This window comes from Populus alba, chromosome 7, assembly GCF_005239225.2.
Source record: "Populus alba chromosome 7, ASM523922v2, whole genome shotgun sequence".
NCBI lineage: Eukaryota > Viridiplantae > Streptophyta > Magnoliopsida > Malpighiales > Salicaceae > Populus > Populus alba.
In genome coordinates this window covers 4,064,928-4,125,875 of record NC_133290.1, presented here as the reverse complement: position 1 = coordinate 4,125,875, position 60,948 = coordinate 4,064,928, and the positions used below count along the sequence as shown (strand labels likewise).

Here is a 60,948-nt window from a genome sequence, read left to right as displayed (position 1 = left end):
TTTTATTTTTTTCCTCCTTTTTGTGCAAAATCAATATGAAAGCTTTCAATTCCTTCTCCTAGGGGTGCTTGGCATATTAGATGTTTTTTTTAACAGTCAGTGGGATATATGTAGGAGATTATGCACTTGAGCAAATACTCCCTAAGTGAAAACTACCAAGCTAGTACTAAATTTTGTATTATAATTATTACATGATAAGTGTGTATTTGTTATTATGATATATAATATTTTTTAAATACATATTTTTTAAAAAAACTTAAGCAGTGAAACAGGAAGAAGTGTATACAGGACAAGGCCATGTAAACTCTACTAGATAAGCTAAAAAGGGGTTTTCGAGTAGTTATTGAAGTTTAATGATGTAATTGGAGCGTGGTGAAGAGAGCAAACAGGAGGCGAGTGAATGGAAATTGAGGGACTATTCCATTTTCCTTGGGAGGCTGGCAGTCCAGTCCAGTGACAGAGGCGCAGAGAGAGAGAGAGAGAGAGAGAGAGAGAGAGGGTTTTTGAGAGTCTCTAACAGAGAGAGAGAGAGAGAGCATTACATAGCAAAACAGAGAGGGGGTCCTCGTGATCGGAGAAGGCAGATCCATGGAAGACTGTTCCCGCTAGTCACGTGGGTTCTTTTGACTACCCAATGACCAACCCATCTGCCCCCTCCCCCTCCTTCCACATTGTTAAGAGCGCCCTAATATCTCACCAAGCTCTCCATACCACACCCTCTCTTAACCCTATAAATCTCAATTCCAACATCTACACAAAGATGGTGACCTATACCACTTAAAGAAGCTGTAGCCTTACTAGTCTTGTTCTAGCCACACATGCCCTTTCTCTCGTAGCCCAACATACGTGAGTGATTTATAAAGCTGTATTTATTTATTTATGGAGATTTTTTCCTTTTAGCGTGTTTTTGTTCTTTGTTTTCTCTCATTTTTGCAAGAAGCTAGATTGGGTCCATCTCTGTCTACATGTCTTTGTAACTCTCTTTACTACATACGTATAAGTTATCTTCATTTGCATTTGACGACAACGTGGACTGCAGGTGCTGACTGGTATTTCACCATTTTATTAGCTTATAAAGCTACCAGACAATACTACTAGTACTCCACACACACTCTCTCTCCCCTCTCCCCTTCTCGTTCCATATATTGAGCTCTCCCTTCAAAGTTCTCTCTTATTCAAACACTATATTATTGCAGCATCTCTCTCACTCTGGGAGGAGGCTTACTGTTTTGGCTTGTACTCTCTCTGTCACTTGCTAGCTACCCTCTAACTATAAACCTGCCATATTCCCCCACTTCTTCATTGCCTTACTCTCCCCATTCCTCTCTCTCTCTCTCTCATTCCTGCACAAACACTAGAAAAAGCCCTTGTTCATCTTTCATTTTGGCACCAACCCAATTCATCTTCTGCTATTAACAGAAACTGGTTGAAGAGATTGAAAGAGAGGCGACCATGATGCATAGGTGCAGTAGTTCTCACTGTAATATGGTAGGTCCATGTTCATGTAGTATGTATCATACCCAGAGCAACTCATTCTCCATGCTATTTTCCATGCCAAACAATCACAAATCTTATGATGAAACAGACATGTACCCTGTCACGTCCCCTTCGTCTTCTGTTGATTGCACTCTTTCGTTAGGAACCCCATCTACTCGTTTAAGCGAAGACGATGAGAAAAGGATGCGGCATGATCAACGCCGTTCTGGTTCTTGCATGTCTAACTTTTGTTGGGATATCTTGCAAACGAAGAATAATTCTACACCTTATCCACCTCAAGCCCATAAAACTAGCCGTGGAAATAGTAATACCAGTCATAATAGCAATAACAACCTGGCCAATAACGATCCTCTCCTTGCTCGCCGATGTGCTAATTGTGACACCACCTCTACTCCTCTCTGGAGAAACGGTCCAAGAGGCCCTAAGGTACTAATTAATTCCATGCCCTATTAGATATAGTTAAATGTTTGTATTTGTAGTCCATTTTATTGTAAATTCATAGCGATGAATGCATTTGATGACTGATCGTAATGTGTATGTGAATTGCAGTCACTTTGCAATGCGTGTGGAATTCGGTTCAAAAAGGAAGAGAGAAGGGCAACAGCCGCAAGCGCAAACAATGCAAGTGCCTCAGGTGCAATGGAGCAGCACTATGGTTATCATCAAAACAATTCATGGGTTCAGACCCCAAAAATGCCTTGTTTCTCTCCGGCAAATGAATTCAGGTTCATAGAAGACAGTGATCGGGATTCTGATACTGGCAATAACATCCCGTTCCTTTCTTGGAGACTCAATGTCACAGATAGGCCTAGCCAGCTTGTTCATGACTTTACAAGATACTGAGAATTTCGATGGAGTACCAAAAGCAAAAGAAAGGAAGAACGGTCAAGATCATGAAATATTGGCAAGTGACTTCAAAACACAAAACGATGTTGTCGAAGATGGTGATGTTTATTACATTGATGATTATGTTATATGGACCATAAATATAATGGTCTTGTCAAATTCTTTTTTCTTCTTTGTTTGCTTTGATTTCTTTCCTCTTTTCTTTAGTTTCCCTTTCCCCTTTCTTACATCGATGGAGTGAAAACGGGATAATTCTATGTTGTTAGTTGCTTTTCTTTTAGGCCTCCTTAGCTATATATCTTTAACTTTTCCCATCTTTCAGTTACATAAAACCTTTCTGTTACTTCACTTTCACTTCTTTCTCAGGTTTAATACTCGAATGAGATGTAGATTGATGACCATGACAAACAAAAAAAGGCACCTTCGATGAGATGAATTTGATCAATTTTTATTTAATAAAACACTGGCTTAGCTAGCTAGGTCACACACTCACACACATATACATTATAGGACGCTAGCTTATGATTATGTAAGGTGAACTGAAGTTGTTTACCTTTAATGATAGAAGCTATGTTTTTGGTGGGTTGTTGATCATTTTCATGGATTTCACAACTGAGAGAGATATTCAACTGATTGTCCAATTACAATGTTGATCAGGGATCAATGTGTTCTTCTGAGCCAGACACTGTGCTTGTTCAGAACATGGAAATGGGTTTGTCCTCATACTATAGTCCCTGAGTTTAGTTTGACCGTCAAATTGGATTCTAATGCATAAAATTGGAAACCCAGATGGTACTGTCTGATCTTTTTTTTCTGGCTCCTTTTCTCTCTGTTTTTTTTTTTTTTTTTTACAAAAAAATTGATTGGTTAGTTGATGCTGTCACAATGCTAGTGTACCTAGCCCGGATGATGTGATTAACATAGCTTATAATTGTAATATTTATGGTAGTTAACATAGCCTATATGATGTAATGAGTCAACTCATAATTTTTGTGGTTAATTTAATGGGATTATGATTCGACACATCCATGGAGGACAGAGGCAGAAGCAACACAAAGTAGCTAGCTAGGAAGAGTCGATGCTAAGAAATATGGTGTGAGTTCTAGAGAATAGAGATTCCAAGATCTTAAAGAATGAGATCAAGTAGTAATACCTGTGCAGGGTGAGTACAGATAAATTAAATAAATGGAAATTTAAATGATCGATCTGATATACTTTTCATGTGATCTTCCGGTCAAAGTATTATAATCTTTGTGGACATTAAAAAAAAGGACAGTAAATGAGACAAGACAATGCGTTGTAGAGGCACGTAAGACTTGGATTTCAACACTTACGAGGATGGAAGTGCTGTCATGTGGTTCACAATGTCTTAAACAATGTCGACTCTTGAACATTTTTTTTTAAACCGGTCCCCCTGGATCAAAGCTGGGTCACAAGTTATAACCGGATTATCGAGTGAATTCAAATTGATTTTTTTTATATAAAACAAAATATTTATAAAAAATAAATAAATAATCAACAGGCTGTAATTGAATTTTTTATTGGACCTTACTAAGTTAATCGAGTCAACTTGTTGGCTACATCAGACTGGTTTTAAAATTATTTTCTTAAATCATAACATGCTTTAATTATAAAATTAATTGGTGGTTAAAAACCTTCCTATATCTTTTTTTTTTTTTTTATCTTGAATTAATGAGATGGCAAGGATTAAAGTAATCTCTTAAGGTTTGATTTGGTTTCTCTCTTTTTGGGTATTCGACTGATAAGCCTTAGCTAGGGATGGAACCAACAACATAAATAACATCTTTTAAAAAAGCTAGTATTATCTCGTGGATTTGGCTTGTAAATTATGCCCGGAGTTTGAATAAAAATGAAATATTCTGCTTGGGAAGAAGGTGATTATAGAAATACAATTTTTTTTTGAGATTATAGAAATAAATGTTTTTGAACAAAAAATATAAAATAATTGAAAGGTATATATGATTTTAGTTTTTGTACTTAAGATTCAATATAGGCTCCCAAAAGTCTTCTTTAAATTTATCTATTTTAAAATTTAATATTATTTAGTTTGGAGAAGTGTATGGTTTCTTGCTTTTGATACTTATTAATTCATGGAATAATTTAATATTAGTCATTTAATTAGAAATACACTCGTGAAGTTTCTAATATATTCTACCTATCTGTTGAATCTATTATTTAAATAATATTTTTTTTATTTTCCATTTAATTAACATATTAATCAAAACATTTTTAAGTAATGCAGAATTTACAGCCCTGCCCATATCCGTGAATAAAAATGAACGCAGCCCGGTCTTCTCTTTTCAGTAATGGATTATTCCTTGTGCACCCCTTAGCCCACCCGTACACATACAGACCCAAGTTAGACAGCCATTTTCTGGCCTCTAGCCCATAAAAGAATTCTGCTTAAATTTATAGTTATAAACTAGTCTATAGCGCCGCACTACGATGCTAGTAAGATAAAGAAACTATATATCATTATTATTAAACTTTCTCGTAAGATCAACCTTGAAATTTCTCAATCCAACTTCTTGTCTAATTCAAGCTTAAAACTAAACCATGTGAAAGTTGTTCAATGTGACATAATTAACTTGGTTGATTTAAAGTTAACTTAGATGACCAATAAAAAATTTTTTAATGATAAAATTGATATAAAAAAATCTCTTGATCCAACACCTTATCTTATTTAAGTTTAAAATTAAACTATATGAGACTTGTTTCGATGTAAACCAGTTGGCTTGGTTGGTCTAAAGATAGCACAATCGACCATTAATAAAATCTAAAGATGAAATTGAAAGAAAAAAATTAAACTTGAAAAAAATAACACATGCTTTACTGTTCATCCCATTTTATTTATTATAGAGTAAAACTAGTCATGGACCTGTGTTGCACTACGAACCCACCTTGTTTCCCATAAAAAAGCAATATATAAGTGCTGCAAGTGCATTTCAGAGAAATAAGAGAAATCAACGACTTAGTTTATAGCATTGATCGAATTTAATAAATTGATTTTATTTTAATTAGACGTTAAAAAAAAACAATGAAAGCATATAAATAATCGATATCTTGAAAAAAGATCTATAAAAATACAAAATTGATACAAAAAAGAGCTCGAGTCAACTCAAGGTAGTGTGATAGACATGTTATCTGGGTAATAAAAGGCAAGTTAACTTGCAAAAATCATGGCTTAGGCCATGAAATTGAGATAACCCAACATAAAAAATTAAAGAAAACCACAAAGGCATTTTAAAAAAAAGTTTAAGGTCAAATGATGAAATTAAAAAAAAAAAGAGAAAAAAAAAAGATGTCGACCTACATTAACTTTTCAAACTCATGACTCTAGTCAATAAGTTGGAAGCATCATACGTGCAAAAATAAAAAAGCATAATCCTTAGCAAATTAAACGTTGAAGAATGAAATAAAAAAAAAGTAACTACATTAGAGGATCTAAAATAAAAAATAATAATTAAAATAATAAGGATAAAAATATAAATAAAAAAATATATTAGAGAGCAACTAAAATTTTTTAAGGTTAAATTAAAAAGAAAAATAACTCTAAAAAAGAAAAAAAAAACATTAAAAGAATGAAAATCAAATTGAAAAAAATGACACACCATGAACCTAAATTGAATGATAAAATTAAAAATCAATAAATTTTTTATAAAAGAGCTAATTGAAAAAAAAAATCAGAGATCAAGAGACTAACAACCAAATTGAAAAGAAGAATACTTGATAAATTGGAATTGAAAGATTAAATTTAAAAGAAATAAAACTTTTATCAAAGAGCCAAGGACAAAAATAAAAAATTAAAAGAAAAAAAGACTGAATTAAAAATATCAAAAACAAAGAGGACAAATCTGTAATTTCATGGGGAGGAAAGAAAATAAAAAAAAATGCCAACCGGCAACAAAGAATCCAATCTACACTGACAAGCACCGTACCAAATAGAAAAGGATGTTGCGTCATCGACATTGCAAGAGGGAAGTTTTTACCATTAAAAGGTTACACATGCGACCGCCTAAATTGCATAGTTGCCTCCTATATACTATGCTAGACGCATCAACAACTTTTTAAAATTTAATATTAGTTAAAACATCGTAATGCCATAAATAAATTAAAAAATAAAATTGAAAAAAGAAACCCTGACCTATTTTTTTTAAAAATAAATAAATTTTAAGGGCATTTAAAAATCACGGTATCATTTTTATTGTAATTAAAGAGGTGTTTGAAAATGATAACAATACTTTTCAAAATGTTTTTTGCTTGGAGATGTATAAAATTCATGTTTTTTTGCTTTTTAAAAAATTATTTTTGACATTTAAAATGATGAAGCACTAAATAAATATTAATTTTTAAGCAAATAAAAAAATAAAAAATTAATTTTTTAAAAAAAACACAAAAATAAACGACCTTAAATACCACTCCACCGACTTGTCAGCTGCCCATCATTCCATTACGGGCCAATTGAAATTGCAAGAGCTTGCTTCTTCTCATGCTTCCAATGTATATCAATCAGTCTCTTTCCCAAAGAAACTTGAAGAATTGGACATAGATAGCTGGTGAGACTTCAAATCATTTACTTCTTTTGCATGTCTGACTTTTTTTCTCTGTGAATGTTTGACTGTTTGGTTAATTAAGATTTAACGTCGTTCAAATCTATTTTGAAAACTTCAAGGAAATTGCGTAGTGATTAAGGAGGTTTATTCAATCTCTTAATTTTTAGGTTCAAATCTTACTACAAGTGTTTAAAGAAATTTAATAAAATTCTTTAGACACCATTTACCCGCATTCTTCAAAAAATCAATTTTTTTATTAAAATATTAATTTTTATATGTTTTAAATTATTTTGATGAGCTAATCTTAAAATTAATTTTTTAAAAATAAAATAAAATTATTTTGATGTATTTTAGCATGAAAATTACTTTAAAAACTAACCTAATCACACTTTCAAATAGATTTTTAGAATGCAATAAACTAATGTGAGGGTAAATTCTTAAAATTATCTTGAAAAAAACTTAGTCTCATATAATCTGATTCAAAAATATCTTTATTGTTGAATAAAAGTAAATTTACTTAAAAAAAAAACAGTCAACATTGCAAATGAACTTCCATGTGGGACACCAAAAACCAAACAGGTATTTCAAATGCAATCGATCAAAATATAAAAATTACAAAACTACAGTACCAAGAGTATGGTGCAGGCTGCTGCTTCTTCTTCTTCTTCTACAGTACCAAGGAATTAATATGAAAATATATTGATTATTAAAAGAAAAAAAGAAAATCCACCAATTGTTCTTAGGAACGTGTTTGCATACGCCACCCTTGGTGAGAAGCGAAATGGATAGATCAGAGACATGAGGTGGGTAGTGTAGGCAGTGCAGGTGATCAAAATCAAACAACTTTAGGTTAAAAACACTGAACTTTAAATTATAAAACACAGATTTCGTGCAAGCAATTTGCATCAGCAAAGGTAGCTTTGTCAAACACAAGACCTCACAGCATGGGGCCTTTTCCCATCTGCCCCGCTCCCCTTGGCCTTTAAAAGTAATCCAGAATTTATATTGTTTCTAAATATGCCCTGCCTGTTGGATTCTCCGTCAAACACCACCATCAATTTAATGACAACTGAAAACAACCTAGCACCAAACCATCTTTCCTTGGCAGTTTAAAACCCTCTTCTGTTGTCATCCATTGCTCAAGCTTGAAGCAGGAAGAAAGCAAGCACGAGCACAGAAAGATGGTGAACCTGGTGGCAGCACAGAAGCCATTGTTGCATGGCCTGATGAAAATGGCAGGAGTGCAACCACACATGGTAGAGATTGAGCCAGGGACAGTCATGAACTTTTGGGTGCCAAAAGAGACCGTCAAGAAACCTCAAAAGGGTGAAAAGAAGAACGACACCCCAACCTTAACCAAACCAAACAAACCAGTAGTGGTTCTAGTCCATGGCTTTGCTGCTGAAGGAATTGTCACTTGGCAATTCCAAGTTGGTGCCTTAACCAAGAAGTATTCAGTTTATATCCCTGACCTTCTATTCTTCGGTGGCTCAATCACTGATAAAACAGACCGGTCGCCGACGTTTCAAGCAGAAACATTGATGAAGGGTCTGAGGAAGATAGGAATAGAGAGGTGTATATTAGTGGGGTTTAGCTACGGTGGCATGGTGGCGTTTAAGATGGCTGAGTTGTATCCTGACCTGGTTCAGGCCATGGTCATATCCGGCTCAATCCTGGCAATGACCGACTCAATTAGTGAAGCAACACTAAGTGAGCTTGGGTTCAAGTCTTCCTCGGAACTTTTGCTGCCTAATTCTGTTAACGGTCTTAAAGCACTACTTTCTGTGGCTACTCACAAGAAGCTTTGGTTCCCGAATCGGCTTCACAAAGACTACCTCGAGGTTTGTTGACTTGCATCATCTTGTAAACTTAATTTTGTATATCAATCCATAATATTGCTGGTTTCAATTCCCTTATTTTTAAGTAAGAATAATCACATCTGGGACACTTTTTGTCTCAGCTGAAGTGTTCCGTTCAACCACCTCTACCTAAACACTTTTTGACAGAAGGCTGATAGAATTGTCTAAAAGAATTTTTCTGTTTCAAATCCCTTTCACCTCCACACTAGAAATTCTCGGCTTGCTATGAACAAGACTTCACATCATCAGTCTCCAAGGGGCTTAGCGTTATGATAAAGGGCTTAAGATCTGCATAGCAGGTTTTAAGTCCGAGTAAGGACATGCACCTCTTGTAAAAACCTGGAACAGCCGGAATTTTACTCACTCACCTGAACTCACAAAATACACTTTCCGAAGAGTAGGGTTTCCTCCAATCTAAAAAAAAAAAAAAAAAGAGACTTCACATCAGCATTCCTTGCATTGTTTTGTCCTTACAGTTTGGTTGTTCTGATTAGATATTTAGCTAGCATGCACTAACTGAAGAGTAGCGCAGGTGATGTTCACCAATCGAAAGGAGAGAGCTGAACTTCTAGAGGGATTAGTCATCAACAATAAAGATCCAACCATCCCAAAATTTGTACAGGTAATTGCAGCGTTTAATACCTCAGGTTTATTTCTTCTAATATGTCTGTTAAACATGTTATCATCGCCATACATGTTGCAGAAAATACATCTCTTATGGGGGGAGAATGATCAAATCTTCAAGCTGGAGCTTGCACAGAACATGAAAGAGTATGTCTTTGTAAATATGAATCACAGATCAATGAATCTTATTGAAAATATATAGCGATTAGCTGACACAGACACGAACACATACGCATGCAAATTGGAAAATCCTCAAAACACCTGCGAAAGCAAGTGAGTACAGGCAACTACAAATGCATCATATACTAAAATGACTTGCTTTGTGATTACAGGAAATTAGGCGAGACGGTAACATTTCAGGGCATACAGAAGGCAGGTCACCTAGTTCAACTGGAACGACCTTGTGTCTATAATACATGTCTCAAGCAATTTCTTACTTCACTGCTTGAAAATGAAGAGCAGAAGTGATAAGACAACCAATATCTTTCATTTTGCCTGAGTGTTTACTGTAATTTGTACTGCTTGTCTCCTTGTTAGTGTGATACTTCTCTGGCATTCGATGTCTATTGTAAGGAGAAGATTGTTAAATGAATTTAATGAAATTTTTACTTCCTTCACACCTTTGTTTATTTTGTTTTTAACATTTTACAAAACAAATCAACACTCGTGGAAAGAAAAAAAAAAAAAAAATGTGTACAATCCAATCATTTTCACAAGTAAAAAATTTCTTGCGAACTGGATCACATATGCTAGAGCAAACACTTTCATCTGAACGACAATTGTATTTCTTCTAGAGTTCTTCCTTTGGTTTCAGGGACCCAAAGAGACACAAAAATCACAGTGAAAGCACTGACCACCGTGTAAATAGTAAAGGTCCCTGTTGACAGAACAGTTGTTTCATAAGTTAGATATTAGAATAATCCTTGTGTGCAGGTGCCGCACACATGCACTCATGAAATATGAAAGAGAGAGATAGAGGGAGGAAGGGAGGGAGGGAGAGGGAGACCTGCACTGCTCCAACTCATGAGCAAGTTTGCAGTCATTGTAACAAGCCAGGAAGCAAGCCAATTTGCCAATGTTGCAACGGAGCCAGCAATGCCCTTGATGTTCACAGGGAGAATCTGAAATGCACCATTCAGAAAAACTGAGAACTTTAAGAAAGTAATTCATGAATAATTTTTCACCATCATTAAACACGTTAATAAACTTCATAAGCTGGCATCTGACTGTAGTTCCATCACATTCTGCAGCCAAAATTGAATAACTATCATGGATGGAGGGGTTAAGGGCAAAATCATAGACCTCCACTAGAAGGTGATGGTGGAGAATCATATAATGCACAAGTGCACGTGCATGCTAAATAATATTCCACCATGAAGAACTGGGATCCGAGGTACTTGTACTAGGCACAAGTGATTCTTTGATTATATTTCTTGGTTTGACTGTTTTGAAATGCAGTAATAAGTGGAAACAGATAAAGCATCCAAAATAAAGACAACTAAGTGTCGACAATTGATTCAACACACTTCTATCTAACAAATCTATTTTTCTCACACAAGACACCAGACTATTTCCTAAGTCTATTATTTTCCTATCTTAAAGAAATCACTTTATTGAGTTGGTGCATGCCCAGATGAACCAGCATAAAGCATTGGAGTCTTACTGAAAATGACTTTTAGAGTTCTGAAGAATAGAAGGCCGGACTGTCCAAGTCAGACAATAACTAATAAAATCATTTGACAAATCAAAATCTCCATGTTCCAAATGATATAGTTTAGCATAACAAATCTTATGCCCCATAGAAGCCAAAATATTGTCAGAGTTAATGCTAAATATAAAGTAAAAAGATGCGGATACCTCAGACATTATGATCCAAGGAATAGCTCCTAGTCCCACTGAGAAGAAAATTACCACAGCCTGGGTAAAAAGAAAGAGAATCGCTTATAAGGCAGGCCACAGACAAGTGAGTGGATGCACACATACTCAAAGTACAATAAACATACCACAAGTCCTCCAAGTGACACAATTCCCATTATGTGATACAAATCAGAATCTTGTGGTAAAATGCCCTGGTACAAAATGAAAAACCAGAGAGAATAAGAAATCAAAATTTGGCTGCAGTAATTTAAGGCAGATACTTGATGAACAATGAACTTTAAGTACATAGAAATTAACAAATCATAGGCTTTGTAGGATTACCAACCTGCAAATAAAAAGCAATAGCAACCAGAAGCAAGCTAAGAGTAACTCCAGTTGTAGATATCTGAGCAAGCGATTCCAATTAGACATCTTTGAAACTTTATCCTTTACCCAAATAAAATAGCATATTTGCAAAGCAAAGAAGAACTCACAATAAGAAGCAATCTGCGCCCAGCTTTATCCATCAACCACGAAGAGATCCCAGTGGCTATGACCTAAGAAACAACTACTTATTATATAATCCAGATAAGAATTTCTTTCAAACTTTGAATGCCAGAAAATTAAGTCTAAAGGGCAATGGAATAATGACATAAGTGTACAGCTGTGCACTTACCTGGATAGCTCCAAGTCCACATGTAGCAAGATTGCTTGAGGAAATTCCTGTCAAGATTATGATAGTTTAGTAAATCATCAACTTAATCTATTGGATTATAGGTCACTAGAATAACAATAAACAGAAATGTTTCGAGTAGCCTTAAGAGTAATTCTGGATTGTTGATTCTTAAGAACTATATTTCGTTGAAACTGATTGGCCAGAAAAAGCAGGCTCTTACCCTATGGCAAAACTAGGTGATATGGTGAGCCTAACAAAAGTTACATGAAAGATACACAAAAAAGACCATCAAAAATCAAAATGATATGTGCAATCAGGCCTTGAAATACTCTCCTGACTTGAGAGTGTACAAGGACAAAACATGATTTTCAGAAGCCTAAACGAACAGTAAATTGGAGATCAAAGTCAGGGAAGTGTTGGTCTAACCAGCATTTGCAAAGATGTTACTGGAATAGAAAAAGATCCCATTGATACCACTGAATTGCTGGAGCACAAGCAATCCAATTCCTACCTGCAGCATAACCACCGGATCAACATTTTGGTTCTAAGGTTGCAGAGCCAAGAAAACAAAATTTCAAACAAACCATTTACCATCAAAGGAAACCAATATCTTCTTCGCTTGAGATCTGCAAACCGAATTGTTGTTCTTTTGCTTGAAGATGCAACAGCTCTCTGTAGAAAGTAGACCGATGAAATGATAATTAGTGATGATACTTTGAAAAAGGTCTAAAGATTAACATGAACCATGATTCGGTTTGCAAAGTGGAAGTCCTATGGCCAAGTTGATTCAAGTTTCAAAAAAAAATTGGCATAGTCCAGCTCAATACCTTGATTTCATTCACTTCAGCAGTAATGTCAGTGTCATATCCTCGTAAAACTTGCAAAGAGGCTTCAAAATCTTCTGTCATCCCCATTTTGGCCTGCCCCAACCCCATACATCAAGAAAAAAAAGAGAGTATAAAGAATGAAGTGAGCAAATTCAGAAGATGCCAAAAATAGAACATGAATGAGTGTATAACCATACCAGCCATCGAGGAGATTCGGGTATGAAAAATAAGCCAAGAATTAATAGGGCACAAGGAAAACATCCTGCAAATCAGAGTCTATGTTCCATTAATATAAAAAAATATTCACTTGTAAACTATTTAATTATGAGTAACATCAAATATCATAGCAAACTAGTTTAATTGTTCTTTACAAATACAGAGAATTCCCGCCTCTCAAGAAACAAAAAATTTCATGGACTTCACATATGCTAGTCATTTTTGTTCCATTATATACTCAAAAACTTGTCGATAGCATTCCATTCTTTCACCTAAGATAAATAGGCTTAAAAGAGATTTGGAAGGGACTTACCTAAAACAGCAAGCATTCTCCAATTAACAAAAAGTCCCAGTAGATAAGACAGCAATATTCCAATTGTCACTGAGAGCTATTTCATAAAAAGAGTAGTTAAATCAATCATTAAAACATGAATAACATCAAGATTAACAAAAACAGTATGAATAGAATGGTTTGAAAGCACAACCAACCTGGTTAACTGATCCAAGACTTCCTCTCATGTCCTGAGGCGCTATTTCAGCTATATATACAGGTACCTACACAAGAACAATCCCAACAAAACCAATCATTCTTTGTACATTCTTTCCAATAGATCAATTAAAACAAAACAAAACCAACAAACTTTGAAGTTACCGTGTATGAGATTATACCGACACCAAACCCTTCCAACAACCTTCCCATGAACAAAAATGATGAATCCTACAAAACCAACAAATAAATGAATCATCTACAATCACCTCAAATAATAAACAACACACATCACTTAATAAAGATCAAAGACTATCATTAATTACTCACAACAGCAAAAGATATGCTTAGCCATCCAATTATATTAGGCACCGCCGCGACCACCAAAGACTGCAACACAACACAACAATGCAGCAATTGAAAGAATCAATTCACATGTGAAAAATCGAAAAGATTTAGTTCTTTCAGATAACTGATTATAATTAGTAGAACTTCAATATATAAAATAGAGAAATTATTACCCCTTTTCGACCAATATACTCTGCAAGTTGGCCACTAACTAAGGCACCAATCATAGCACCCACATTTGATAATGAACCAAACATCGAAAACTAAACACAATAAATCAAATCAATCACAACAAAGTTAAACAAACAAAATTAAATTAAATTTAGAAGCAGAATTAAAAAAAAGAGAGTCAAACCTCTGAAATAGAAAGCTTAAGATCGCTAATGATTTCTGCTTGTGTAGGCGAAGAATAACCACACTACACAACCATGCACAAAAAAACTCAAAATTAATGAAACATAATATAAATTAAGAACTAAAAATAATCGAAAGAGATTAAATTCTATATGGGGGGGTTATTACAGTGAAACCGAATTGGATGGGGCCTAAAGCGACAATGAGGACACAAAGAACAACAGAAACAGCACCATCACGGAGCATCTGAGCGGAGGAACTCATTATACTGGATTGCCTTGAGCTCATTCTATACCAACTCCCTGTCTGGAGCAAAGGTTTCCTAAGCTGATCTCTTGCCTCTTCAGCATCTTCCCTCTGACTCATGATTGCTTGATTATCAGCAAAAGAAACAAAAAGGGATTTAGTAAAAAAAAAAAAAAAAAAAAAAAGCAAAAAGGGCTGTGAAGATTAATGTTAGCTTGTTTTAAGATTTGAAGTTTCGTTGTTTGAAAGAAGAGAAATGGGGTTGATCAATTGATGTTTTTCCTTTGTCTTGGAAGGGGAGGTGGTGGTGGTGGTGACGACTATCGAGTCCGTTGGATTTTGGCTTAAAAAAAAGAAAGAAAAACGTGCACGACAGATGACAGGCTGCTCATATTTTGCCATGCCAACTGTTTTTTTAGATATCGGAGAATATCGCTGATTGTTTTTTTTTTTTTTAAAATATTTTTTATTTAAAAATTAATTTAAAATAATAAATAAATCAATTTTAATTAAAAACAAATTGAAATTCATATTCAAATTAATTGAAATAATATATATTTATATTTTTTTTTACTTGAAAGTTTTCAACTAAGATAACGTTTATTCAAGAATATGTTTAAAATGAGTTCATATTTTAAAGTATTTTTTAATTGAAATATATTAAAATAATATTTTTTAGTTTTTAAAAAAATTTATTGTTAATATCAATATATCTAATAAATATCAAAATAATTTAAAAATATTTTTTTAAAAAAATTATTTTTTACTAAAACTCTATACAAATATAGCCCCAAAGAAGCACTGTCATGATAATAAATTGTGGACTTATCCACTATTTTTGTTAAGAGCTAGAGATGTCTAATATAAGAAAAAAAAAATAGCTAATTTGACCAAAATTCAGTTATAGAACGAGTTTTCCGAGAGAAAAAAATAGAAGAATTGTATGACCGTGGGGTCTACTCACCCAATGAGCCAAAACTTGGTTAATTTATCACTATTATTAAATACGAGAACAGTGCTAATCTTACCAAAATCTAAGAAGTTGTCAGGTATTTTTTTCGTGTTTTTTTTTTGCTTTATATATATATATATATATATATATATATATATATATTATATAATTTAAAAACTTATTTGGTTGAACAACTTTTATATGAGGTTTGTTCTTGAAAATATATTTAGTACTGATTATTTTTTAAAATATTTTTTATTTTAAAATAATATTTTTTTATAAAAAATATTTTTAACATTAATATATTAATATAATTAAAAATATAAAAAAAAAATTAATTATAAACTCCACTTGTGTTTTGAACTTTTTAAATTTGATCTCAACCTAATTATAAGATCCATCATATAAATCTTGGATTCAACTAAAACATGATTCATATATATTATTTTATTTATCAATCTATCTCCCAAATCATATTAACATGTTAATAGTGTAAAACTCAATTTTGAAAACTAATAAATTTTTACATTTAATTTTTAAAAACATGAAAATAAAAAAAGAATTCTAACAACAAAAAACACAAGAACTAATTCCAGTTTTATGTATACACTTTTATGTAAATTTATTAATAGTACATGCATGATATATTTAAGATTTGATGTAAAATCTAAAGAATATTAACTTTTTAAAATAATTTTTACTTATAAATATATTAAAATGATATTTTTTTAAAAAAATAAATTATATTTAACATCAATATATTTAAATAAAAAAATTAAAAATTTAATAAATGCATAATCAACTACATTGCCAAACAAATCCTTAGAAGAACTTATTGGATATTTGGATATGTGTGTGTATATATATATATATTAAGCATTATTCAATTTACGTTTTAATTTCTTTGAACGATTCAACTAAATATCTTGTTTACTTCAGATATAATTATTAATTTTAAAATAAAAAAATTCAACTAATATCAATATCAATTGATAAACAACAATTTTCTTAATCCAATTCCAATGGCAAAGCAGACTAAGCCATCGATTGCGATAGATCAAAATTTAATTTATTTTTTATTTAAAATTTATTTTTTTTAATTTAAAATTTATTTTTTTTAATTTTTTTAAAGTTATTTTAATATATTAATATTAAAAATAATTAATTTTTTTTTTAATATATTTATAAAAAAATATTATAAAAAATAATTATTAGTGCAATCCCAAACTCCTTTTGACTTGCCTCCGAGAATCAATAAGCGAGCAGTGGTCAACGTTCCCACCTCCAAAAACCTTTGGACACGAACATCTCCCTCTCCGCTTTAACACACACACACGCCACCGCCACCGCCACCACCTCCCCAAAACAACCCCATCAACTCTCAAATGGGCAAACCCGTTACCCGATCCCACTCTCTACTTCTCCACGAACCCTCTTCGCCTCCACTATCCACCACCACCTCCTCCTCCAAAATCTTATTTCAATCTAGAAAAATCAGAAAACTTTCAACCACCAAAACAACCACCACTACCACCGCTATAACCTCCACTTCCACCCCCCCTCTCAGACCCTTATCTCACAGAGGCGAAATAGAGCTGGCACTTGATCATTTAAGCAAATCAGATTCTCTTCTTGCACCTCTATTAAACAGCCATGAACCACCAGCACTGAATCCTTGTACCTCACCGTTTCTTTCTTTAACAAAATCCATCCTTTTTCAACAACTAGCTACAAACGCAGCCAAATCAATCTACACACGTTTTCTCACTCTCTGTGACGGAGAATCTCAAGTAAACCCAGATACTGTACTCTCATTATCTGCCCCCAAACTCAGAGAAATCGGGGTTTCTGGTCGAAAAGCGAGTTATTTACATGACTTAGCAGAGAAATATCGAAATGGGTCTTTATCTGACACCTCAATTCTTGAAATGAATGATGATATGTTATTGAATAGGTTGACTGAAGTTAAGGGAATTGGGGTTTGGTCTGTGCATATGTTTATGCTATTTTCGTTGCACAGACCGGATGTTTTGCCTGTTGGTGATCTTGGTGTGAGAAAAGGGGTGCAAAGTTTGTATGGGTTGAAGGATTTGCCACAGGCATTGGAGATGGAGCAGATTTGTGAGAAATGGAAGCCTTACAGGTCAGTTGGGTCGTGGTATATGTGGAGGTTAATGGAAGCTAAGGCTTTGGCGAATAAAGCAGCTAAAAAAGCTTAAGATGAGTTGGTATTTCGGGGTCTTAGTATGGGGGTTTCGACGAGGAGGTATTGATGTTGTATGCTTTAATTAAATTAGGCCTTGTTTTTCAGTTTGTGTTGGATGCTCTAAAGTTTGATGTATCAAAGCTTCAATTTGGACAATGTAAATGTGTATGCGACCAGTGGGTTATCTCTGCTTAATAAATGAAAAATTGTGAATTTCTGTTCTGACATTGGTGGCTCTCATCTACCTAAATTATGTTTAGCATTTTCATTATAGGTTAATTTACACCTCGTATGATGAATATTGATGCAGAATGGATAAAATTCTGTTTGTGCATTACATTCTGGAGACTGCATTTTCTTGCCAGGGATTGTTGAACCAGATGAAGCAAGACCTGAATCTTGAAACTGTGCATTTAAATGTATACAGAAGCATTGTTGAGCTTGTATACATGCAGGTTATTAGTATATGGTGGCGTTTGTCCTGTGGCCATGTAAAATCATACTTTAGCATGCTTGAAGTCACACGATTGGTTTTGGACCAGAGGGTTGGCTTGCTTATTTACCCCCCATTGTGATCTCCTCTTTTCTTCAGACTTCATATTTGAGTTTTTCTTCGAAGTCTGTGTAAATTGGACGAGGAAAAGTACAATTTCAGAAATATCACATCAATTTATGAGTCGTTAATTGAATAAAATTGGCTGCATGTCCTTTAGGACAATAGCTGGTACTGCTATAGCTCATAGGTGGGTTGAAGTTAAACGCAATTCTGTGTGGGTATGTTGTTGGAATCCTGTGAGTTTGTGCTGGGCATAAAGATGTTCTTGGGTTGAGATTTTTGTTCATTGCTTAAGATTTTTGTTTTTGTTAGGATCAAGTGTAACTGGCGGCCACTCCTGAAGTGAAAACCCTTGAACAGTCTCTGTTTATAAGACCAGATCAGTCTGTTTGAGAGTTGAAACCACCTTAAACTATGCTAAGATCAACATACGTTTTTGTTTAAAAACTTGGGTGGAGGTCCTCTCTAAGCTGACTTGAAGCCCATGTTGTTTCGTAGACATCAAAACTTTTTTTTGGCCCAAATAAAAGGCCCATGTTAAACGTTTGGAAATATGGTTAACTGTGCTTTTAAAAAAAATTAATTTAGTTTTTGCTTCAAAATAAAGAAATCCTTTTTTAGAACTATGAAGTATGTATTTAATAATTTTTTGTATGATATTCTTTTTAAAAGTGCATCGTAATTAAAAATATATAAAAATAATTTTTTTTAATAATTAGATTCATGTGGGATTGGGCTTCCATAAGAATTTTTATTTTATTTTCTCATTCCTTTACGTCTAAGTTTAAATTTAAAACCCGAAATTTCTTTGACCTTATGTTTTTTTTTTTTCTAAGATCTTAATTTTTCAAAACTCATACCCTGCTTTCTGTTTCTTTGCTTGCGAGCTTCGCAAACAATTTTATTTTTTTAATTAAAATTAAAAGCATCGTGATATCCTATTTTTATATAATTATATATCTTTTACATAAAAATTTATTAAAGAATTATATAAATTATATATTGAAATCTTATATAAAAACTTAAGTTTTTGGATTGAGATGATTTTTTAACATAGTATCAAATTCTTTTTAACTAAATAGTCACGAGTTTGAATCTCACAATTCTTATTTTTTTTAATAAAAATTAAACATAAATTATTATAAATTCGTGCAAGTTTTAAATCTAAAAGGTTTTTACTCGAAAAAGTATGTTAAAAAATTATATAAATTATATTATGAGATCTCATCTAAAAATTTAAATTTTTAGATAAAATAATTTTTTAACAAAATATCTTATTCAATTTCATGCAATTAATTTTGCTTCCTCTTCTTTTGCTTTTAAGACTCGTAAACATGATTTTTACAGCAATAATAGCTGCACAATATCTCATATTTGTATAATTAATTTTCACGACTACTTAGTTTAATAATAAAGGAAAAATCGATTTCATAGAAATCACTTCAGCAATCCACATGTTAAATCCCGTCTTATAGCTTCACAATATTGCACCAGCATGACATATCAGCTATCCATTTGTCAAAAATATTAGAGAATTTTCAGCATCTTACTATAATTATTGATAGCAAACTAAAGTATAAATCGACATACAATAGAGAAATTTGCGTCTTGCTAAAGGGTTAGAATAAACTTGTCTATTTTTCAAAATAAATATTAACCCAAATTAATTCAAGTCAATATAAAAATAAAAACAACTATTATTATAGTTTTATAATCTGATTAGAAAGTTAATTTAGAATAAAACTCGAGTCATGAATCAGTTGACCATTTAATATTGCCTAGCATGCCCAACATAAAATGGTCCTGAGAAGATATTGATGTGGAGAATGTAAGAACAAATAGAAGATGAGGTGCTGGAGATATCAGCTACCATAAAATGCGTCATTCAGCATTTAGAATACACACATCAAACTGGAAGCCTGCATTCTTCTGTGATTGAAAAACTGCATGCATGCTGTTACATCCATCAAGCAAAATATATATATATATATATATAGGGGCGGAGCAAGGAAAAATATTTAGAGGGGCCATATCATAATTTAAGGGGGCCAAGAAAAAAATTCAGTTATATTTATTAAATTTATAAAGGGAGGGGCATTTTCTTGCAGGGACCGGGACCCCTGCCAGCCCCCCTCCCTCCGCCACTGTCATCGGCGCCATGGGAGAACAATATGTTCACGCTCATTAGTTTCATTTTCTTCCTTCATTAACTCATAGGAGCACATATTGAGAAAAAGAAAAGAATCCAGGCTTAATTTGGCTCGTATAAAAAGAGGTTCTTGTGTTTAAATTCACCCAATCAAAGGAAAAGTTTAATCTTCATGTTGGCCAAAACAACGTATACAGAATCCTTGAGCTATTGATATTTATATTAATAGAATGATAGATATTTGAAAACTCAATTATTTTACAAAGATAAAATTAATTCGGAGGAAAGAGGATATTTAATAGAATGATAGATATTTGAAAACTCAATTATTTTACAAAGATAAAATTAACTCAATTAAAAGTATAAGGATAAATCGAAAATTTATCTTATTGTATAAGGACATATATACCACGCCATTTATCCTTAGTTTTAAAATTAATTTTTTTAAGTTGCAAAACACCAAAATCTAGTAAGAGTTGGATCGCACGAATAGAGGAGGTTTCAATCCGAGAACTTTATGATTGAGATATTAATATCAGGAGAAAAGAAATAAAAAAAATAAAATAAAATAGATAATAAATAGTTCAAGGTATATTTAGAGCATGTTTGATATTATGATCAAAATATTATTTGTTCAAAATTTAAAATTTTATTTTTTGCTTGAAATTAAATTTTTTTTAAAATGTTTTTAGATTGGTAATATTTTTTTTTTAAAAAAAGTATTTTAAAAAAAAACACTTACTAATATATGATCAAAAAACGCAATCACTATTATATTAATAAACAAACACTTAAAGGTTTTTTTTTGTGTTTTTAGATTATTAATATTAAAAATAAATTTTAAAAAATAAAAAAATTACTTTAATAAATTTTTGACCTAAAAATATTTTAAAACGCGTATTATACTCTCAAATATTCACTTTTATATATATATATATATATAATCAAAAAGTCACCATGCAGTTGATGATATACATGACGTAATCATATTCAAACAGCAGACTATTTATTCATATGAATTTGTTTTCGATCGTGGACATCATATGGCTCTTGACATTTGGACGGAAAGATGATAAACTTCAAGTCGGCATTCAGAATTTGTAATGTGATAAGAACACAGAAGAGACGTCATTTGTAATGTGTTTTAATTAATTCGCGTCTTGATTTGATTGTTTAGCTACCCGAATTGACACGTCCTTCCGCCATGCTCCGTCCGAAGATGGTCAAAATGGATGAGGAACTCGGGGCCTACTCTTCTCAGCATCTTCGCTTGAGGAGGGACGCTCATCGGACACTACTGGGCTCGTACAATCAAAACAGTTATTGAGAGAAAAAAAAAAAAAAAAACTAAAAGAGCTCATCCTTTCCTGATTTTAATTGATGCTGCTTCTCATTCAGTAATTGTCTTGTGGATTCAAACAATGTAATAATTATTTGAGATTTAATTTGATAATTTATGCTTGATAGACTTGATGTGCGGGTTCTTATTGATTCTAAAAAGTTGTGTTATTAAGTTGTTGCCTGATTTTATGAAAAATTATTCAAATTTTGTTTTTAAAAGATTTAAAATAAAGGGATAACAATTAAAACTTGAGAAAAAATGCAACCGAGAACGTTTTCAAAAAAATTAATTTTTTTATATGTTTTAAATTGTTTTGATGCGTAAATCTCAAAAACTAATTTTTAAAAAATAAATAAATATTATTTTAATATATTTCAATATAAAAAATACTTTGCAAAGTCAATCCATAAACACACTTCCAAATAGATTAGAACCATCTTCACCATGCACAATCTTATAAGGAAGGAAGCCTTCACTAAGATGATTTTAATGATACTAAAAAAAACCATCATCGAAACTTGGAAGAAACCACACATGCTTCGTTAATATGATGACCTTTCTCACATATTGATGTATGTTACAAGTATCATACCTTTTTTTTTTTCTTTCACTTGTGTTCTTAATTTTCTTATAACTCTTTATTTTTTTTCTTAAATTTCATCCCACTTAAAGCTAAGCCTTCTTCTTTTAATTTATCTCCAATTGCATCCCACCTTAGCCTAATAAAGAACTAATAGGGAGTGAAGAAGGGTAAGGAAAATAAAGAGACAAATGACCCAACTAAGTTAGTTTATTGTGGTTCTATCTATTTTTTAGGTAATATATTTAATATGTTAATCTTAATTGACCAAGACAATCTAATATATTGTTATCTTAATATTAAAAAAGTATCCATCTTTATAATTTTTTAAAAAAGTTAAAATATATTTTTATCAATTATCTAAGTTAATTTGAATTTTTTAAATTAACCAGATTTTATATCAAAACATTCTTATATGATTTAATTTGAAACTTGTTATAATTAAGAAGTCGGGTCAATATATTTCAAGATTAATTTATTGTGTTGAGTTTAATGAAATTATTAAAATGTTTTCATGACCTGATCATTTTTTTTTTATATTCAAACATAAATTTTTTTAAAAAAAATATTTCGACAACATCATGTTAAAGTTATCTTAGTCCGATATAGGGTAAAACTGATATTTTATGAGTTTACACCTACTAGTTTTGAAAAATATTATATGCTCACAAGAACATTGATGACGCTTTGAATTCGTACACTTCAAATTCGTACCCGCAGAATATTAATTGGCTCGGCCAACTGCCAACAAGTTACATTACTATAATGATTATTATTTTTTTTAGTTAGATTGGGTCATTTATTAGTTCCAAATAATTCTCTAATCCGTTTATTATATTAAAATTTTTATTTAATGATAAATGATATTATTGAATTAGTTTATGCATCAACAGAAACTAGTTTTTTTTTTTTATTATTATTATTTTAAGGACATAATTTACATGTTGACGTGATATATTAAAATAACTTCATTAATTTTTTTAATATTAATTCTTAAAATTCAAAGTGAGAAAATTGGAATAAAGCATATCTTGAAAAAAATCTGGAGGTCGTCTATTACATGTTATTCTTTGAAATGTCACTCATTTTATAATTTGGACATAATATTTTATTTTATTATAAAAAAAAATACAACTCAAATTTATAGACATGTTTAAAAAATGTGGCTGTGGTTGCTTTTCAAAGTGTTTTTTTATTTGAAAATATATCAAAATAATATTTTTTTACTTTTTAAAAAAATATTTTTTAAAATAGTGTATTAAAATGATCTAAAAATACAAAAAAATATTAATTTGAAGTAAAGAAAAAAATAAAAAAAAATTTAATTTCTTTTTAAAATACAAAAAATAAACAAAGCTTAAATCTATATTTTATAAGAACGTTTCTCAGTTAACAAAACCTTAATTAGAGAATTTATTCCATTCTGAAATTCTTGACCAATATCCTTGATTGACACCAACTTTCTTTAAAGCTAATTTAAGCATCATGCATCGTCGGCAAAAGGATCTCACCTTTAAATATTTGCAATGCTTTCTTATTATACAAGTCATGTCAAACTATTGAAAAAAGAAGGTAATTTCTGATGTACTTTTTTTTTTTCTAAAATAAAAATTTTATTGTCGACATAAATGCGCTATCATGTACGAGCCTATTTTTTTTTTTTTTGCATCCCCTTGCTGTATATTAGGCTAGAGCTACTAAGCCCAAGCCTAGAGAGTGTGTTTCGAGCCAATTTTGAAGGAATTTTTAGGTTTATTTAAGTTTTTTTTTTTATTTTATTTAGATGCATCAATAGCCCCAAGTCTCTATAATATTAATTTATAAGGACTTGTTAAAATACATGGTTATTATGACAAGTTCATCAAATTTTATTCATATAAAAAGAAGGATAAAAACCCCAAGTAATAAATTGAAGAGCTCGTGTGTAGAGGTGTGCACTATATTTGAAAAAAAAAAATTTAAGTATGTTGGAGGGAAATTATAGAGAAACCCATACTTAGAAAAATTCTTAGAAGGAGGAGGTAAGATATAAAAAACTTCATACTTACAATATTTTTTGAAGTAATCATAGGAAATTTATGGAGAAAAACCCAATTGTTTGAAATAATTCTAAATGGCTGGTGGAAACTAATGAAGTATAAACCTATACTTTGAAAATATTTTAAAGACCTAAGGGGAATCCAAGTAGGATGACCCCTAGAGTTACCCATACTTAGATAAGTTTCTAAAGGGCTTAACGGAACTCAAGAAGGGTGACCTTGATGATACTCATACTTGAAAAGATTTATAAAGAGTAGAGGGGACAAATCCATAGAGGGTGGTTTTATTATATTAGAAAAATCAAGTTCACCCCTTGAAGAGTGGTCACACTAAATGTGAGAGGTATATGACCTTCCTAGAATAGAATGAGGCATGAAAGCCCTCAATTGAAGAAAGATTTCATTGAAAAATAGGTGGTATGTAGCCTTTGAAGATCTATAACGTTCTTTATAATGGCGTAAAGGCCTTAGATCCCCTCACTGAAAAATGGTCAATGGTGTATGATAGATATGTGACTTCCTTATGATGTAACGAGACATGAGACATATTTTGTAAAATAAAAATATTTATTTTATTAAAAACAAATTATTCATAATTCAATATAAACACAAATTGCTATTACGTAGACCATAATAATAGCAATAAAACAGTAATTAATATTAAAAGTTCAATTACAATAATTTTCACACCTAATCAATTGAACAATTTTTACAATTAAAAAAATATATTATGAAAATTGAATATTAAATAAAAAGAAAATGATCTCTACTGAACAAAATCTACAATTAAGATAATTTTTTTAAAAAATTCAACGCAAACTCTTGTCTAATTGCATCAATTAAAATTAAATTTATATCAATACAAACAATATAATTAAACAAGACAACTAACTCAATAATCAATTTAAACACCAATTTCTCTAATTCAAGCATAATTGATTCCATAAATCCCGTCAATCATATTAAAAACACATAATTGTAACATTCAAAAACTAAAATTATCTAATTATCAAACACAACACAAATACTTAATTAAATGAAAACACAAAGTTTATCATTTTAATAATTAAACACATCAAACTAATAGACGATGCTAATGTTTTACCTTGATTTTGTGATATATAGGTGGTAGTTCCACCAATTGTGGTGGTGGAGAGGTTGGACACAAAAGTTTGGGTCGAGAGTTTGCAAGAAAACAACGGTATAAATATAAGAAGATAATTTTGGTGTTTTGGTGGAGTATTTGACTGTGTTTTAAGAGATTAAAGGTTGTTTTTTCTTGGGTTTTCTTGGTTTCTAAGGTTTTTGTTCTTTAGGTCATAAAAAAAAAAAAGTGTTTATAAATGTCTCATAAACACAATTTAGAATCGCAGTTTTGTTATGAAATTATTATTCTGAATTGCAGTTGTTAAAAAACTAAAATAACAGTTGCATTAAAACTATGATTTTAAATCATGATTTTTATTTAAACTGTTATTCTTCTGAATACCAATTTTTCATAAACAGCAATTCCTAATAGCTGTTTAATTGACAAATTATGTCATTTTCTCAAGACTTATAAAAAACTGTGTCAATTCCTGTAAACTTTCCTGATACAGTGTTAGTTTTGAAAAATAATTCCCTCCCTGATAGTGCTCCTAATAATATTTTCCACTTGAGTGGTTAGCTGACCGGCTACTAGCCATTGATTCTCTGTCGTTGAGTCACTCATTGGAGCTCGTTCATGAAACTTCCCTTCAAGAAAACGTGAAAAAAGACGAGCACTTCCATTACAAAAACAGTTGCAAATATATATATATATATATATATATATATATATATATATATATATATATATAGACACACACACCCTTCCAGGCTTTGACTTGTGACTCTCCTATAAGGTTCGACAGGTAAACAGGCTTGTCAAAATTAAAAGGAAGGGGGGAGCCTAGTCATTTGCCATGCACATTATTAACCATGAGCATATTATATCTCCGCAAAATCAAGGCCTTGATTAGACTGCCGATTCTATTGTTTCATCTCATCTAGTTTTTTTTTTTTTTAATCTTATTAAGATACTTTTTTAAAATATTTTTTAATATTCATATACATCTCAATCCTATATACTAGGCAAAACTTCAAAAGCTATGTTAAAAGCCAAGAGCTGGAGGTTGTTTTCTTATAACTTTTTCATAGTATGATTTAATTAGGGTATATTTGTTTTCTAGAAAATAACTTAAAAAAAAAGTTATATTTATTTATCATTAAAAAAGTCGATTAGCATATAAAAAACAAGAAGTATAAATAATTAGAATGATCAATTCTATAATCAACATGAAAATCCTCTTAATTTCTTGATTATGCAAATAATTAGAATGTGTGTATATATATATATATATATATTTGGGTTTTTTTCCTCTCTAGGGAGGGTGGTTATTAGTTATTACTATATATTAGCAAGGAAATATTTGTTTTTTGAAGAAAGACAATTACCCCCTGCAGCTCCCTTTGGCTACGTCACATGCCGTAAGGGATCCATATATAAATAGTTTTCCGGTAAAAATCATTGTTATTCTCCTTATGGAATTGATTAAAAAAAAGTGAGACTCCATAAATGATTTTAACATGTTAGTAATTTGAAACATTCACGAGAACTTCTCAAGAAATTTAAAATTTATTTATGAAAATGTTAAAATATTTTTTTGAAAGTATATTATAAATACACACACTAAGAGATCAATATTTTACTATTTGCTCTTTTATTAACCAAGACTCAAGTTTATATTGATTGAATCAGTATAATAATATGGTTGTCTTTGTCAAAAACACTTGTTAGGCATGTAATTGGAGTGATATTATCTTTTCTATAAATATATTTGATATTGAAAAAATAGTTGGGGGACATAATGATTTATTTAGAATTTTTGAGATCTTACACTGAAAATCACATTGTTGCCAGACACTTGACACTTGGATCAATCATATTTGTCAAACTCTAAGTGTTAGGGCCAGACCCGCACACCTAAATTCAAATCATAACTTTTTATTGAAATAATTCATATTTTATGTTTATAAATTTGTTATTCCTTTTAAAAATTCAATTTCTATTATTATTAGTATTTATTGTATTATTGTTATTCAAGTAAACTTAGGTTAGATATACTTACTAAACTCAAATAACATGTATTAAAAGATTATTTATAAATAAAATACAAATAATTATAGATAACAAACCATCACAAAATTTTTATTATTGATCCCGAGCAGACAATCCACTATTACATGTATAATCCAAAACGGACATGGAATTCCACGAAATTTTGGAGGGGCATTCCATTTCCACTGGCATTGCATAAGCTTTTTGTTGGATTCCAGCAGTGCTGCAAAGGACATATGCATTCCACAAGCGTGCAGTTTGTGATGTGACTTGAAGGAGCCCATAAATCCCCAGTTAGATTTGCCTGTCTTGACTCTTGTGAGGAAAAGTCCATCCCCTCTCTCTCTCCTCTGTCCTGCAATTTCCAGGATAGCCATAGCCGGGGGCGCGTGTGTCTCCCCCTCCCCCCCCCCTCTCTCTCTGTATATATATATATATATATATATAGTAGGACGTCTTCAGTGTTAAGTTGGAGGGATTCAAGTTTAATGGAATTCGTTATATGTTTGGTTCTTTTCAAATCTCTAATTATGGCTGGCGTATAAAATGTGCATGAATTTTGATTTGCCAACCTCTCATATCTCTTTATGTGTCGATAATCACTAGTTATTCTTTCAAAATCAAATACATCGAGATAGTTTTTATAAAAACTAATTGATTACTAAGAAAGAACAGAGTCTTGTAATCATTCAACATGGAGAGAGTACAGTGTACAGATTCCAGATGGTTAGAGAAATAAAATCCTTTGAAAATTGAAATGGAATTTCTTCTGGTACTAGTTGTCAAACCAATTGATAGATTTATTCACTTTTAAACTATAGTAGATAGTGTAGCTGGCAAAGTAGACGAAGACTAAGAAATGTGTTTTTTATATGGTTTTAAATTTGACTTTTTTTATTCACTAATATTGATGGCCAGACTGTAGAATATAAGTACTGTTTCGCAAATTTAAAGTGTAGGACCTGGTTTGATACCTACAAGGAGCCCAAGATAATCTTCATGGGAAAAGATAATTTATTCACTTTAGAATATAATTTTTTTTTTGGTAATACATTGTTATTCTTTTATATTGGTTATAATAATTAAGATTTATATTTTATAAAATAATATAAATTATATCTAGCTTTAAGCTTTTTGGGTTGAAATCAGTTTATTGATATGATATTAGAGTCTTTGATGACAAAATAGTAACGAGTTTAAATTTCATTATTCATGTTTTTTAGATAAGAATTAAACACAAGGTAATGTGAGCATGTACAAGTTTTAAATCTCAAAGAGCTTTTACTTGAGAAAATGTGTTGAAAAAATAATATAAATCATATTTTGAAATTTTTACTTAACTGTACCTAACTGTTTAAGCTTTTTAAATTGAATTGATTTGTTGATATTATGATCTTTTCTTTGTAAATAAATTTTTTTTCCTGTTGCCAGCTAAAAAAATAGTGACCTTTTGTTTTTGATAAAATTTATATTTTTTTTATCATAAATTTAATTCAAAAATATGGTTTTTTACCTTCTTTATATTTTCGTAGAATTGTATTTACTTTAGTAACTGTTCTCTTAATAGTTTCTTCAAAGACTTTAAAATAAGTATTTGTTAAAAGAATGCTTAACTTAATTTTAATAATTCGAATAAATGCGAGTATATATGTGCTAGAAACCACTAAGGTTGTGTTTTCTTCAAAGAAGTTAGTTTTCTGGTTTCTATCTTTGAATTTTTTATTTATTTTATATAAAGTTTATATGGAAAATTAAGAAAATGGGTTTAGTAGTTTATTATATATATATATATATATATATATATATATAATAGAAAACAAGAACCTTCTTGGTTTACCTTAAAAATATTATAAGAAATGAACATAAAAGTCCAAGTGAACCAAGTAAATAATTTTTTAAAAATAAAATTTAAATATGATTTTATTATCAAATCTATTATTTTTGTAGTTTTCAATTAAACATAAAATATATACATATATAGCGTAGTTCCACAAAAGAGTAAAATCTAATAATATCTTGGAAATAGACTTTATGGTGACAGAACATCTTTCATATGCAATAGGTCCACTGAACTTTTCAATAATATAATAACAAGAAAACTTTTGTGACGCTTTTGCACTTTCAGGAATGTATTGGTCCCAAATATATATATATATATATACTATATATTTCTAACACATTGGCCTAGTTAGGTGGCCTATTAGGTGGCCTATTAAATTGCAAAGGATGTGATGCAAAAATCGAAAAATTTGCGTATCTCATGCATTGTCAAATCATACGCTATAATAGCTTCTTGCAGAATTCTGTGTTTTTTTCTCCCTTATTTTCCATCAAATTATGTAACAAAAGCTTACTGAATTCTGCTGTATATCCACTGATATGGTTACCGATTCCACTCATAAAATCATTTACATTTGGCGACTATATTATATAATTCGATGACCATATTCCCTGAATGCATATCATAGTGAGTTTTTGTTTTGGTAAAAAATAATAATATTAATAATAATAGTAATAATTAATAATGAAGTTTAGAGGTTATTATAAAAAAATATCTTAAATTAACATCCACATCAACTAATATTAAATGTCATTCTCAACCATATAGGTTATTCAAAGCACAGGAGATTAGTTGAAGTGTGCACAAGCTGACTCGAAATTCACGTTAATAAATAAAAAAGTCATTAATGAATTTCTTGAATTATAAATTTAAAATTAAAACTCATAAAATTAAAGAAAAAAAGAGAGAAGCAAACCTTTCGACCCTGTAAAATAAAATGATCTTACAAGTGTAATTCCTTGTAATTGTAAGGCAGTATTGTAGAATTTACCCATTACAAAAGAGAAGTCCATGAAGTGCACATGACAGCTTAATTAGCACAATTTTCCTGGCTTGTCAGCTTATTATTTGGAATGAAAAAATATTCAATTAATATTGTTTTGATAATTTTAATATATTAATATAAAAAATATAAAAAAAATTAAAACACTTGGCTGGGATTTTGCCAACTTCGAAACACGGCCAAGTATATGTGAGTGCATAAATAATAAATTGAAGAGAAGACAAGTTCTTCAATTAGCTTGATTAATCACTGATCTTTTAACTCCTATAATTTAATAATTAATTACTCAGGAATTGTCCCTCCAAACACTCACAAGATAAGCTGTCCAACCATTAATTAAATTGCTGGCCAGATAATATAAACAAAGCACTAATTTATAAAGATTAAGAAGCTCACGCTGTCTTCTATCCAACCATTGGTCATTGATTATAGCTTAAACGTAAACAGATTATATTCTGTGGGCGTTTAGAAATTTTCTGGTAGTTTTCACATTAAAGTATGCTTAAAGAATAATATAATGCTGAATGATTAATATTGCAAGTGTTTTTTTCTTTAAAAAAATTTGGAATCAGTTCTCTACAATTAAATTTAATTACAGCATTTAATTTGAATTCAATTAAGAAAATAAATTGAATTCACATATTTTTTTTAAAAGAGATAATTTTTTTATTCCTATAATATCACCTTTATGATCTTCATCTTATCTTTTCAAAAGTCTTTTATAGCTAAATAGATATTTTAAAAATATTAGTTTTAATATTAAATCTCTCATTTTTAGAGTTGTAAATAAAAATAATTAATCTCTGATTTATTTTTTATATTATTTTTAAACATTAAATTTTATTTAAAATTCAATTTTTAACTTTTAATAAAGTTCTAAGCATAAATTAATTTCTCGTTTGCTTACAACTCTAACAATCTTTCTTTCCTTGTAATATTAAATTTTATTTAAAATTCAATTTTTAACTATTATCAAGTATTTTTTTTCATTAATATGGAATATCTGGATAAATTTGATTGTAATGTAATTATTTTATTAAAATAAATTAAGAATTTATTTAAGGTCTGACAAAACTTTGGCTCCTTCCTACTTTTAGACTTGAATATTTTAGACATTCTAGTAAAAAAATAAATAAAATTTAAATGCTATACGTACTTTTGATCTAAAAAATATATGCCTGGTTTTCATTAAATTAGTTTGTGAACCTAAATCTTAATGCATTACGAAAGGTTTTAAAGCACAAAACAAATAATATAGTTTTGATACATACTAATTTAGAGTATGTAATAATGTTTGAACCAGGTTTTAAATAGTATTTAGCTTTGATACATACTAATTTAGAGTATGTAATATAGTTTTGAATATTTTAATGTTTTTAAAAATAAAAAATATTTTTTAATAAAAAAAATAAAAAAATAATTACTACTAAAATTTCAAACACCTCCGTAATTCTCCAATCCTCTGGGGTGATTTTACAATACTAGGGTGCTTTTCTTTTGTTGGCTTGTCTTTATTTTGATTTCCCTCCTCCCTCTGTCGGTGCATAAATATTTCAAAATTCATGATTAAAACCTGCAACACTATCAAGAATGTCTGAGTGCAATAATTCAATTTGGGTGGTTTTAAATGTTTCAGCTACTGCCTGACATTTGGTACGTCCTTGACTTCCAGGACAGTTAAATCTGTGACCTAAAATCTTAATGGTAACATTTCGAGGCTGTGGAAATCATTGCTCCAAGGCTCCAGTCAACTTCCATCTCCAGTTGCAGAGGAACTGAACTTAGCTGTGGATAGCAAGCAAATCACAAGGTTAGCGGCCATGGGAGAACAGAATAATACCTCAAGAAGAAAAGAGGAAAGAGTCAAAGGATACAGTAACCTAAAATATTGAAGTGCTGAGGCTCTTCATCTGTATTGTAATGGCTCAGGTGACCCAGCAAAGCGTGGGGGGAGAGAGAGAGAGAGAGAGAGAGAGACGGAGCAGAAGAAGATGCTGGCAATAACAGTAGCATATTAGAAGATTTAAATTAACTATAAAATAAAACGTCTCTTTTTTCATTTTGGACGGCAATGTTTATAAACTATAAAATAAAACATCAAGTCAAAGCACACCGACTAGGAGCTCGCCATTCCATAGTTTTTTTTTCTGGCCCTTCTGCTTTTCTTTTTCTTATATTTTTAGAATAAAATTATTAAAATATACTTCAAAATTATTTTATAGTTTTTAAACAAATTTAGAGCTTTGATGGTATTAATTATTAACATTTACTTTAGGAATATTTGTATAAGAATCTATTTTACAAAATTTTTTAAATATTTTCCATGCATATTTGATAAGAATAAAATATTTATTTTATAATTCTATCAAATTAATTATTATTTTTTTAAAAAAAATTCATGCAGTTGTGAGGTTTTTTTTTATTAAGACATGCTTTTTTATTTTGATATGTTTTTATTTTATAAAAATGCTCCTAATAAAAAATATTTAATAAAAAATACATGAGCAAAGAAAGATATTTCCTGATTAAAACAAGATTTTATTTTCAATTTAAATCATTGAAAGTCTTTACAAATATTTGTTTTATTTATTTTTATTTTTAATTATTCAAAAAAGCCAAACTACAGACATGTTTTTGTTAAAACAAAAATCTAAATTATTAGAAATAATTGCACCGACTACGAGCATTTAGTGCAAATGTGAAAAAAGATATGAGATAAATGCAAAGTCATTGGTTAGGAAAAGGAAGAGTGAGTGGAGGTTGCAGAAATGGCAGATATACCAGGCGAAACAACAAGAGAGAGAATCTGACACATGTTAAAGAAGAAGGTTGTGGACCAGCATTCTCACACACACACTTTAATTCTCTTCAACAACGAAAAGAAAGAAAGAAAGAAAGAAGTTATAGCTCTTTGTTCTTCTCCCTCGCTGATTATCTTAGGTCAAAACCTTCTTTAAGATCTTTTTTAATCAGGTTTTACTTAATCTGCTACCCACAAAACCCGAAACCCCCTTTTTTCCTGGTCTTGCAGGAAGATTCCAGGCAAGGCAAGGCAAAGCAAATGTCAAGTCAAGACAGCACCTTTTTTCTCCTCTCTTTATTGCTGCTCTCACAAACAAATGGTCATTTGGGGTGGTTTAGGGTTTTGCAGAGAATATAATGGGGGTGCAGAGAGAGAGAGAGAGAGAGAGAGGAAGAACAGAAGATAAACAAGAAATTAAGAAAACAAAAGAGTGGGGAGAGGCAATAATTAGGAGATGGACCAGTGTGCAGGCTGTGAGAGAGAACTAACATGACCCTGTCGGTTGTTTAGCAAGAGTCCCACTGTCTCTCCTCTCTCTCTCTCTCTCTGTTTTCAGTCCCTAATTTTCATAACTGTTTTTTTAGTACAAAACCCACAAACCAACCTAACCTGTTCCTCGGATCGATGGGTTTCATGGGTTTGGATAGGGTGTTAGGAAACACAACTCTCCAAGGCATCTTTGTTTCTCTTTTCGCATAAAAATTTAAAATCTTAACTTCTTTTTTATATCTCTACATCTATCACCCTCTCTTACATATAGTGTGAACTTCTGGCGGTGCAGTTACAGCTTACTTCTAAGTTACAGCTTACTTCGAGTTTACAGTGTCTAATTGATCAAGGTATGTCTTGGTTTGTAGGGGCCCGTGGTACTCTACTAGATAGACGGTGATCTCGTGGTTTTGTCTTTTATATATATATATGTGTGTGTGTGTGTGTGTGTACTGTTTGAGTTTCAAAATCTCTCTACTTTGTTTTCTTGTGCTTGTATTAATCTCTTCTCTAAGTCATCTAATCATCAGTATATCTACTGCTCAATCACTTGCTTACGTCTTTAAGAACAGGAGCTGAAATTAGTGAAATGGGTTGGTGAGTTTTGCACCTATCAACGTCAAAATCAGAAGAAGAGAGGAGTGATAATCTTACTCCACTGTTACCTGGTGATTAGCTCTTTTATCAAGTTTGTGTCGCCGGATTAGATGGGCTAGCTGAATTACGGTTGAAAAGGATCACAGGAAGATCCATGGTTTGGAGAGAGATCAGCTGGAAGCTAACTATCTGTGCTTCAAGAAGATACATATGTTAAGGCAAGGCAGGTTGAGATCAAGATTTAAATCAAGAGTTTAGAAAGCAATTAAGTTTCATGGAACCAAGAGGCCAAGATAAGGGAATAGTGATGCCAAGGTCCTTGAACTACAATCCACCAGATAATAGAGATTCCTCCTCGAAAGTCCCTAATTCTGCTCCTGCAAGAAGAGATCATCATCATCATGCTGCTACAGTACTACCTCATGCCCTTGAGCACCAATCTCTTTATCAACAACAACACCACCAAGCTCAGAAACCCACAAGAGATCTTGACCTAACACCAGATCCAGTTCAAGCTACAACCCCAATTGCAACTACAGGTGCAATAAACACAGCACAAACTCCAAGTAGATCAATTTCAAGATCACCACCACCAACACCAGCATCTTCGGCATCAACAAGATATAGAGAATGTTTGAAGAATCATGCGGCGAGCATGGGAGGACATGTTTTGGACGGATGTGGAGAATTCATGCCCGGCGGTGAGGAGGGTACCCTAGAATCCTTCAAATGTGCAGCTTGTGAGTGTCACAGGAACTTCCACAGAAGAGAGATTGATGGAGAGCCGCAATGTGTAGCCAATAGTACCCTCTACAACATCAGCAATGGCCAAAGAAATATACTACCGCCTCAACACCTTGTTACTTCATGTGCTCCACGACAACCTTTTCTTTATCAGCATCACAGATACCATCATGGCACAATGAATGCTTACACCACTCCATTTGCGCCGATGATAATGAGCTTCGGCCGCGGCGATGGAGGCGGGGCTGCAGCGGAATCATCAAGTGAGGATCTCAATATGTATCAATCAAATTTGCAAGGGCAAGCATCAGTGCAGCCATCGATGTCGAGGAAGAGGTTCAGGACAAAGTTCAGCCAAGATCAGAAGGACAAGATGACGGAATTTGCCGAGAAGTTGGGATGGAGGATCCAAAAGCAAGATGAGCAAGAGGTGCAGCAGTTTTGCTCCCAAGTGGGTGTAAAGAGAAAAGTTTTCAAGGTTTGGATGCATAACAATAAACAAGCCATGAAGAAGAAGCAAGTGTAAGAGAAATCAAAACCCTTGAAAATCAATACTACTATTGTTATCAATTAGGAGATGAAGGTAAATCTAGCTAGTCAATAATTATAAAAGTGTGAATAGCCAACAAGAGAGGAGAAGATAGCTTAGCACTCACTACTATTTTTTCTCAAGTTCCAAGTAATACTCCTGCTTATTAACATCGATCAACTTGTATTCTTCTTAATCTTACACAATCTCATCAGTACTGGCCGCAAATACTTCGGAAAACATAAATGGTAAGCAAACCCTATCACAATTCTTAAAGTGCAACAACATATTTGAAGTTTTTCTTTTCCATCGCTGGCTAAAGGGAAAAGGAAAAAACAAGATAGAACATCTTTAATTTGGGCTTGGTCATGAACATGGAATGCATGCCTCATACTTCCATGTATGTCTCCTCTTGCCCCTTTTCTTTTTCTTTCTTCGGGTGCTTAAAATTGTAACTATGTGCTTGCAACTATTCCATATGGCCCCCCAAAATTAGATTCTTTGAACCTTCCTACAAAATTGATAAGGTACATTCGAAAGCCGGAGCAAACGGGATAAAAATGATTTTAGGGCGCACGAAAATGAAGTGACTAGCTGGCCATTCTACTCCCCAAGGCTTTAGTGGTTTTTTTTTTTAATTATTATTATTATTAATTCTCATTTGCCATTTTCACACCCCACATTTATTTTTCCTTGATATTCGTGTCTGTGTATTGATTTTGTCTTTAATGAGTTAATATCATGGATTGAGACTCATCAAACAATGTATACACCGCATACATTGATGAATTGAAGAAGACATCCCTTATTAATGGAGTGATCTAAAAGAAATGACCTAATGAGAGAAAATGCAAACGAAGTTGGAATAAATCTATGCATTTGAAGTCGGCGTCATGGTTCAATGTAAATCAAGGAGGAATTACACCTCTTCAAAGGAGTTCTTGCTCAGCAAAAAGAAGAAAGCCAGGAATTACAAGAATGTTTAGGGTTGGGTACAAATTAAATGGTGTGCCCATGAGAGAAATCCATACGATGTTTGAATAAGTTCTCTCATGTATGCACAAGTAGTGCCAAGCATGAAGTAAGAAAACACAACACGATCTCCCATGATCCAAGAGAAAGTTATAATGAATGGCATTGAAATTCGGAAAAAGAAGAAGGAACGAGACTGCGAAATTAGCCTCCACTGAGAGGGAAGGATTCCTAACAGGAGGTGAGTTCTAGGGAATTAGCCTCCAAGAATGGAAGGTAAATTCCTGGGATCATGAGGTGAAAGTAGACAGTTTGTGCTCCCCATTGCAAACAATATTTTCCCCATATTCCTACTCTTGTTCGTGTTTCCATTCTACTTCTAAATTTTGACAGCCCGGAGCTCTATTATCCAATGCATTACACACATCATTTACAAACCAAGTACTGATCTCGTAAAAAGAATGAGAAATTAAACACAAGCTGGTGTTTTATTTAGAGTTTTAGATTGTAAAGAGGCCTAATAAGAAAAAGAAAATGAAAGAACTACATAAAATTTATTGGATGCTATCTCGTACATGTTATGAGAAAAAAGAAAAAGAAGCTAATTAAAGAGCTATGACTCACAGACGAAGATACTGTGCCGAAACTGGTGATGTCCTCTCAGAGATCAGCAGTCTCCTTTCTCATCTTACATATCTCCAAGATCACCAGTTGCCTTTGACAGCGTCTCCTTAGCAGCTTCATAGTTTGTCTTGGCCTGATCAGTCACTGTGTCTTTGGCTGACACTGTGATATGCCTCCTCAATCTTGTTCTTAGTTTCATCAAAAGCATCTCTCTCACCATCTCCTCCATACCCCATTGCTCCTGCCGCTGCTTCCTTGGCCTCGCTAGCCTTCTCTGAGGCTATATTTGAAGTTCTGTAGATCTCCTCTTTAGCTACATCATAGGCATCGGTGACTTTCTCGTGTCCGTACCACATTGCTTCCGATATTGTGTCCTTCACATCACCTGTCTTGTTTGAAGCCATGTTTGAGTCCGCTTTCGCATGATTCTTAGCTTCATCATAAGCGTCCGCAGCTCGGTCTCTTCCATGTCTCATTGCTCCTGAAACGGCCTCATTGGCATCACTAGCCCAATCTGATGCAATATTTGAAGCCTCGTTAGAGGCATCAGCAGCTTTATTTTTTCCGTAATCCACTGATTCCCCCATTCTTTCTTTAGCATCATTAGCCTCATCTGTGACTGTGTTCATTTTCTGGTTAGCATCACCATAGGCATTTGCTGCTTTATCTTTCCCATATCCTAATGGTCCACCAATCGTGTCCTCCATATTGTTTGCTCCATCTGAAACCTTGTCTTTAACAATGTTCCACTTCTGATTAGCTTCATCATAGGCACCCTCAAGTTTACCCCCTCCATATTCCATTGCTCCTGCCAATGTTTCCCTGGCATCACTAGCTTTAATATTGGAAGCCATTTGCTTGGCTTGATCGGCTCTCTCTGAAGCAAAGTCCCTCATGTCACCCGCCTTCCCATAGGCCATGTCTGCTGCCTCACCAGCCTTTTGAGAGGTATACCTTGAAGTTTCTGAAAAAAAGATCGAAGGGGAATCAGCAAGGGGCAAACAAATTCTTGTTTGAAGATTAACCAAGTTTTGGATTGGCATACAAGAACAATAGTTACCAGATGCAACAGAATTCATAGTATCTGTGGTCTTTGAGGCAGCATCTCCAGCTCTATCCATTATATTCTGAGCTCCCTCTCTTGCATTTTCTTGATTGAACCCAAATCCACTGTTAATACCATTAGAACATAAGTGTGGAAAATTAACAAAGTATAATTAATGATTCTATAACATTCAAACAAGCCATGTTCTTTGATCTTCCACTGGGGCCGCCAAGGACAAGAGGAACAAGAAAAGAGTGGACAATGACCTATAATAAATATTTAGCCAAACACAAAGGATAATGATAGAGATACTTGATTTTTTTACTAAATTTTGTTACTGGATAATTTTATTAATCACTCAATAGTAATATCATAATTATAATTATCTCATTAAATATAGTAATTACATTTCACTTTGTAAAAAATTAGTGCCCTTAGCATTACCCAAACAAAAATTGTCAAAAATTACACCCATATCTAGTGAATAAAAATAAAATGTCAGGACTCATTTATCTAAATTTCAATACAATGCAAGAAATCACCTTCTGCATTATTTTAATAATAGGTTATTTGTAACCCATTTAATATTACCTTCATCACATTATCACCATATCTTATTTTTTTAAAAAAAAAAGTCTAGAGAGATAGATGAGTATTTTAAAAGAGTTAGTTTTAATGTTAATTTTTTTTTTTGAAATCGTAAATCAAAGAATTGAATTATGTTTGAAATTCAATTTCTTACGTTCTATACTTTCATGCTTCGAAACATGAAATTTTATTAAAAAATTTCTATATTAAATTTAATTTAGAGAGTTCAAATAACATACAATTCTATTGCGTTGCCATTTGTATCAACATGAAAGAAAAATGACGTCAACTTTTTAAAATTAACACTAGATCCAAAACAAATAAATTAATGTCATTGAAAAAACAAAAACAAAAGCATTTACAAGAGTTGCTAAAATTGTTAGAAAAGGTTGGATATTAGAAAGAGATACAACAATATGGTACAAAGATAAAGATATTGAGGAAGAAATGAAGGGAAAATTAGATTGATTACTCGGTGAACTCTTGAGACGCCCAATCAGTCCAAGCCTTTCCTTTCTCCTCGGCGTCTTGCATGGTTTCTGCCGCACCATGCTTCATCTCTTCAGCCTCGATCCTTCCATCTTCCGCTGCCAAATTCACTCTTTCCTTCGTATTCTCCACCAAATCCTCAGTAGAATAACTAGTGCTCCGGCACAGAGACACCTCCATCCATAGCACCATCACCATGATAATCACCGCAACTCTCTTCTCCATATCTCCTTCTCTCTTTTTCTTCCAGAACAGAAGTGTTTTTAAAATTTTGTATGTCACAAACTACCAAAAACCAAGTTGGAATTCAAGCACAAAAGTCAAGATCGTACAATGTAACTGTGCTGTTGGTCATTCTTTATGTGAATCATGGAGGTGTAGTTAAAGTAAGATGGTAGTTGCGGATAAACTGTTGGTGTCGAAACGTGTCAGCAAAGGGAGTGCGTGTCGTGAGTAGGGGACGATTCTTCCTGCTATGATGCCATGTGTTCTTTAAGACAGGTTACAGTTGGCCAACGTTTATGCGACCTGGTTTTTGTTCCTTGATCTATTTTGTATTTGCCTTTTTGCATGCAATTTTTGTTGTAGGATGGGCCATAGGTGTGGGTGCAAGCTACAAACCGATTTTTCTACGAGTGAGTCTCGCTCCTTGAAAAAAGTAAAGGTGATCCCTGGTCCTCGCTGCCCGGAGCATGGGGGCAACGAACTCTCCATAAACGGTCTGAAAAAAGCTGGGACGTTGGCTGTTTTTTGAGTTTGCTCCACGTGTAATTATCAACCTTCGGCTTCTATTTGTTGTACTTTCGACCGTCCAATATTTGAAAACATCTTTCTAATGTGTGATGAGACTTGAGAGTCAGCCATTCGAGGGAGTAGTTGTTGCTCGAGTATCTAACATCTTTCAAATGTGTGATTCTTACCACCTCAAAAATCAACACCATTATCAAGGTAAGGTTAATTTGAGATGAATTGGACAATTTAAACCATTTCAGACTTGGTTTTTCTACTTGGCAAACAATCACTAGTATAAATAATAAGACAGAAAAAAGATTCTGAAAGAATTCTGATGTATCGACCAAGGGAAATGATATAAATAATATCTAGGGTATTAAAAGATTTAGAGGAACAAAATTCCCATTAAATAACTGGGATAAATAACGTAAATAAATTCTGAAGAATGTATTTCCCAGCTAAACTGGGTGGTCACCTTCTGCTGCCAGTTTTAGCCGCTGGTGATGCTCCGCAACCTTGTAATCTACAATCTCCCTAAATAGCTGTGAATCCAATACACAATCACAATCAGGGCGTCCATAGACAGCTGCTTGGACACTGGCCATGAGTTTCGCTATCTCACGACCAGAGAACCCTTCTGTTTTCTTGGCAGCCTCTCGGATCACATCTTCAGAGATATCTTTTATGGTTATTTTTTGTGTCTTCTTCTTGAACAAAGATCCCTTACTGGACCCACTGTCCCCTTCATTAGAAAGGTAGTTCCTCAAATAGAGGTTGAGCAGTTCAAAACGCTCCTCCTCTCCAGGTAGCGGGAACTCAATCACCTCATCGATACGATCAGTAACAGCACTATCAAGATCACCCGGCCTGTTTGTGGCAAGGACAAGAACTATGTCTCTTGATTGATCCCCAGTTCGGAAGAGCAATGCATTTAGAGCACTTCGCTGAGCTTCACTCATATGTGTACTGTTACGCCTGGGTTAGATCAATAATAGCACTATCAGCCTGATTACCAAAAATTAACTTGAAACCAAAAAGGCAAAGCAAAAATCTAAATTCTGCATCCCACGACAAGAAATAACATTGTTCCAAACCATTTCAGCGAACTCAACATGCTTTAGAAAACCAAATATTATTTTGATATTTGTTTCAAAAGGGTGAAATGATTGCAAATGCAAGTCAAACTCAGAGTGCCATGAAACCTTTATCATGCATCACATTATCTCTACATGCAAGATTACACACCATCTATAAACAAGAGTATCACTTTATTTCAATAAATAATCTGCAATATGCAAATATACCTAGAACTTAATGCACCAAGATGAGGTTAACTTACTCGCTTAGGAAAGCATCTGCCTCATCAATGAACAGCAGTAAGCCTTTCTTTGACTTCTTAGCCCAATCAAATATCTCATGGATTTTAGTAACAGCTTCTGCCCCCAGAGGTGCAACATCTCCTCCTGTCATCATGGCATAATCCAAACCCTATGCAAGAAGATCAGAGATTAAAGAGTGACAAGAAAATTTGGAAACAGAAGTTTGCCAAAAAAGAAGAAGAAGAAAGAAACGATGAACAGAAAAGGAAGCAGAGGTGCTTCAAAGCTTAGAGACCTGCTCCCTGAAAATATAAACCTGAAACTAGTGCCAAGAGTGATAAGATCCTAGTAAAGCATGTCTTATGGTTTATTTTGTATTTAAAAAGTCCAATGATCAAGTAGATTTGAGCCAAGCATCCTATTCAGAATATGCATATTTCATAATGTTCTTTATATCCTTTTTCCAGTTTCAATCTGTAAAATAGATGAAGAAATCACTCAATTCAGCATCTGAACACATGTTAGTATGAATGATATGGTTTCTACACAAAAATGGTTCCTCAACAACTTAAAGTATCCCGGAGATTACACATCCACCAAAACGTTCAGGGACCAGAAACCAAAAGATCACTTGTAAAAAGTAAATAACTAATTGTTGGTTATAAAAGCAAATGGAAGAGAGCAATGAGTTAAAGCCATACCGATTTTCTAGCTATCTCCCTTGCAACCATAGTTTTACCAGTGCCAGGAGGTCCATAAAACATCATATTGCGAAAGGGTGCCTGGTGAGTTTTGGTGTTTGCCGTAGCTCTAGCAAGGTGCTCTATTCTCCTATGCAATGATGGATGGAGTATAATGTTTCTGAAACCAGTCTTACTTTCCAAAGGAGATGCTGTCCCAGCTGCTGTACTGTATTTCATAGCTTTGTTTTTCGCTCGAGATATTACCCTAGAAAAAGGCAATCTAGACATGGATGATTCTCGGATCAGAGAGGGTTGCCCCAATATCCTGTTGATATAACCCCATATAACTCTAGAACCTTCTCTGTAGAAACAATACAGACAAGCAGGGCATTGTTACATGGAGTATCTGACAGAATTGACCTATCAATTCAGCCATGTCCTTAACAGAATTATGTCAGTAATCAATGTATAGATGACCCCAATAAATAAATTCAGCTTTAGAGATACATTTCAAGAAGTGCCTGCAACAAAGTGGAAAATGAGTAGCATCATGGCATGTTGCATGGTGGTAGTGGCGAGGGTGACGTTGAGATGAACTTGGAGAGGAGAGTGATCGTGTGGTGGTAGGAAGTGATATTCCTGTGATCATTTTATATATCCTATTCCAATCTACTTTCCAACATGCCTTGAGTTTAATTAGCATCCTCCAAAGAAACCCAAATAGCACTCGTGTCAAATGAAGCTTTTAGCTTCAGACACAGTCCAAAGCATCATGCCTTTTTAAGAAGAAACACAGCAAAAAACTTCCAGGGGTATATTCTTACTAAGTGAATGAAAACAGAGCGGATGCAGAGAAAAAGGCATTATACAAACCTAGTTGTGTAAATTCCTGCAGCCAATGCAGTAGCTCCTCCAACAGTCATAATCAACTTATTTCGATCAGTTAATAAAGTCCTGAAACCACCTGTAGAAGCAATTTATATCCAAAAATTAAATACCATCCAACAAACATGCCAAGATTTTTAAGTTACAAGAATGCATTAAACTAAAGCAAGAGGCAAGAGCAATATCACAATATAACATCCATTTTAACTGTTGTAAGGAAAAACCCTGTGGTTCATCTGTGGTTTTGTAGACTTTTGAACAAGTATCTAACCCCACAAATGACCAACCATTTTTCATCCAGTGTATGTACTTATTTTCATCAGATCAGCCCTGTAACTGAGACAACCATTAGTTGAGAAACATTCTAACCAGTAGTTTACCTTCAATGTGACTGAAGGTTGTATTAATTGCAGCAAGCCATTTTTCTCTTTCACCATTTATCCGTTCAACTAGCATTCGTCTGTTATGTTCCTCGGTCAATTTCGCCTCATGGGCCCGACCTTCAGCCTCAGCCATGGCTTTAACTCGTATTGTTTCCCGTTCTATTTCGGCTCTCTCTTTCTCAGTCTGACGTTGTTGAGCCTGGATCTGCTCCTCAGTTGCCCGTCTTGCTTGTTCTTTTCGTATGGAAGACTCCTCTTGCATCTTAACCAATTCAACATTATGTCGCTTCTGAGCTTCATGATCTGTCTGCAAACATGACAACAAGCAAATAGTAAATGTACCTTGCTTTGCAAGTAATAAGTTAGCTAAGTATTTCAAACTGACCGAAACAAATGAATTTAAGTAAATAGTTAATTTCAGTTAGTTCAAGAAAATATAAAAGAAATTTAAACGAGTGAGCTACACTATCTAAACTTGCTTGTGCCTTGGACTGATTTTTCCCAAACAAGAACATACAAGTCAGATCCGCAGCAATTCGGTGACATTAACTTCACAGGCAAGGATGTTTTTCATATATCAACTGAAAATGCAATAAACTTCAAATGAAATCCCAAAACTTTCTTTGAACTAAGAATGAGAGGCTATCCCAACCTGCATTCTTTTTCTCGCCAATTCATCCTCGTAACGCAACATTTGTGCCTTCGCCTGTGCTTGCTGCTGAATCAGATTTCTTTGTTCTTCATGCAATTTTCGCTGCCTGTCCTGCCAATACATAAACTCACAGCATAAGCCAAAACTGGCAACAAATTTCCACATTATACCATACCCTTTTGGTAACAAAACAATAACCCTTGCTAACAATTAACACCAGAGACGTATTTAGATCTAAGCAAAAACCTTGAGACAAAAAACATAAAACCCTTTAACACATCAATCCATCACCACATAAATTGCAACACAGACACATTAAAAGGGAACCCAATAAGTACAGCAAACATCGAAAACACATGCGTGCAGGATAATTTATCACTCACAATATCAATTTGAGCTTGAATTACTTCATAATGAGATTTCTCCGCTGCCACTTCCGCCAATCGTGACTGCTCTTGCTTCCTCATAATATCAAACACCTAGAAAAGCACAAACATCATAAAAACCCACCTCAGCAATTCAAAAATCACTAAAAAAAAAGTCTAAGGTTTCTAAATTTCCATTTAACAAATTAATTAACTCTAGACTAAAAACAAAATCATTTCAACTCCCCAAATTTAAAAACAATGAATAAAAATTTGAAATTGAAATTGGATAAAAATCAAAACCTGTTTAGCGTGTGGAGAGCTATTGATTTCACGAAGAGCTTTAGCTCCTCTCTCTAAAGCCTCCGGGTCAAAACCCGCCCCTTTCGGTTCTTCAGGTTCGGGTTTTGCATCGGATTTCGGGTTCGCAGTTTGATCCTCTTCTTGTTGCTGTTGCTGTTTCTGTGAAGGAGAGGATGAGAAAGGATTAAAGCGAAATGAGGAGTCGGCATGCGCACGGCTTTGAAACGTCGAGACCGCCGCCGCCGCCGCGGCGACAGCCGCAACAGATAATCTGGAAGCGGACATGAGTAAAAGGGAGAAGTTGAATCAGGGATTGATTTGATGGATTGGATGAGAGTTCATGTGGGTTCTTTTGGGGTTTTGGGGTTAGCTAGGGTTTAAAGGAACACGTCTGGTTGTTTGCTGCTAGGGAAAGGTGGAGGGTTTAAGGAATGCCTGCGTGGAGAGGAATCTAGTGATTGCGGTGCCAAAACGATGAAAAGGAGGGTCGTATCTTGTTTTAAAATCAGAAAATGAATTAAGATCACAATTTTATCATTTTTATATATATAAGGGTATGTTTAGGATTACTTTTCAAAAATAACTTTTTATTTTGAGTCATAATTTAAAATTTATTTTTTATAAAAAACTTGTAAGAGAAATATTTTAAAATAATCCATATTATAAGTATATTCGATGCAAGTAACAGTTAATTAGTATGTTATATAAGTTAGAATTCATAAATTAAAACTTAAAAATTATAACTTTAATAAAAGTAAAATTTCGACTTAATTTTATAACAAATTTAATTAAAAAAAAAAACAACTTAAATAAACCTGTCAAAAGTTATATTAAACAAGATAAGTTAAAAAAAAAAAATTGCCTTTTCTTCCCGAATAAGTTTATATAATGATAAAATAATAAGTTTAAACTTTATTATATTTCCTAAAATATTCTATCAATTCATTTAGAATTTATAGAATGATAAAATATTTTTTTCGTCAAATTTATATTTGTTCATTTATTATTATCTCAGTTATGTCTAATTAGTTAAATTCTAACATGATAATGATAATTTTTTTTGTCAAAATTTTGGAGTAATTAATTTATTATAGCACGATAATAATACTGGGATTGGGGATGGTTTGCAGATTTAATCCTGACAATATGCCAATCGAATTGTGTGACAAACCCCCCCCCCCTTTTTTTTTTAAGAATAGGAGTTCTTCAGAGTTCAGAATTTTAAATTAACAAAAAAAATGAAAAAAGTTCAAAACTTTCAAAATGTTCCTGTTACTCCACGAACCAGGACGAAAGATCACGTTAATGGGTGTTCAATTTTCTTCAGTCTTCTTAGTTTCGTTGCTTTTCTTTCCTTCTTGATTTCCAGTTTTTCATGTACTTCTGTTGAACTCACTGTGTTCGACGATGCAATCTTATGATGTCCAATTGCGTCATTATACAACAGTGCTATGAACTAGCAATTAACTTGAGGAGGGGACTGCACTGTTTATGCAATCCTGTTTCGCTCCTTTGGCTTTAGGGAAAATATTGAATTGAATTTTATTATTTAGTATTTTCTTCTGCAATGCTTGTTTAGAGAATCAATCATCCAGTAAAGAAGAAGGATTGCATTGAAGCCATTGGTATTGAAAGTCTAAGCTGGGCTTCTGAAGAGGGTAGGGCACCTGGCCTGTTACCATGTCCTGGTGCTTGGTTGTCAATATTATTGCTGTTCGTCCATTATATTTATATGCTGTGACAGTTTGATTTGAAGCCATTAATGATTGAGCTAAATCCATGCTTATGTATGTTTTACTGGTCCATTTTCTTGGATTTTTTTAGATAAAGTTTAGAGAGCACGAGGTAAATGGTAATTCTTGGAGGGTTTCTTCAGTATATTTCCTGCATAACGGGGGTTCTCTGCTCTTTCCTGCACTTTTCTGATGAACTTTGCTCATATAGGAAACTCATTACACTGATTTAATTCTAAAAGGAGGGTTACAACATATAGGATAACTAATAACAGGAAAATATTAACTTGGTGGACAATGTGTCTTTTCCAACACTTTTTTTTGCAAGTAGTAGTGGTGGACAAGTAGTGTAATCAACAACTTAAAACTAGTTTCTAAGCTGCATCTTGTAATTTGCTGTAGCTTTTGGTACCTTTTGAACCTGCAAGGAAGACCGTAGGGGGTGAGAAATCTTGGACCACAGAAAGCTCAAAATCCAAGCCATGGGTTTGGTTACATATAATGATAGTTCAGGTAATGAAGCAGTAAGAAGTTCCAGGCAGGTTGGAAAAACACAGAACATGAATAACGACAATGTGATGCATAATAAAGAATTGAAAAGATCTGAATAAACGACTAGTTTTGCTTGGCAAGAGAATCCTTGATGAGAATAAAAAATGAAAGGCCAAAGTCTTAGATCTCGAATGGAATTGTTTGAACCAGAAAGCTTAGGTCATTGCATGTTATGTAGGATTGGATCTCGAGTAGGCTATCTTTGGCTTGGAGACAGAATAAGAAGGTGAACAGATGGTGGTCAGGCATAGCCTTTTCAATTGTATATATGATAAGCAGTTAGGTGAACTGGATGTTGGCCTAATGATCAGCTGGAAAAGTTGATGGACCACGTAAATCTGACACTTTATGAGTTTTCCAACCTCACTTTCTTGGATTATTCCGAGGCCCCATAATGCCAAGAATTTACTTCGATGGTTAGGCGAATGACGGTGCAGAATTTGATTGACCATTCCCATGGAATTTGTCCTGAAAGATCAGAAATCTACGTTGCCTGTATCCAGGCTTAAATGATGCTTCAATACTTGTATATGACATTAATCTTAAGAGCAACATTACAATGATGCTTGAAACAAGGAATACAAGCTGTGATGAGAGCATTACCTCGTGCTTAGTTGCTGTTTCCACTTGACCTGTAATTAGGGAATGGAACTCTGCCAGACTCGATTTCCCTGACATCCTTGATGAGAATCTCATAGTGCCTCTTCACTTCGTCTGCAGATTTCCCACCCACAGCTGTGGCAACATTATGCCAGCGGTCAGGGGTGTCCTTGTCGTATAAAGCCAGGGCCTTTTCGAAGACTTTGTTTTGCTTAGGTGTCCAAGAGGTGAGAGAATTGGACGACATCAGTGAAAAACTGTGTGCAGTCCCGAAACTACTGGAGGTAGAGGGTGCTGACAGGTTTTGGAGGATTGACTGGGAAAAAAGCGAGGAACTAGCTCAGAGCCCTGACATGCTTGAACTCCACAAAAGAGAGAAAAGGGAAAAGATGGTCTGTTGAGCGGGGAGGAAGATGACTTGGAAGTAAAGGGATGGTATGGTGAAGGCATCACTGAGGGGGAGCTCCTTATAAGCAGGGGAGAGTAGTGGGGTAAAGACAGTGGGAGAATATATCTTCTAAAAGAGCAGAATATAGCGTGACTCGTCCACTCAGGAGCCACAAGATTGAGTCGAGAGTGAAAGGGAAGAATCAGTATCGAAGGACAGGCTCTTTATTTTCTTAGCCGAACAATTTTCTTGATTTTTATCATTGGCAAGTGGGATTTCCCTTTTCTAGTTACTGGTCGGCCGGTGATACGATCAGATGTACCCTGTGATGGAATTAGCTGCAGCGATTTTGCAACTTGTTGTCTTCTTACAATGTTATGATCGCACTCCTCTTCTTACAATTCATGAGAAAAACAGCACTTTCTTATTGTCATTCGTCAAATGGAAGCTTGAGCAACTTGGTCTGGAATTTCTGACATGAAGCAGTAGAATAGATAGTTCTTTCCAATTTTAATTGCTTATCAATTAAATCCCTATGGCTTGTTGAAAAGAACATAGGATTGAATAGATAGTGCTCAGGGCTGCAGCTTGTTTTGTTGCAAAATCGACAGGGTTCAGTGCTGCAGTCTTTTAGCAACTAGTGTTTAATGCCCTTCGTGTTAAGGTTCGTATTATTAGTATTTATAACTTTAATAAATATCCAGTATTAAAAAAACATTAACCAGAAATATTTAGAAATAATATCTTAATGCAATAAAAATTATTTTTTGTTTTACAAAATTTATTTTTACTTTAAATTTATTTATCAATTATTAAATTTATAATTAAATATAAATAATATTTTTATTTAATAAAATAAAATAGTTACACATGTAAGCAATTGATAAACTAGAACTTCCATGGGGACGTGACGATTGTAATTACAGTTAACAAAGGATTGACAGTCTCATCTTGAAGGCGAAAGGCCTCTTCCTTTTTTTACTTGATTCTCAGACAACTATATCAGCATTTGTTGCAACAAAACCTCCATAAAAATGAATATTTTCAATATCACAAGCCCTCAGAGCTATGCATGTGTATGTCTGCTAGTAGATTGAGAAATCACAAAAATTGTTCTGTGACTTGAGGAAGAGGAAGACGCCCTCTTGAGTTACTCCCCATTTTCATTTCTCCCAGTTTCCTCTGGGAAAAGTCGGACGGGTAGGGTGGGGCGGTATTCTCTTTTCAATTTTATTGTCGATGTTGAAATGAATTTTGCCTGTGTTTAAATGTTATATGATTAATATGCTCTTCTCCATTGTTAAAAAATTGAGAATGGTGGAGGAATTAATTCCCTTTTCTTTCTTAATTTGGACATCAACTTCGTTTGTATTTGGAAATTGTACAGAAATAGTCCAAATAGAAATGATATTATGGATTAATCGTCATCATAGAAGAGGCACTTGGGATGAAAGAATCCTGCAATCTGTAACCTTTATCTGTTGAAAACGCTGGGTTCTATACAACAAGTGACGCGGATCTAGTGTCTCCACTCGTTGTTAATAGCATGGACTCCTACTTTTGTCAGGAAAACAAAATATTTGAGTGGAGGTCAAGAGTTGTAAAAAGTTTTTTGATTGTTTATCTTCATTCCAACGTTGGATCTATGGTAAAAGACAGGGTAAAGTTCGATTTCCTTGTCATCTAATTATTGCCTGTCTGTTTGCTCCTATTCTGTGACTTCATCTCAGGACACAGGTGCCCAGTACTACTACTCCCTCTTGTGGCTGCTAACCTTCTTCATGATCAAGCTGCTGTTAGGTGAGGTATTGATAGGTTGGCATGTAAACCATTCAAGGTGGTTTCTTTGTCAATGTTCATCTGACTGGACCACTTAAAAATCTAAGAAGATCTTCTTTCTGATCTTTCTTATCATGCCCGGTTCATGTTTTTTCTTACTACAGTACAAATTTTATGACTCGACGCTTCCACTTGCCTTTGATTCTCGCCAAAATTCAATGAATTTCTTGCTTGGAAGTGGAAAGTAAAAAAATACCTCGTTGTTACGCGAGGTATATGCTCAGCTTGAGATAATATCGATCTAGCAGAGATACTGACGAACCTCATTTGCCTACCAAGCAAGTTGCTTTCCATGGACTAAACTTTTGCAAGTGGAACTGTCCTGTCTTGTTTCACTGCTAGAATCTAGAAATTTCTTTATGGACTATAGAGAACGGAAATTAGATTTTTAGCTGCTTCCCCGTGCTCTGTTTTGCTATGATATCTTAAAGCATGGTGTATCGTTTCAGTTGATGGCATGGTGTCATATTATGCAGTATGTTTTTTAAAGTCCAGCATTAAGCTATAATATCTATGAGGGATCAATTCTTCATGTCGTTTTAAAGGCATTGAAAAGGTACACAGTTGGCGTTTAATTAATTCCATGCCTTTCAGGCACCACCGGAGAAGGCACTTTTGTGAAGAAAAAATCGAATGAAACAGAAAAGAAACTTGAAATTAGCTATGGTGATTGTTGAATGGCTTGTTTAGTTTCTGGACTGAAAAGAGAGAGGGTGGGGCAGTGGAGGCAAATCATTAGATGAGAGAGACCTTGACAATGTGAAGGGCATCTCTATTATGTATAGTGGTCCTTATAGGACGTTATCTTCTCTGATATTTGGAATCCTTATCACCTCAAATCGACCTCCATGAAAGTAAATCCCACAGGTTCCTTCTTCCTCTGTTTTAATCCCAGATTTGCACCTCACATTTGGAAGGGTGGTAGCAAGGTGTTGATAAAGGTTTTGTGAAGGCAAGACGTCTACATAGTCACGCAGAACATTTATGGAATATCTGATTGCTTATGCCGTAGTATATCTCTCTTGTTTATGGGTCAAAAATCATAAGATTCTCAACCTCCATGGATTGGAAAATTCCCTACTTTTACCTGGTCCTAATTGCATGTGTGGTAGCATAAGCATGCAAAGTGCAAACCACTTTTCCTGGGATTCTTTGAAAGAAAGAGAGATTGGCCAAAAAACATCATTGAGACCTGAATCTGCTTCTGGCAAACAGGAGGATCCTCGGTGATCTGGTTCTCCAGCTATGAGGTATGCGTGCTGTACTGCATTGGTTGAACATAATTCTGTGATTATGTGAAAACGTTGGTAAACCACAAGCTCCAAGGAGATAAAACATCTGTGGCTTTAATTATCCGGATAAGATATGGTGCACAATTATTACAAGGGGGTTGAAAGGTATGAGTCGCGTTGCCATGGAGGTCAAGATAGAGTAGAAGCAGGATTGAATTTTCAACCACTGATTCCACACATTGATCTTAACCATAGCTTCCGAGGCTTCTGTTCTGAATGTTTGGTCTTGCACTCAAATCTCTAGCCTGGCTTCTGTCTTGTAGCCTGCAGTGAAAGATCAGGTGGGGCAGGGAATTTTTGCAGCTACGTCATCTGGGCACTGTCGAGTGTCAAGCTGCTTCTTATTAGTCTTAAATCCTCCATAATTTATATGTTATAGCTAGGTAAAGACTACTCTAACGTTGTGACATAGTGTCCTTTTCCCTTAAAAAATTTTTGTATATATTTTTAAATTATTTTGATGTGTTGATATCAAAAATAATTTTAAAAAAATAAAAATTATTTTAATATGTTTTCTAAAAAAAAAACTTTGAATTACCACCGCTATCCCATAGTACATTCTCAAACACACCCTAAGTTATTGTTAAATGAACAGTTATTCTAAATCAATTCTGAATCATAAATTTTAAAAGAGAATCAAGTAATGAGTGTTAAAGTTATCATGTTGATAATAAAAAAACAACTTTTAAATTATTTAATTTAAAATTCCAGCTTATATTTAAATTTAACATATTTTATCAAATTGAGTTTAATAAAAATATCAAAAAAAAAAAAAAATCCTTGAGTCCTGTTCTTTCACATATTCTTTCTCTTCAAGCATGTCTTCTATGTGGATTAAGCCCTCTTGAGCTTGCAAGCCCATTGTGTTGGCTTGTTGTCCCGGCTCATATTTACGCTTCTTGAGTATTTGGGCTTCAGCCTTAGTTGCCGGCTTCAATCATATTCAGATCCAATGGTTTAACTGTGTTAACTAAAAAAATTAAAAATAAAAAACTTTACAAAAATAAGTTAATTCAGATTATTTTTAGTTCGGTTTGGTTTTTATATAAAAAAAAAACTAAATAAAAAAATTAAAACCAATTCAAATCGGTTTGACTCAGTTTTTCCAGTTTGATTTGTTTTTTCTAGTTTTATTCTGTATTTTTTCGTTTGATTTCATACTTATAAAATCAAACTAATTGGTTTTTTAAAAAAAAATTAATCAGTTTTTTCTTACAGTTCAGTTTTTACAATTCTTTTTTTTATTATTTTCTCAATTTAATTACATTTTTAATTATTTTGCCTCTAACATCCATTTAATTGACATAATAAAGATTTACTCAGCATAAACCTTCCATGAAAGGAGTCACTGGAAAGCATCTTCCCCGTGCATGGACAGAACTACTCGATGAATCTGAGCGGTGAAAAAATTATTAATTTTTATTAAAATAAAGTTATATTAAGTTGTTTTTAAAAAAAAAAAAAATTGCGGTACATTATAAAAAAAAAATTATATGTTTATTTACTACATGTTAATGGAATTATATTGATTATTTTTATTTTATTATTCTTTTTAGGATGCCATAGAGTCGTATCTTTTTTGTTTAAAGTGAAGAAATGAACGAAATGTGTTTTATTTGGGTTGGTCGGAACTATTCGAATGGGCAGCCGATGTGGTATGCTGGTGCGAGCTTATTGATAAGTCGTGCCGTGCCAGCCTGTATACCATGATAGCTATGGTGAAGGTGATGGTCCACTCTCTCGTTCTAGAGGGTCTTTGATACAAGCTTTTAATTTTGTTTTATATGTTTTTTTATTAAAAAATATTAAATTAATATTTTTTTATTTTTGATGTGTTGATATAAAAAATAAAAATATATATATTTTTAAACAAAAAACTATTTAAAAAAATTTTCAGACACCACAGTAATATCAAACACTTTCTTAGTTTTTATAACTTGAGATGTATTGAATAGTTTTCTCCTTGTTAATGTTTCTTATCCAATCCCATTTATAAAATATTTTTTTTATTAATTTTTCATGTTTGAATGTGTTTTATAACTAATTAAGAGAGTTTATTTTCTAATCAAATATTATCCCGTTTGGTATTGTAATGACTTCTGTTTTTCAAATTATTTTTGTAAAAAAAAAAACATAAAATTAATACATTTTTATGTATTTTTTATGGTTTGATATGCTAATATAAAATATTTTTGAAAAATTAATTTATTTTTAATTAAAAAATATTTTTAAAAAATATCATACACCATATTACAAAACATATATTTAATAAGTGGAGGAAACACTTCTCATAAAATAACCAAAAATAAAGTAACCATTTCATCATTATTGTGTATATAGACATCAATATATTAATAAAAATGTTTATATATATATATATATATATATATATCAATTCAACATATTAGTGCATATTAGTGCATATGATTCAATTTTACAAATGTTTTAATTTATATAATATTGCTAAAAATATATTTTATATAGTAACTAATATTAATAGAATAGAAAAGAATAGAATTGTCTTTTTTGTATATTTTTTTGTTCCGTTGCTATCACATGTCCTTACACAATCAATCGGATCATATAAATATCTTTTAAACACAACATAAGTCATTGAAAAAGATCTTAAAAATCCATCAAAACACGAGAGTCGTGATCTTTCAAAAAATAACCTATTTAAAAAAACATAACTAAATGGATAAGCTCACACTAATTATATACATATTACATCATATAAAATCGTATAAAATAATATTAATCATAAATATAACAATCTAAAAGTGCATGAATCATAATTATGCAACATAATTAGTCAACTATAATAAATGATCTTTAATGTATTATATGATAGGGTTTAAAATATACTAATGTTTGCCTCCCGGTCCACTAAAATCAACAGATTTTAATCTATTTATATGTTTTTTTTTGTTTATCTCTGTTTTTAAAAAAAAAATTGAAATTTTTTTTATTTTAAATTAATATATTTTTATTTTTTAAAATTATTTTAATGCACTAATATTAAAAATAATTTTTAAAAATAAAAAAATATTATTTTTAATAAAAATATACTTTAAAAAACAATGATAATTATAAATTTAAACCCATGCTGAATAAACTCGTCAAAAGGTTTGTTAGACCTTTATCCCTGTCACTGTCGAGGGTCAAATCAAGGAGAATACAGATCAGGTAATCTGAAAGTGAGTTCTGTCATGTCAGACACGGCGGGGATGCAGGGCTATTGGCTGAAGTGGTAGTGTTTTTGTGTGTTGACCTGCATGATATTGTTGGTGGGTCCATGTTCTCCATGCGAGGAAAGCTTCAGCAATTATCATAATCTCACTAAAGAAAATGGAGTTTACTCAGTGATGAAGTAGCACGACCACTAACTCTAAAAAAAAAAAAATTAATAATTTTCATTTTGATTTTGATAGAAATTGCTTCCTTAAGATCGAGTTCTGGAAAAGTAATTAAACATAGTTTCGTTTGGTCCAATCACAAATTGATCAAGGGTGAATCAAAATGCTATCATGTTATTTAAAAAAAAACTAAATTCTTATTTTAAAATAAAAAAAATTAAATTAAAATTTGATGGTATTATCAAGATCATTATGATTTAATTAAATTAATTATTTCTTGTTTTTTTTTTTAAACTTTAATCCAAACAAGTCCTTTCTCTTAAAATATGACTCGAATTCATTCAAGACTTTATCAAGCCGACATCTTAAATCACGTAATTAAATCAACTTATTGAGTTGAATTAGTTAATCAATTATAATAATACATAGTATTTAAAATGTATAAATAATATTAAAACTAAGATTGACAAAAAAGATTTTAGTTGATAAAAGAATATTAATTTTTGAATCTAAAGGTATTTTAATTTATTTTCAAAGTAAAACTTTTAATTAAATGGAATTTTTGAATTTTAATTAGTTAATAAAATTTTAACCAATTTAGTTGTACATTCGATCCAAATTAAATAATTCATATTAGTGTATATATCACAGCTGTCCAACTTAGTTTGAAATTTAATCAAGTCAAAATCTTAAGTTATTGAATTTCATGTTAACTTATCGAGTTTGTGGGTTGACTTAGTTGATCAATTATTACATTATATAGCATTAAAATTATGTAAATAATATTAAAACTTAAGAGTTGACAAAAAAAAAAAAAGTTCTTAAAAAAGGATTAAGTTTGGAATCTACTTTTAGCAACCAAGGTTTTTTTTTTCAAAATTAAACTTTCAATCCAGTTGCATTTTAACTAAAGTCAAGTTTTGACCAAGTTATTATCTTAACTAACCTAATTACACATCCAATCTAGATTAGATATTAAATTAATTTACCGTTAAATTTGAAAACTACTATATACTATATGTTATTTGACATGAATGGAAGGAATCAATATCAATAAAACAAGGCTCCAAAGAAAAGGCAAATTTGCTGGCTAACACTACTCGTCGCCTCTTATATGTTTCCATGACGCCTAAGAAGGTGAACATTCATAGAGAATTCGATGAAAATAACAGTTAATTACGAGTAATTGAGTAGTTTTATACGCTGAATGTAGCAAAGTTTTGCAGCTGTATGCTTGGTGGATTAGCTAGTTGTTCTGTAATGGTTTACAGCTATGCCCCGCCCGGGGGGCCTGCCGCGGAGACAGCCCTCGCGGGCTCGACGGCGCAGGCCAGCGTTCCTGCCGCGCGCTGCGTTCGCACGGTTATGGAAATCTGCTGATGAGTTCACCGTGGAGGATTTTGGAACAAGAGAGATGATGGAATGGTTGGCTTGCTTGAGCATTCTCCCAGAAGCAAATTAAGCTGCCTATATCATTGTATTTTTTGTATAGTTGTAGCAGGATTATCATTGGTTGGTTGATTTGATAATCAAAAAGGATAATTCAAAAAACAAAAAAAATCACAGGAGAAGGTTACCTTAACATGTAGCAATGGCTCTACTGTCTTGGATCATAATGTCTTGTCCAAACTGAAAATTGGCCGGCAAAATTCTTTAGTGCCACCAAGCTTTTCTCTTGTTCAACAACACCATGCGTTTGTCAAAGGGCTCCATCAGAATCCGGCACTGAGGTATTGTTCGTTTTATAAAGTCCAGAAAATGAAAAAGCTTGCAAGGTCATCACTCGTTGGAAACATTTCTCCTCCCTTTTAATTTACTTAGTTTATCCTGAGCTGAGACCAGCAAAAACAACCATAATTATCAAAACTTAGATCAAGCAATAGCCGTGTTGAGGAATTAGATAATTGGATTATTGAATATTAACCGAAGTTATGGTAGTAAAACGTGCATGTATCCATTTAAGAGTATGGCAGCTTTTGTTTATGAATATTTTTTAAAAATGTGTGTTTTTTTAATGATTTTAATGTATTGATATAAAAAATAGTGATTTTAATGTATTTTTAAATGATAAAATATTTTTAAAAAACACCCTATATCATATATGGAACATGCAAGCAAAGAACTAAACGTGACGGGCATTGCCCAACATTAATATTGGAGTTGATTTTAGGAACAAAAAAATGGTAAAATTAATGCTAAAACTAGAGATGGAGAAATTAGTTCAATGATGTAATTGGGTATTGAGTTGACTAGTTTAGGGCTCAGGGTCTAACTGTTCAATTTCAGTTGAATTCAAGTCTTACGGTCAATGTGTTGTTTCACGACTTTGGGCTGTGCGAGATCGCATGGGATCAAGGCTATAGGCATAAAAGAGACTTTTCCTACTGGACGCCGCAACCACACCCTACTCTCGTTTATTTTTGTATTTAAAAAATTAAATTAAAAAATATTATTTTTTTAAATTCTTTTAAAATATAAAAACAAAATTCACATTCAACTAAAGTTCCAATTATTTTGAACTAAAACCATTATTTTGAACTCCTGAAAACGCGGGGGCTGTCATTGGTGTTCCCGACGCGTCCGTCAGGCGATGCTTCGCTACTATAAAGAGTCAGGAGGTCGTGATTGGCTGGCGCTTGGTCTCCATATTTACCATGAAACTATTCGATGTCCGGGAGACCCATGACGTCACTTGCTTGCTGGGCATCCGCTGTTTTGATACAATATTAGTCACGACATTGACTCGGTGCCATATCTGGTTCATAGGGTTTACCTTTGTTGAATCCAAGCTTTTTTTTTGATAAAAATATATCAAATTTTTCCACTAATCCGGTCTCAAGCCTACGACCATTTAAATTGACCTAATCGGGTTTTATAATTAGAGTTTACTATGGTTTCGCCTAATCTTATTTACTTGAGCATTTAGCCTCCATTTTTTTTAAAAAAAGAAGACAAGTGATTCATCTCAAGCACCTTAACTAACATATCCATTAACTAATGATGGGTTGGTACTTTTTTTTTTTTTTTTTTTTTTAAATTCATGAAAATAACTTTTAAAAAACTTTTTAAAAAAAAAAATGAGAGTCCAAGGTATTATTTTAGTTTGAAAAAAAATATTAAATTTATATTTTTTAATTAGATGATTTTGTTGTGTTATAAAAAATAATAAAATTTTATTATTTTAATATATTTTTAAATAAAAAACTCTATTAAAAAATATTATACATCACAAAATACTTAAAAACCTGAAAAACAAAACTCACAGCTATACAAAGTAACTTCTGTATTTGTTTTTTAAAAAAAACTCTTGAAATAATTATAAGGAGCTGGAATTTTTCTTATTACAATTAATGCAAATTAATAACGTTAGGCACTCGCTTCTGTTTTTTTTTTTTTTTAAAAAAAAAAAAAAAACACCAATGATGTGTGTTTTGACTAATCAATCATTGTACTCTAGCATGGAACATTGAATTTTCAAGAGAGTCTGCGCGTGGAACCAGACACCCTTTAATTTCCTCGCACCATCACAAACCCCCTTTAATCACCAAAGGGTATAAAGTGGGGCCATCGTACAATATCGTATCATTATAATCGACGGTCAGGAATCATCACAGCCATCACAGACCTGTGTAGAAGCTACAGTTTCTGTTAATATTGTTCACGTCGTTTTGTCGCACACAGTGCTAGAAAGAGAGAGACTAAAGTACCAAATCCCTCCATGTTTTCTTTTACTTTCTACCTTCTCTTTTGGTTTAATGGTTCCCATCTGGTCCCTCTAATTTAGATTTTATATTATTTTGGTCCCTTTACTCTTATTCATCCTGATATCATCACCTACTCTCTTCTTTGTTATCATTTGGTCCTTCCATTAGCACTGCCCATTAAACAAATATGTTTTTAAGACGGTTTTGAAGTAAAACTTTGTCATTCTAAAACTAGAACATGAGGTATAGAGCTTTTAACTTTAAAACAATAATCAAATGCTACGTTAAAAATTAATTCCATGTTGCATTAATTGTTTCAAATAGTTACAAAATAAACATTTGAAGGTCAATATTATAATAAATAAAGCTACAGGGATAAAAATGAGAAAAAAATGTGTGGATGAAATTATTAAAGGTCCGTTTGTTTCATGTAAAACATTTTACCAATGAGATTTTTTATAAATTGTTTTTTTGATAAAATGTTTTATATATAAAGTATTTTTTAATGTTTGGCTTGAAAAATAAGGTGGAGATAATAGCAGCGAGACGGTAATTAGATGATCATGGTGATGGTTCAAGAAGAGGCGGTGGTTGTGAGATAGAGATGATGATTTGAATAATTAAATGATATTGTAAATAAATTACTATTTATAGAAATATTTTATGGGACTTTATGAGTTGAACATATTTTTCAATAAATAAAAGTTTGAAGGCTTGACTTATAAAATATTTTACAATGGCAATTTTTCCTACAAATATTTATGGAAAATAGACAAGGGAAAATATTTTTCGAAAACAAACACGCAAAAATTTAGCAAATATTTTTCTGTAAAATAATTTATGGGAAATAAATGGGCCCTTATTTCAAATAGTTACAAAACTAGCCTCGATACCTGTGCTTCTCTGCGGAGCCAAGTTAAATTTTTTTAAAAAATAATATTAAAATATTAAAATGGGGTTAAAACATGATATAGAAAACCAATCAGGTAAATGTATAACAATGCTAATTAAGGCTAAGATAAAATTTAATTATATTATATTCTAGGTATTCTTTTCATGATCATTCCTTTTACCTATCTAATATTTTCCTATTATATTTAATTAATAGATTACATCCAATACATTTAGATTTATATAATACATTTAACTTGTATAATATTTTTATATATTTTATTTATTATTCCATTTTATTTGAATAGAATTCAAATTTATATTCATTTAGAATTTATTAAAAATATAATTTAGAGTTTCTTAGAATTTATTATTCTAAATTAGAATTTAGAATGATTTACTACTACTACTACTACTACTACTATTATTGAGATAACAAAAAATATAAACTTGACTTGAATGATAAAATTAAAGATAATAAAACTTTAACAAAAAGCGAAGGAAAAAAAAAATCAAAAGAAAAAGGATCAAATTGAAATTAATATTATTCTTATTGAAAAAATAAAAAAACTAATACGAGGAATAAAATTGAAAATCATAAAAACTTTGACAAAAGAGGAAAGGAAAAAAAAAATCAAGGAATCAAAAGTATAAGAACCGAATTGAAAAACTTACATTTTTAAATTAGAATTAAAAACAAATAAAAATTTAACAAAAAAAAAGATAAAAAACTAAAATCAAAACTAAAATGACTGAATTTGAAACAATAATAAAAATAAAAACCAAAGTTAATTTTATGAGATAAGAGAGAAATGAAGGGGAAAGGGAGGAAGGATTTTCAGCGACAAAAATGATTATCTTTATACATCACGTGTCATTAATAAATAAAGAAAACATGAAAGAGAACCAAATAAGACAATGGAAGATAGACGCCACACATACCACTCAAGATGCGAGGTGTGTTTAATGTGTTGGCACGTGCTAGTTGCCTTTTGCATTTAAAAATAATAAATTAAATGGTAAATTACGTTACAACTCTAAGCTAAACTAATAGTTACAAAAAAATTCACGAGAAAAGGATGTCAATATTCCTATTCCAATGGCTTATTTTTTTTGCCCTTGAGATCATATACATAATCTTATTGTACCTTTTTTTTAATTAAAAAAACAACAATATTCCTGCCTTATAGTGTTAGTTTTTTTATCCCAATGGTATTTTTAATTCTTTTATTATTTATAAATATATTGAACAAACATAAATACCTCTAAACAAATTTATAATAACTAATATACTGTATGAAAAAACAAAAATATCCTTGGTTCAAAAGCAAACAATTTTTCTCATGAAGAACAAAAAAGTCACCATACTGCAATAGAGAATAGAAAAATGTGAGGGAGACCAGTGTTTTTGCCTTTTGTTTTAGTTGTTTTGTAATAAACAGTCGGAGATCAATATTATTATAAATAAAGCTTAAGGGATAAAAATGAGAGAAAAAAAAAAAAGAATAGAGGGATCAAATGTGTTGTTTACATTTTGAATTTCCTACACGGAAAAAACACTTAATGCTTCGCGTATTGTCCTTGCAGCGGTAGTTGTAGTAAATTTCCCTTCAAATATTGGAAATTGACATGTCACACTCTATCTCTATAAAGTAGTCACTATGGAAAAACTTTCAACTATATCTGTATCTTGTGGCAAAGACTGCGTTGCCCCGAGAATCTAACTATTTATAACCCGTCAAGGTTCAGAAGTTATCTTTTTCTTTCTTCACCGGTAATTATATTGTCTTTCTTTGCGGGGTTCTCTTTGTTTTTGCAGTATCTTCTTGTTTTGAAGCTAAAGTTTAAAACTTTCAAACGGAATTGCTATCTCCTTCGCTTCTTGAAGGGAATTATTCCGAGTTACGTTGTTGTCTTTGATATATTGATCGAGGAAACATTGTGGGGTTGAGCTTTTTTTTTAATTACCAGTAGTTATCAAGGGAGTGGGTTTTGATGAAAAAGAGGAATAGTATTCTAGATGTGTGCTGCTTTTAAACCATAGCTTTCCTTTTACTTTGCTTATCTACTCCAGGGCTTCAAGGAGCTTACTTTGGCTACTTGAGTTCTGCTTGCAATTTGAGTTGTTCTAAAGATACAGTGAGAATTGTGTATGTTGTCAACACAAGTTGATT

The 60,948-nt window shown here is 32.4% G+C and overlaps 9 protein-coding genes and 1 long non-coding RNA gene across 10 annotated transcripts in view; 5 read left to right on the top strand and 5 right to left on the bottom strand.

Moving 5' to 3' along the window:
* The first annotated feature begins 869 nt into the window (after positions 1-869).
* On the top strand, positions 870-2,608 carry LOC118063321 (GATA transcription factor 18). The gene is made up of 2 exons (XM_035077337.2): positions 870-1,923; positions 2,047-2,608. Exons 1-2 carry the CDS (start codon positions 1,453-1,455, stop codon positions 2,338-2,340), a joined length of 765 nt encoding a protein of 254 aa, XP_034933228.1. The 5' UTR covers positions 870-1,452; the 3' UTR covers positions 2,341-2,608.
* A 5,223-nt stretch (positions 2,609-7,831) lies between these two features.
* LOC118063323 (uncharacterized) lies at positions 7,832-10,017 on the top strand. Its single transcript, XM_035077339.2, has 4 exons — positions 7,832-8,758; positions 9,309-9,398; positions 9,480-9,547; positions 9,733-10,017. Exons 1-4 carry the CDS (start codon positions 8,099-8,101, stop codon positions 9,866-9,868), a joined length of 954 nt encoding a protein of 317 aa, XP_034933230.1. The 5' UTR covers positions 7,832-8,098; the 3' UTR covers positions 9,869-10,017.
* On the bottom strand, positions 9,981-14,807 carry LOC118063322 (sugar transporter ERD6-like 6). Its single transcript, XM_035077338.2, has 18 exons — positions 14,334-14,807; positions 14,167-14,229; positions 13,985-14,074; positions 13,794-13,853; positions 13,629-13,694; positions 13,466-13,531; positions 13,290-13,365; positions 12,958-13,022; positions 12,761-12,853; positions 12,525-12,605; positions 12,360-12,444; positions 11,934-11,980; positions 11,752-11,814; positions 11,604-11,663; positions 11,404-11,469; positions 11,258-11,317; positions 10,407-10,521; positions 9,981-10,277 (listed from the first exon to the last, which is right to left on the bottom strand). Exons 1-18 carry the CDS (start codon positions 14,529-14,531, stop codon positions 10,165-10,167), a joined length of 1,467 nt encoding a protein of 488 aa, XP_034933229.1. The 5' UTR covers positions 14,532-14,807; the 3' UTR covers positions 9,981-10,164.
* Positions 14,808-16,596: 1,789 nt separating this feature from the next.
* On the top strand, positions 16,597-17,796 carry LOC118063324 (alkylbase DNA glycosidase-like protein mag2). The gene has a single exon (XM_035077340.2). The coding sequence runs from the start codon at positions 16,749-16,751 to the stop codon at positions 17,580-17,582; it is 834 nt and encodes a 277-aa protein (XP_034933231.1). The 5' UTR covers positions 16,597-16,748; the 3' UTR covers positions 17,583-17,796.
* Positions 17,797-31,808: 14,012 nt separating this feature from the next.
* LOC118063326 (uncharacterized) lies at positions 31,809-34,313 on the bottom strand. The gene is made up of 3 exons (XR_004689895.1): positions 34,175-34,313; positions 32,098-32,211; positions 31,809-32,002 (listed from the first exon to the last, which is right to left on the bottom strand). It is a non-coding gene; the product is annotated as an uncharacterized lncRNA (long non-coding RNA).
* Positions 34,314-34,380: 67 nt separating this feature from the next.
* Positions 34,381-35,553, top strand: LOC118063325 (zinc-finger homeodomain protein 6). The gene has a single exon (XM_035077341.2). It carries the CDS (start codon positions 34,381-34,383, stop codon positions 35,374-35,376), a length of 996 nt encoding a protein of 331 aa, XP_034933232.1. The 3' UTR covers positions 35,377-35,553.
* Positions 35,554-36,820: 1,267 nt separating this feature from the next.
* LOC118063329 (uncharacterized) lies at positions 36,821-40,029 on the bottom strand. The gene is made up of 3 exons (XM_035077343.2): positions 39,081-40,029; positions 38,036-38,145; positions 36,821-37,939 (listed from the first exon to the last, which is right to left on the bottom strand). The coding sequence occupies exons 1-3, from the start codon at positions 39,320-39,322 to the stop codon at positions 37,113-37,115; spliced, it is 1,179 nt and encodes a 392-aa protein (XP_034933234.1). The 5' UTR covers positions 39,323-40,029; the 3' UTR covers positions 36,821-37,112.
* Positions 40,030-40,168: 139 nt separating this feature from the next.
* LOC118063327 (uncharacterized) lies at positions 40,169-44,925 on the bottom strand. The gene is made up of 8 exons (XM_035077342.2): positions 44,420-44,925; positions 44,135-44,230; positions 43,752-43,862; positions 43,097-43,406; positions 42,705-42,795; positions 41,850-42,192; positions 41,169-41,317; positions 40,169-40,804 (listed from the first exon to the last, which is right to left on the bottom strand). The coding sequence occupies exons 1-8, from the start codon at positions 44,702-44,704 to the stop codon at positions 40,288-40,290; spliced, it is 1,902 nt and encodes a 633-aa protein (XP_034933233.1). The 5' UTR covers positions 44,705-44,925; the 3' UTR covers positions 40,169-40,287.
* Positions 44,926-46,358: 1,433 nt separating this feature from the next.
* On the bottom strand, positions 46,359-47,783 carry LOC118063330 (protein RADIALIS-like 3). The gene is made up of 2 exons (XM_035077344.2): positions 47,308-47,783; positions 46,359-46,573 (listed from the first exon to the last, which is right to left on the bottom strand). Exon 1 carries the CDS (start codon positions 47,549-47,551, stop codon positions 47,315-47,317), a length of 237 nt encoding a protein of 78 aa, XP_034933235.1. The 5' UTR covers positions 47,552-47,783; the 3' UTR covers positions 46,359-46,573; positions 47,308-47,314.
* Positions 47,784-60,466: 12,683 nt separating this feature from the next.
* The window catches only part of LOC118063331 (U-box domain-containing protein 5), a 6,577-nt gene continuing 6,095 nt past the window's right edge, over positions 60,467-60,948 (top strand). Inside the window, exon 1 of the mRNA XM_035077345.2 lies at positions 60,467-60,948. This exon is cut by the window's right edge and continues 133 nt beyond it. The gene's annotated coding sequence lies outside the window, so the exon portion shown is untranslated.

What these genes read in the sequence shown, in the direction of transcription:
- LOC118063321 (XM_035077337.2), top strand. Translation starts at nt 1,453, where the DNA reads ATGATGCATAGGTGCAGTAGTTCTCACTGTAATATGGTAGGTCCATGT. An exon ending in ACGGTCCAAGAGGCCCTAAG is followed by an intron (nt 1,924 to 2,046) that starts GTACTAATTAAT and finishes TGTGAATTGCAG; the next exon opens with TCACTTTGCAATGCGTGTGG.
- LOC118063329 (XM_035077343.2), bottom strand. Translation starts at nt 39,322, where the DNA reads ATGGAGAAGAGAGTTGCGGTGATTATCATGGTGATGGTGCTATGGATG. An exon ending in GCGTCTCAAGAGTTCACCGA is followed by an intron (nt 38,146 to 39,080) that starts GTAATCAATCTA and finishes TGGTATTAACAG; the next exon opens with TGGATTTGGGTTCAATCAAG. An exon ending in TATGAATTCTGTTGCATCTG is followed by an intron (nt 37,940 to 38,035) that starts GTAACTATTGTT and finishes TCTTTTTTTCAG; the next exon opens with AAACTTCAAGGTATACCTCT.
- LOC118063323 (XM_035077339.2), top strand. Translation starts at nt 8,099, where the DNA reads ATGGTGAACCTGGTGGCAGCACAGAAGCCATTGTTGCATGGCCTGATG. An exon ending in TTCACAAAGACTACCTCGAG is followed by an intron (nt 8,759 to 9,308) that starts GTTTGTTGACTT and finishes AGAGTAGCGCAG; the next exon opens with GTGATGTTCACCAATCGAAA. An exon ending in CCATCCCAAAATTTGTACAG is followed by an intron (nt 9,399 to 9,479) that starts GTAATTGCAGCG and finishes TACATGTTGCAG; the next exon opens with AAAATACATCTCTTATGGGG.
- LOC118063324 (XM_035077340.2), top strand. Translation starts at nt 16,749, where the DNA reads ATGGGCAAACCCGTTACCCGATCCCACTCTCTACTTCTCCACGAACCC.
- LOC118063322 (XM_035077338.2), bottom strand. Translation starts at nt 14,531, where the DNA reads ATGAGTCAGAGGGAAGATGCTGAAGAGGCAAGAGATCAGCTTAGGAAA. An exon ending in GAGAATGCTTGCTGTTTTAG is followed by an intron (nt 13,023 to 13,289) that starts GTAAGTCCCTTC and finishes TCTGATTTGCAG; the next exon opens with GATGTTTTCCTTGTGCCCTA. An exon ending in TGTCACTTGGAGGACTTGTG is followed by an intron (nt 11,318 to 11,403) that starts GTATGTTTATTG and finishes CTTTTTACCCAG; the next exon opens with GCTGTGGTAATTTTCTTCTC.
- LOC118063325 (XM_035077341.2), top strand. Translation starts at nt 34,381, where the DNA reads ATGGAACCAAGAGGCCAAGATAAGGGAATAGTGATGCCAAGGTCCTTG.
- LOC118063327 (XM_035077342.2), bottom strand. Translation starts at nt 44,704, where the DNA reads ATGTCCGCTTCCAGATTATCTGTTGCGGCTGTCGCCGCGGCGGCGGCG. An exon ending in TGGCGAGAAAAAGAATGCAG is followed by an intron (nt 43,407 to 43,751) that starts GTTGGGATAGCC and finishes TCATGTTTGCAG; the next exon opens with ACAGATCATGAAGCTCAGAA. An exon ending in GGGAGATAGCTAGAAAATCG is followed by an intron (nt 41,318 to 41,849) that starts GTATGGCTTTAA and finishes CTTCTTGCATAG; the next exon opens with GGTTTGGATTATGCCATGAT.
- LOC118063330 (XM_035077344.2), bottom strand. Translation starts at nt 47,551, where the DNA reads ATGTCGTCCAATTCTCTCACCTCTTGGACACCTAAGCAAAACAAAGTC.